This window comes from Homalodisca vitripennis, chromosome 4 (genome assembly GCF_021130785.1).
Source record: "Homalodisca vitripennis isolate AUS2020 chromosome 4, UT_GWSS_2.1, whole genome shotgun sequence".
Classification (NCBI taxonomy): Eukaryota; Metazoa; Arthropoda; class Insecta; order Hemiptera; family Cicadellidae; genus Homalodisca; species Homalodisca vitripennis.
In genome coordinates this window covers 40,125,328-40,182,025 of record NC_060210.1, presented here as the reverse complement: position 1 = coordinate 40,182,025, position 56,698 = coordinate 40,125,328, and the positions used below count along the sequence as shown (strand labels likewise).

General features: G+C 33.3%; 1 protein-coding gene across 1 annotated transcript; it reads right to left on the bottom strand.

Moving 5' to 3' along the window:
• Positions 1–11,554: 11,554 nt before the first annotated feature.
• On the bottom strand, positions 11,555–53,532 carry LOC124359178 (ATP-dependent RNA helicase SUV3 homolog, mitochondrial). The gene is made up of 14 exons (XM_046811711.1): positions 53,081–53,532; positions 47,782–48,004; positions 41,407–41,575; positions 38,821–38,932; positions 37,447–37,616; positions 34,752–34,868; positions 32,541–32,698; positions 28,511–28,652; positions 27,028–27,186; positions 25,331–25,510; positions 24,859–25,007; positions 24,483–24,679; positions 22,779–22,918; positions 11,555–11,661 (listed from the first exon to the last, which is right to left on the bottom strand). The coding sequence occupies exons 1-14, from the start codon at positions 53,394–53,396 to the stop codon at positions 11,584–11,586; spliced, it is 2,310 nt and encodes a 769-aa protein (XP_046667667.1). The 5' UTR covers positions 53,397–53,532; the 3' UTR covers positions 11,555–11,583.
• Positions 53,533–56,698: the final 3,166 nt, after the last annotated feature.

Here is a 56,698-nt window from a genome sequence, read left to right as displayed (position 1 = left end):
TATAAATGATGGATTTCATTAATGTCCATGGGTCTGCAGAAACGAATGGAGTACTTGCCAACACACAGTTCAATGCCCAAAATATAATTTTTTTCTCTTTGTGTTTTTCAAATGATATCCTATTGAGGATGTTTATGTTCAATGTCATCAGCAAAGCTGTAACCACAATTGTAACCAGCATGTGGTTTGACACAAATTTTACCAGACAGGAGAGTTGGAAAAGGATTGCTATTGTCACTGCTGTGATCACCAGGCCACACAGTAAACACAGATAAACATTTATCACTTTACGTATGCAAGGCGTTCTGCCAGATTGAGTTGGATGACTTCCTTGACACTGCTCCATTTTGAAGTGTGTCTTGATGTTTGTATATCTGTCTAGAAACTTGAGAACACTGTCTAATCATAAGCTACACTTAAAATTTTGAACTTGGCATGCTTAAAACTTGAGATAAAAAACTAATTAACTAGGAATTTTGTTCACATGATGGTATGTTGTTATTTAAATGTTTATAAATAAATAGTATCAGTGTAATTACCACATGTTTGTAAATTCTTTATTGACATACTTTACACACATGCACAGTTAACAGTAGTCAGTGTATATAGTATTTGTAATTAATTATTTAAATCTATCTCTGTAATTTGAGTTTTAATTATATATCAAACTGAGACTTTTATAATACTAAGACATTTTCCAGCATTGTAGAAACTTAAAATAGTCTTTGGGATGAGTCCACAAGAATCATTTTTACTTTGCCTAGGTTTTATTTGAAAGATACTTGTCTTATGCTCCAGATGGGTGTCATGAAGTGGTTTTTGAAATGTTGAGAATGACTTTCAAAATCGATTACATTTACACAATGTTTAAAGTAATAACAAATAATTAAATTACACATTTTTATTTTGTGCACACAATTAAAAAAAAATATTTGGGTTTACATAAATGGTTTTTAGTGTTCTAACCAAATCTTATCACTGGCTTTATAAAAGCCAGTAGTAAGAAACTTAAAATAATTAGCTCAGAATTGTTATTGTTAACACAAATAATGTCAATAAAAAGTAAATTCATAGAGTTCATTCAGTATGGGTTGGTTAAGTAAATAATTAATTACCTTGTTGTAGTGTACTAATCTTATAGTACTGTACTGTCAAAGTGCTTGGGATACAATATAAAAATTAGATCCAAACTATTTTTTGGTTTTTTTTTACTTCTGTCCAAACAAATCTGATGAAAGTATATACATTTTCTATTATGGACTGGAAATATTGAAAAAATCAATTTAACATGATTACATAGATTGTTTTGAGAGTTTACAGATTTTCGTAAACTGAACAAGATATTTTGAATTTTATATACATTTAGATGGAAACCATTAAACCAGCTTGAAGCTTGTAATAAATCATTTTGTGTTAAGAATGTTCAGTTCCTCAATGCTATTACCTGTATTTTAAAATGTTGAGTCACCTACATATAAGATTGTTGTGGCAGAGACTGATGATGGTAAGTCATTAATACAGACCAGGAATAAGAAATACAGACCTAATATGGATCCATGGGGGACGCCATACGTGACATTTACCTCCTGAGGAGACCAGTTACCATTGTTATAAACCTTTTGCTTTCTGTTGCTTAGATAGGATTTTAAAAATGAGAGAGGTACACTGCCCAACCCATAGTATGATAATTTTATGGTAAGATCATTAATGTCAACACAATCAAAGGCCTTGCTCAGGTCACATCAAGTAGCCAAAACAAAAATTAAAAATGCCTAAATTGCCTAATTTGTCTAGGGCTTGAAAGGTAGATTTATTTTTTCTAAAACTGAATTGCATAGAACTTAGAAGGTTGATTGTTTCAAAATAATTAGAAATTTACTTATAAACCAGGATTTCAAGTAGTTTACTAACAACCAGAACTATAGAGATGGGGCGATAACTTTCACGTTTATTTTTTTAACCCATCTTAAACACTGGACATACTTTAGAAATTGTAAGTTTTTCAGGAAAATAGCTTTTATTTAAACAGACATTAAAACATTTTGTAAGAGAGTTAACAATACCTGTAATAATTTTCCTTAAGACGTTATTGAACAAGTTGTATGTCACAACTGTCAAGAGTTGCTTAGGTTTTTAACAGATTCGATTATATCCTTGGGTCTGATGTCTGTCCATTCAAAGGTTTCTGGTGGTAGTTTAATGTTACTTTTTGTAAGCATTCTTTTGCAGCACAAGAGAAATTTCCCAAACCGTCTTCAATTTATAAGACAGAGTTAATAAAAAAAATCTCAGGGGTAGTGTTGATAATGTTTCACACAGCTTAGATTTATTATTGCTTTGATTTATGCAATTTTCTTTATGTTAGCGCTTAGCTGAAGCAATAGCTTCTCTGTGCTTGTTTTCAGGCCCAAAAAGCACTGTCTTAACTTAACATAATTTTCTTTATATACTGTGGTAATAAAAAAGATTTGCCTTCATTTTAGCCAAATCATGGTTATACCATTCATTTTTAATATTTTTTGGCTTGTTTGAGTCAGATTTTGTCAGTCTTTTAAAATATAATATAGCGTTATTAAGCACAGTCCATATTTTGTTGAAAAGTAGGTGTGAACTATGGTTGTTTTGGTTGATTATATTGTCCCAGTCATAAGACGTCATTGAGTGAGCATTTAGGAAGAACAGTTTTCAGGCTAATAGTCATCTAACTGACTTTCTTCGTTTTTGAAATTGGTGATACTTCCAACTTCTAAAGATTTAAGGAAAATGTTGGTATCACCCAATGTTGAGTGATATATAGACACCACTATGATACTTAATTCATCTACGAAGTTAGAGGACACTTCAAAATGGAATTCAGAGCAGAAACGAATGGTATCACAGGCTCTTGACTCTAATGAGTTGTGAATAAACATGAGTGAGCCCCCCCCTCAATATCATTATTTCTACTGTATGCACTGGCACAATGATATCCAGAGTGAAAGGCAAATGATGCTTCCTCACCTCTAAGCCAATGCACCGTGATGCAAACCAATTTAACCCTTTGACTGATACGCAACGATATATCGTTGTGAGTGAATTTACCGAAAAGTGATACACAGTGATATATCGTTGTTGATGTTTCGGGCGAAAATTGATATGCAACGATATATCGTTGTTGCATCATAAATTTATTATAGTAAGTTTATAACTTATTATTAATAACTATAATATACTATAACTAACTTAATAACTTATTATTATAATATTTATAATAGTAAGTTAAATACAACACAAAGCCAACTGAAGAGGGCTGAAAGTTCATGAAAGAAGTGATAGGAGATCTTTCTTCGGAATGGCTTGCAAGTAAGCAAATCCCGCAAAATCTCCGGGGTGGTGGTGATGGTCCATCAGTTGGTTTCGTACTCAGGAAATTACCTGAGAAGAAGGAAAAACTGTGGCGAACCTGTTCAGGTGACAATCATCCTGAAGGAAAGAAGCGGAGGTCTCGGACAGTGTGTGTAAGGTGTGGTCTTGGTGTACATGCTGAATGCCTCGGCAAGCATGTTTGCCACTGAAATTATAAAAACTAAAAAACTATTATAAATAATAACTTTTTTATTAGTGTTGTGTTTTGACAATAAAGTGTATTTTTAAGACAGGATTCACAAACAAATTTGATTAATATAGAACATTCAATGTGTTTGACTCCAGATTTCCAAACAGATTGCCTCAAATTCTTGTAAGTAAATTTTTATTATTTTACCAATAAATCATGCATTTTTTAACTTATATGCTTCAAATTTTCTGGATTTGTTGACAATAATACGTACTTTTAGAATAAATTACTGTCAATAAGAAATTTCAAAAAATTATTTTAGTTTACTACTGACAAAGTAAGAAAAAAAAAATTATAAATAAAAACAAAAACAAAAAAAATATATTTTTAAGTAATATTTTTGGCTTTTTATATTTTTTCCTAATAGGCCATTTAAATGTCTAAAGAACAAAACTACTTTCAATTTCTATTATATTACATAATAAAGCTACAAATTATCTAGTAAAACACTACAAAAAAGCTAATTTTAGCCTATCAATTAAGGGGATAACCCTGTTAAAAATCATATCAATTTTGGAAAAAAAAAAATAAAAAATTGTTGATCAGTCAAAGGGTTAAGGTAATTTAAATCATGTAAAAAACAAAAAAAATTGTTATTTTATTATTTTTCATATTAATAAGGCATTGAATATTAAGAAAGAATACTTTTAAATTATTCTCATGCTGATTATGTATATTTTGTACTGATCATTTGAGATTCTATGTAATTTTTGTTGTGTTTTCCATTGTTTCTCAAAAAAACTCTATTCCCCAGTGCTGTGTGATAAAGAAACTCTTGGTTGTCGATTTCTATATTACCCATGTTAGTGACCTATAGTCAAAACAGTCTCTATTAAAAGTCAGACAATAAATAATATTAATATTTGTAGCACTAAAATGCATTGCAAAGTACAAAAAATGTTTATTTTAAAATTTATTCCTTTGGTATTTCATAAAATGCTATTTCTCATTCTTATAGTAAAATCTCTTCTATACCTGAAGCTCGCTCCTCACACTGTTGTAAACGACCCTCCACTAATGCAATCACAAAGGTGTTTAGTGCGGAATAAGTAGTGGAAACAACTTGTCAATAAAATGCATATATAGTCCTTTGCAGTACTAAGAAACCTTCTTCTTAGAATAAGAGACAAAGTATATGATCATCAACTTTTTCATAATATCATCTCTGGTTCAAAATATGTTCAGAGATCGCACAGAAGTCAGTACTCAGTCCTGACCATTGGATTAACTTGGCACAGGAAAATGGCCCTATGTGTGTAGGCATATTATTTAAGTACAATCAAAATTGTAAGTGTACCAAAACTAGTTCAGCTCATGCTGAATCAGGCCATGAAGAATTAGATGTTTAAATTGTCTTAAACTGGATAATGTCAGATCCTCAAAATGACGAATAGTGCAACTTTGTAAAACATATGTATCTACATACTGAGCATTGTATTTCATCATTTCCAGACAGTCAAAACATACTGGAAGGTCAAATTGGATGGTTTGGTTTCATATGGTTTTAATGGAATTTCATACAAAATTATATATTTTCTAGAAGAGATTGTTTAACCATTTCAATTGGCAAAATCTTAACCACTGAGTAATTTAAGAGAAAATCATATTTTTATAGGTTTTAATGTTTTTAAAAAATACTAGGATTCTCAGGAAATATTTATAAATTTGACTTAGGCAAAGTGCTTCAAAATCACTCAACTCATATGGTTTCTATCACAGTTTAATTGCATTTTATGTATGATTAAAATTGTACCTTTTATAATTTTTGGACAAGAATTTTACTAAAATGGATATTGTACAATTGTTTAAAAATATCTAATAAATTAATTATTACACAATATTTTACCCTTTGTGGTACCATGGATATTTTTAAACGGCATGACCAAAATATTTGTCATACACCAATCTTTCACTCTCTATCATATTGTTATTTTTATTTGAAAAATCCTATAGAATATTTATTTTGTTTAATAACACACTTTTCTATACTATCTTGAATACAGTCAAGTATATTAAATGTGTAAATTTATAAATAACTTATACTTTATAAAAAATGTTTAATAAATTATTAATACTTTGACTGCCACGTGTGTATGTGTAAAATGTACAGTTCATTTCATACTGCATATCACTACTGTAACTCTCTATATTGATGTGTAATATTATTGGGATAATATATTGAATTCATCAATCAAACGATTGTTACTGCTCATCTTTACACTCTTTAAATAACACATGTTTACACTATAACACTGAATATGAGCAAAAATTAATAAGATAAATACATGCAGAATAATCGGACGCCAAAGAAAAAAATGGTTGTAAAAACCGGAACAAAGCGAAACATTGTCGCATCGCCTCATACTGAAAACAGCTGATATGACAATGTAGCAACACCGCAAGGTGAGGGGGGAAGAAGGGTGCAAAACTACCCATATGACCAGGCTTGCAATTATGTGTCTCATACATAGCTACATTATACGAGAGTTATTCTCGTACACATATAATATATGGAATAACATCTTTACTCTGCCATGTAGGTATATTTTTGAAATGCTTAAACTAGTACATACAAATCCTGATCAATTTGAAAAATACAAATTTAATCATAGGTATTTCACAAGGAGTTGTAATTTGTTTCAATATCCAGCACATAAAAAAAAAAAAAAAAGAAATAGTCCTCTTTATCTAGGTCTGAAATTATATAACAATATTCCACAGTTGTATAAAAAAACTTTTCTTATCTAAAATTACTAAAAATGTATAGAAGTACTTAAAAAAAAAGTTAAAATGTGAACAAATTCTTTAGACAATTTATAGAAAACAAATAATTTTGTGCCTTAGCTTTAATAAATGTTTTTTTTTATAGCGTTTTTTATATAAATAAATATGTAAGAAAAGTAATTTTTATAATAAGCTCTAGTTATGTAGTTTTAATCATTGACTAAGTACCAGTTTGTTGTTATATTGTAATAACAGAAAACGTATTGTACAATAAATATTTGTCTATTTTCCAATGTTACCACTTGTTTCTGAATAATCAGTGTCTAATATTACAATTAACACAATACAATCAATTGTTTCTGTTAATAAATACCCTGCTAATAGGCATTCTTTAATAGCAAACACATTAGAAATCTTAAATAACATGAATTGCGTATTTAAATAAGAATTTGGAGGTATATTTTTTTAATTAACTGAATATATAAAAACACAATTTTTATATCTGTAGACTATATAATTATTGTCATTTATTACACACATAACAAGTTTTAGGATTTACAAATATATAGAATGGTCTTGAATTGAAAGCCACAAACCTAGAGTATATATTTACTATGTTTACATAAAGAAATGAAGCAGTGAAAATCGCATCAAAGGAAGGTTGCTTAATATTTTCTAATAGTACATGTATGTTACATACAAAGAGGCTAGCATAAATACACAAACCTCCGTAGATGGCCAAATTTTCAAATAACACAAAGACTTTATCATCACGATTCCCAAAGAAAGAAATGAACATAAAAATTAACAACAATAAAAAATTTAGTATTGATAAAGGATGTCTCATTTCTGTAGATACTGTTTTGGGAACAAATGGTGTAGCAATAAAAAGCAGTAGGATTAGCAGTAAAGTGAAAATTACAGATTTACAGAGTATTAAGGGATCAAATTTCAGGAAAAAAATTGCTGACAAAATACAATCTATTGCAAACAAAATAACTTTTTTTCTACAATTTTCAACTGAGCTATCAGCTTCCTCCTTGATTTTTCTGAATACAATTGCATTAGTTGTTACTACTAAGGTATTAATAATAAAAATAGGAAACGAGTACTGCAAAGAAAACGATGTCAGAGATGTTAACAGAAACATAGATAGTAAGAAGATTGAAGTAACAAAAATCCCAAACATCACAAAGAAAACCACTTTTCCTAACCTTTGCTTGAAAGTTCTATATTCTATTTCTGCTTCATCTTCCTCTTGATCCATTTTAACACAAAATGCATGTTACATTCAACAGCTTTATATTTAATTACACTCCATTTCATGCTCCACTTACCACTAAAACAATTTTGATCAATTACTAGAATTTAACAGGCACTATTTACAAAATAAATTATGCTGAGTTTTGTACACAATCTAAATTCATCATTTTAAAGAAATCATCTGGTTACAAAACAATACTAAGTTAAAAAGCTGCTATGATTACCAATTTAACTAATTTATTTAGTATAATAAATTAAACAAGCGGATTTTAACACCAGCTGCTAGAAGCAATGCTGTTTAAGGATTTGATATCCAAACTGTTATGTAGTTTATCCAATAATAATAATTTAATTTTTACTTAGGTGTCTATTATGAACTGATTTACATTTACATTGTACATCAAAACATCTTTAACCCTCCAACTGATCATACAGTAACTTCCATACTGGCAGGCCAATTTAGATTTTGGATGATTTGCAAAGGTTTCTCTCAACTACTCTAAAATGTACATGCTTTATGCAAATGTACACTCAGTGTATATATTGTATTGTATTGCAAAAAACCACAGATATCGTGTTTCAAGGTTGCGTACTTATATTCTTTTTTTTTAACAAATCGACCGCTCAAACATTGCGTATTTGTCTATGATATCATACGAGTATTTATCCTGAATTGTCACTAAATCACAATTTGAATAGGATATAACAGATAAGAACAGATTAAATCTGAATGTCGACTCTGGGCCCGCTCATACTTGGTTTGCCAGAAATCCAAGATTATCCGGCACATTTGGGATCTGGTGGATTCATTATTTGTCTCACAAGACTCCAGATATTGCCTCATTGAGTGAACAAATTTTCTCGCTGGCCAGAAGCTGTGCCCATGGACTTTAATCTGTGTGGATTTGTAGGGGAGCAAAGTCGGTATGCAAGTCGGTGTATCACAACTGCCCAAGGCAAACAGTTTGTCCCCTTGTTTCATCATCTGGGTATCCTATTGAGCACTGGTGGTTTAAGAAATACTGCTTACCGGACAATAGTTTGGTCGAGATGTTCCATTGATATATGAAGAGTGCCATCAGATGTTATGTAACTGAATGATAGACTGAGATGCTTCCTACGATCCTCCTTGGCATTCATGTAGTTAGCTAAGCTTTTCATAGCATCAGCTGCAGACATGGTGTATCAGAATCAGAATCATTTATTGGCCACATAAATATTTCATACAAAAATACATAGGCAAGTCACAAATTTTATCATAACTTATATTCACAGTTTTATCTTAAAAGTCTAAGATTGTCCACTGTCCATTCATGATTTCCTGGATAGAGTAAAAAGCATTTTTTAACAAAAATTACTCAACTCTTATCTTAAAACTAGCATTGTTAAGCAGTCTTATCTCTAGAGGAATTTTATTAAGGCATTTACTAGACATAATCAATGGGCTCTTATCACTCTTATGAAGTCTAGTTTGAGGCATGTCGACATAATGCTTAAATCTAGTCTCATATGCATGGATCTCACCTCTTTGTTGTACCCTGTCTCCATTTTTCCATACATAAATCAGACATTGGAGAATATAAAATGAGAATAAGGTTAGTAATCTAAGATCTTTAAATAAATTTCTAAAGTGTTCAAACCTGCCAACTCCAGCTATAGTACAAATTGCTTTTTTTTATCAAGAAATACATCCTGTGCATGGACAGAGCTACCCTATGCTATCAACCCATACATCATATGACACTGGAACAGATCACAGTAAGCTTGGCGGAGGCCATCCTGATCCAACTCACCACACAGACGCTTCAGAGCATAAATACTACTGCTCAGTTTCTTTCTGAGTCCAATTATATACGGTGACCAGTTAAGTGTGGGATCCAAAGTGAATCCCAGAAATTTTGGAAGACTATCAGCCAGGCCAGATTTTTCTTTAATTCCAAAAAGAACTGTGGAAGTTTTTTCTTCATTTAAAACCAATTCTTCATTAGCAGTCAACTAATTTTGAAAAAAATGTTGATTGAATTTTGCTAATGCCAGTGCTCTACTGCCAATCTTCAGTGTGTTGATGATGGTGGTATCATCAGCATACAGGATAACCTCCGTTGGAACACATGCGCTAAGGTCATTTATCATTACTAAAAAGAGTAAAGGCTCAAGGACAGCCCCTGGGGCACTCCACAATTTACAGGTAGAAGGCAAGAATACTTATTACTTAAGGAGACATATTGAACTCTATTTTCTAAGTAAGATTCAAAAAGCTTAAGTGACACATTTTTTACATTTAAATATTTTAACTTATGAAGAAGAAGCTCATGTGACACACAATCAAATGACTCCATAACTTTGTCAACTAAACTAATTAAGGCATCAGTGGTGGAGAGCCCTTTCCTAAAACCAAATTGCGAATTGATGATCAGCTTGTTTGATTCTAGGTAATTCATTAGTTGCTTACCTATTTATTATTTCCATAACCTTAGATAGAACAGGGACAAGTGCAATTGGTCTATAGTTGCTCAATTGATCTATTTTTCCCTTCTTAAAGATAGGAAGGATTTTTGTTATTTTTAAAACATCAGGGAAAATGCCTTGAGATAAACATATATTAACTAAAACAGTGAATGGAGTTACAAAGTAAGCAATGGTGTCTTTAACCAGGGTGTTAGATAAGCCAAATTGGTCTCTACTTTTTTCACTTTAAGCTGCCTAACTACTTCCAAAACACATTTCTCAGTTACACATTTAAAACCAAACTCCTGTACATTGTCTGGAATCTTAAAATTAGTCAACAATTGGTTAAAACTTAATCCTATATTTACATTACTTGATTTTGACTTGGCTTCACTTGCCACATTTACAAAAAAAGTATTTACATCATAAGGAGTAACAGCATTTAGGCCTACATTACTAATACCTTTAGATTTATTTTTATTTACAATATTCCACAAGGCTCGAGTCTGATTACAAGATTCCTCAATATAGCTTTTGTTTGCTTTCTTTTTAGCTTCCTTAATCTTGTAACGATACAGTGCTTTTTGCCTACTGTACTTAAGTTTGTAGGTGTTAGTTTGATTTAGCCCTGATTTGGATAACATATATAACAAGTCTAGCCTATTTTTAATATACTTTAGTTCATCAGTGTACCACTTTGTACTGTTTTGACAAACCCTTCACCTTCCAGCAGAGTTTCTGGCTCCATGTCCACCAGGGAGCCATACATCCACTTGGACTGTAATGACAGATCTTTAACAGCATTTAAAAATCCTTCAACCTGTGCAGGTATAACATTGTGGGTGCACGCATTTTGTTTCCCAAAACACCAAAACGTCCAAGAGCCTGCAACTACTATATTAGCGTCCATATTCTGTTGTCAGCAGATCCAGCATGACGGCTATGATTCATATACAGGGCTCTTATATCACTATGTCTTATGTTATGCCAGAAGACTGCTGTCCCAGTGAATCAAATCTTTCCATCCCTAGTTTTTGCAGCTAACCCCTCGCCTGACAAGCCTGTGGCCCCTTCGCTGCATTCTGCAATGTCACATATGTGTTGCAGCAGCTGTCATCATGGGACCATATCCGGGACTGGGTGAACAGAGAGATCTCTCCACAGCAAAAGATCATCTTGGACTCTCATAAGCATGATCATCAACATAACCACAGCTAGCTAATTTAACACCTACAAGCCACTACAAAACTAACCAATAACCTACTTCAACAACAAGCCATCGACTGCACAGCACCAATAATGCCCCACAAAGGATTAAATGCACATTGCCAAACAGCCATTCTGCTTGTTGCAGTAATGCTGTCTACTACTATATGGACCAACATTTCAGCCTACCAGCCTGCCTTAATATAAACTAAAACCAAAAACTTTTTACACAACAATGCAATATATCTATTAAGGTAAAGCATAAACATATCAACAAATAATGTACAAGGATGAAATTTGATAAAGAAAACACAAAAGTAAGAGTACAAAATATATTTATTGACAATTTAGATTTTAGGTTTTTTTTTACTTTTAGTTTTTGGTTTACTTTCATCATCACTACTTTGCATCTTCTCTTCACCATCCTAGAAAACAAATGTAAATGATCATTAATCAAAGGACTGGTAACTAAATTACTTCTATTGGCACTTCAAATACACTTTTCCAGGTTTTGCAAGGATATTTTATAACAATATAAGAAATAATAAGAGTTACTTGATTGTGCATTGCCATATATAATTTGTTTCATAAAAGTCTTTTTACTACGCATATTTTTATAAGTACAGTTTTGTTTTTTAATTTTTTTGTAAATTTGAAACTTGTTGATATTTTTTTGTTTAGAGGGGTGGGACAGAAGTGGTATATTTTTACTAAATAAAAATTCCAAAATATAAAATTATTTTAAAATACATTTCTCTAGTTTCAGAAAATATATAGTTTGATGGATATATTTAATAAATTTTTATTTTTATATAAAAAAAACTTGCAACAGAGCATTTTTTATGAAAATTGACTTTACCGTGGTAACATACTACATTACAACAATAATAGTTTTTTCATACATGAAACAGTATTATGTCACATCAAGAGTTAGCAATAACATATCATTTATCAATAGCCAGTAGAAGTACAATATTATGTAGCACATCTTATCATATTTATGAATCCAGAAAACATCAGTTTTCTTATATGGCAAACTATATCCTCAAAGTTAGAAGCAGTGTTCAAAACTTTTTTTCTAATTTTTAAAACATAAAATTTTATTTATACACTAAACACATTCTGTATTGTTAACACATATCCCTAATTGCTATAAAAATGTATTTACACAAATGTACAATTATAAACCTACTTCAGTTGTGGCACTGATATCTTAGACTTCGACTAATCAGGTTCGCTATGGTCTACTGGTTCACTTTATAACAACTCTCTTATATTATTAGATCAATCTAAATAGTTCCTGTCCGTTTCAAATGCATATAATGTTGGTAAAATTCAACAAATAAAATAAACAAAACTTGCTAAAATACAAGTTTGACACTCCTAACCTAGGCCTAGATAAATTATGAAACTTAGGTTATTTTGTAACAAAACATTAATTATTTATTTCACTACATCACTCCCGTGAAAGAGAAAGACTTCAAAACATATTTATACCACTAAAACTTGTGAACTACTGGACTAATTTTGTTTTTAAAATATTTGTAGAAGTCCAAGGAAGGTATAAAAAATAAGAAACACTGGAAAAATTTCTCTGAATATTTAATAATTCTGGAAAATCACTATAATATTTACGACACGTAATTCAAATGAAAGTTAGCTGACCCCATACAGTTGTTGACACTTTCAGCTGAAGTTCACTAAAGTGGTAGAAACGTTTGTTTACTTTTAAATTTTATAAAATAATTGAACAATTATACAGTGATTGTCCAGTAGTGTTATGCATATTGCAAAGACAAAGTTACTATCTAATTTTTATTTCATACTAGCTGTTTCCCATGGCTTCACACGCTTTTCATAAGCGTTACCCGTGTATGTGCACTTCTGGCTCAAGTAAATTATATTTCCAATGCTGATGTAGAGTTTGCTTTGTTGCCACGATCAAGAAAATCTGTATATGTTTATAGCCATTGTACACGTACATATGTTTTATTATAAAGTGGTCTAACACTCAAGCTTTAAGTTCAACCAGAAATTTATCCTCAAGACAAATATACATCATAACTTAGCGCCTTCAAATAGTGTTTGGCTATTAAATATTTGTAACTGACTCGTAATTGCAGTTTATAATGTGCAGGTGCTTTGAAAACTATTATCTTTGGCAACGCCACCTGGAGGCGAGTTACATCAATAGACATAGCATAGAAACCTTTTTCGTAGAAAAATACATATACATACAAATTTTTGTAATGATCGGTCAAATAGTTTACGATTCCATAAAGGACCAATACACAAACATTCATTTTATTTTATATATATATAGATTGCATCAGTAACAAGTACGAGGTCTGTCCAAAAAGTATCCGACCGCCGACCAGTAGGTGGCCGCGGCGTAACCAACCAGCTCGAACCGGTTATTGGAGGGGAAGGGGCGAGCATACTCCTTCCCATATTAGGCATTGAATACGATCCGGTCACTCAGTGAGTCACAGCGCTCTGTTCCGTACAGTACTGCAATGTGTGTGCGTCACATTTCAATATGACTGAACGTGTTGAGCAGCGCGTTTGCATTAAATTTTGCCAAAAACTTGGCCATTCAGCATCAGAGACGATTACTATGATACGGAAAGTTTATGGTGACGTGTCTATGGACGATACACAAATAAAACAGTGGTTTAGGCGTTTTAAAAATGGCCGCATATCAGTGGATAGTGATGACCAATCTGGCAAGCCAGAAATACTGAAAATGTTGAACGTGTTTATGCAGCAATTAATGAAAACCGTCGATTGACTGTCCGAGAGCTGGAAGAAAATTTAGGAATACCAAAATCGTCAGTTTGTAACATTTTACACAAAGATTTAAAAATTAACCGTGTTTCGGCAAAATTTGTTTCTTAGCTGCTGACAGAAGACCAAAAGAACTGTCAACTTGAAATCACACAGGACAATCTCGATTTGATAAAAAGTGACCCAGGGCTATTTAAAAAAGTTATTACTGATGATGAGTCATGGGTTTATGGCTACAACCCTGAAACAAAGGCTCAATCTTCGCAGTGGAAAACTCGTGAAGAGCAACGGGCGAAAAAAGCAAGACAAAGTCGAAGCAATGTCAAGACAATGCTGACAGTTTGTTATGACCAGGATGGCGTTGTTCATCACGAATATACTCCAAGAGGCCAGACAGTGAATAAGGAGTATTATCTTGAGGTCCTAAGGTGGGGCTATGAGATGCAGTGCGAAGGAAACAACCTGAACTGTGGACAAGCCGTGACTGGATCCTGCACCACGCCAGCTCATTCCTCAAATCTTATTCAGCGTTTTTTGGTCAAACACGACATCAACCAATTACGACAGCCTCAGAGTCCTGACATAGCTCCTTGTGACTTCTGGCTATTTCCGAAATTAAAAATTCCTTTGAAAGGAAAAAGATTTGACGGTGTTGAACAAATAAAACAAAATGCAACGAAGGACCTGTTAGCCATTCCGCAAAATGAATTTAAGGAGTGTTTCCGGAAGTGGGAGGAGCGTTGGAATAAAGTAGTGGTTTGTGGAGGGGAGTACTTTGAAGGGGACCAGATTGCCGTTGCCGCCGAGTAACGTCAGTTCATGCCAGATGTCAAGGTCGGATACTTTTTGGACACACCTCGTAAACCAAATAATGCATTGAAAATAATATTTAAACAGTGTTATAAAATCCACCTTAATGAACAAAGCTGTGAATGTTTTGCACATAAGGTTATCGAAACTGGTTGTCTTCCTTATCAATTTCACTGTAGTTAAAGAAAAGGCAAAGGGATGGCACACTCTTCCCCTTATACCAGAAGTAGAATACAAGTGATGTAAGTACATGTATTTTGACTAAAGTAGTCTTTTCAGTTTACATATGTACATATTTTCTTGATCGGGGGAAAAACCAACTTATAGCACCAGGAACATTGCAGACTGCAAATAAACGCTTTTAAATCTAAGTTGGATTCCAAAACTCACTTATATGTTTATTTTCATGGTCAGCGCAATAATATAAACTCAACTGTGGAACTGTAAATAAATTAGAGCAGAAGTGAATTTAATCGGTTGTATTGACTCTTTTGAACCGCAGTAACTTTTCAGTCGTACATAAGTTATATATTTTCTTTATCGGGGCAAAAAAGCAAACTATCATTACGGAATTTGAGAAACCTTAGAAAGAGCCGAAAGTAGACACTTTTAATTAAAGTTGGTTTTTGTTGATATATATTTTCTTGATTGGGGCACAAGTCAAACTCAGCTATAGCACTTGAAATACCTTGGATAGAAAATTAGTCTAAACAGACGGAAGTTGACACTTTTTGACCAAATTAAGTTTTCAAAACTTATATGTATATATTTATTCATACAACAAAACCTAAAACAGAACCAGTTAAAATTATATTTATGTTTTGAATCTCTCAACCATGGATATTAAAATAATACATAAATGGTGCCTCCCTATGTTTAAAACAATTGTAGGACTCCATCATATTACATTATAACTGTTTTCGCTGAGAAAAATATGGCCATTGATTTTGAAAATTGCTTGTGAGGCCGCGGGTAACTGCAAGTAATTAATCAACTGTGGAGTACTAAAACAGTAAAACAAAATGTTTATAATATGGAAACACTATAATTAATTTATTTTAAAATTCTAATTTGGCTGATATATGAATACTTGATTCGAACAGGGTTCTTAGCTTGTAAATCTAATGAGTTTGGTTATTTATACAAAAAACCACAAGAGAGTGCAGTTGAGGGAGGAGCCTATTTTGCCCGTGACCTTCGAGCGGCCAACGAGAACTGAGCGACGTTGCCAAACTTGTTGCCCGCTGTAACCACAAGTCGCGCGAGTCCAGCGTTCTTAAAATACTTAACCGTTACGCTCGAAAGAAATGTTAGAGCTGTCTTGAATTAATTAACTACGTATTACAAAATGTAATTTTACGGTCATTTTAAAAAAAAGTACATCTCTGTAGCTTATTTCCATGTTGAGTTAAATGGATTGAAATAAATTATTGTATTATATTACTCATATACGAAGATCGTAGGATTAAAATCTTTAGCCGAAATATAAATTAAAAAGAAAACATAAAAATACCGCAAAAACGTTAATTTTCCGTAACAGTTAGATAATGCCATTATCACTGATGTATAATAAGACATTACATGTTTGCATAGTATAATCATGTTGTGTTAAATGGATTTTCAATTTGGTAAGAAAGTTATCAAATACATCTGAAATATATGTTCTTTTCCATAAATATACTTATTTAGTACATAACGGTGGGAATTGTTGCCGCAACGGTTTTGTTACGCACTTCGGTTCTCATAAATTTATAACCATTTGAAAGCATTTTTCCTACCTGACTATTAATAGTCTTGAATTTGTGTTATGTAAAATTGTTTTCACACGTGGGTGATTTAAATATTTAAACTGGCCATAGTTTAAAAATCATACAGCACAAGTATTTTTATAATATGAATGCACTTTCTTATAAAATTCTAAAGTAACGATTTTCTATAACATCCAATGAAATTTGAACACAGTACATAATAGATGATGTCAGACGAGTGAAAATGTGGAGGAAACGGGTGAAATACCTGTAAACAAAAGCCGCACCAGCCAGCAGTGGTGGTAATACCAGACGGATGAGTCATACTGTTTCCAAGAAACAGCCCCTTCCACAGTTCCCTTCCGGTCTCTGACCGTCAGTCAATGCCTATTGTCGCTTAATCAGTGGCGGTTGAAAATACTGCATTCTCTTCAATTCCAGTACGAGTATATTATTTTGTGCTGAATTTTACTGTTGATCAACGTTTTCGTGTTTTTAAGTGTTGTTTATTGGTAGCTATTATAAGTGTACCGATTATTTTCTGTGTAGTGTCATTAAATTGTAATATACTTGTTATTGTGATTCCTTATTTGGACAAAATGGAGTGTGATGATGTTTGTTCAATTACACAGCCATCCGGAAGTAAGAGCGGTAGTGGAAAAACCCTACGTAGTGGAGAACGACGTATTATTTACAACGTTTACAACTTTTTCAAAAAACTGTCGTTGACAAATTTCCGAGAAACTCTAAACTTTAAGCAAAGTGGTAAACTGTGTGCTGAGGTCTGCGGTGTAAGTGAAAGAACCGTTAACAAAATAAGTAAAGAAGCTAAGCTGTCCGAAGAAGATGGACCTTCAACATCAGAAATTAAGTTTTCAACGCCAGGAAAACAAAGAAGTCGAAAATCAAAAATAACAGGCTTTGATGACTTTGAAAAAGATGTTTTGAGACGAACTGTCCTTTCGTACTACGACAGAGGGGAATTTCCCACATCAAAAAGAATCACGCAGGATCTCAAACAAAAACTTGATTACAACGGATCGGTAACTTCAACAAATAGGTTATTAAGGCATGTTGGTTTCAGGTATAAGAAAACCAATGATGGTAGAAAGTTTTTATTGGAACGAAATGATATTGTAGCGGCTCGTTTAAAATTTTTGAGAACTATGCAAGAGCTTAGAGAATCTGGTGATTGTAGGCCCATATATTACCTCGATGAAACATGGGTTAATGAAAACCATACTCGAAAATACATATGGCAGGACACGACTGAGTCTGGTGGACTAAAGGTTCCTCTCGGCAAAGGTAGAAGATTAATAATTTGTCATGTCGGTTCGGCAAAAGATGGGTTTTTGCAAGAATGTAAGTGGGTTTTTCGGTCTAAGACATCATCCAGTTCGGACTATCACGATGAAATGAACGCGGAATCGTTTAGAAAATGGTTTAAAAAATTGCTATGCATTTTGGAAGAAGGCTCGATCATCGTCATGGACAATGCTCCATACCACTCAGTACTCGCCGAGAAAATTCCAAATTCATCGTGGAGAAAGGAAGAGATTCAAAATTGGCTGTCTCGAAAAAACATACAATACTGTATGAAAGAAACAAAACCAGAACTTATAATGAGGGTTCTCCCATATAAAACCCAACAAAAAACTTATGAACTCGACGTATTAGCCAATGAAATGGGACATACAGTTGTCAGGCTCCCTCCTTATCACTGCCAGTACAATCCCATTGAAATGGTATGGGCTCAAGTGAAGGGAGAGGTAGCACGTAATAATAAGACATTTAAAATAACCGACGTTGAGAAACTTGTTCATGATGCTCTGGACAAAGTGACTAAAGAAGACTGGCAATCAAGAGTTCAGCACGCAGAAGCCTTGCAGCAAGCTGATTTTGAAAAGGAATGTATCCGCACAAGTGTTGTAGAGCAAATAATTATAAACTTAGCAGACAATTCTGACACGAGTAGCAGTGAGGTAGAAAGTGAAAATGAAGAAGACTCTGAGGTTTTGGCTACGATATTGCCGCCTGAGAGCGAATAAATAATATACAAGTGCAAAGGTAAGAATATTATTAAGTCAATCATGCTTTTTAACGTATTTCATTTTAAAATAGTAGGACCTAAAAGTTATTTAGTAGAAAATTTGATTATTTCATAATTTAAAAATATAATTCTTCGATAATTTTAAAATTGATTATATTGTTATATTCTTTTAATTATTTTTAATCAAGCAACACGTCATGCAGTGTCCAATATAAGCAACATGTATATTAATTTTGTGTGTGTTTAGTAATCGTTTAAAATCACTGAAAAGATTGTTGTATCGTATGGAAATAAGCAAGTACTTTACTCTGACTAACTGACAGGACGATTTGTTTGTTTTAATCGATAGTTAGTTTGTAATAACATTAATAAACTATACAAGTAATTTAAATATAATATAGCAAACTGTCAACACATTTTAAATATTGTTTTTCAATTATACTGATAAGTTTTAAATGTTCAGTATCAGTGTTAGTTGTGACAGCGCAGCGGTTTATCAGCCACAATGCGCCAGCCGTGCCGGGCGGCAGTGGCAGTTGTGTGGCAACGTCGCGCAGGCCAGTCCATTCTATTGGTCGCCGCCAACTGCACTCTCTGGTGGTTCCTTGTATAAACACATTGTGACGAAATTGATGGTTGTTGTCTGATCTGACACAAGTTCATTGATCTCTCAGTTTGTATATTCATAAGGGTTTCTATCCTTCTCTACCCTCTCAAATCCTTCTTTATAAATGTCTACATCTATTTGGTTTAAAGAATTAATTGTTTTGAATCGATATCTTTCTTATTACCATAAAATGACCTGTAGGATTCTGCTCCCCCAGAACAGCTTACTCTTATTAATTCACTAACCCAATGCAAGGGCCTCACTATAATAAGCTGCTGGTAGAGACTCTAAATCAAGCCCTGTAATTTTTAAATAATAATATCATCAATGTTTAACCAATTATCAAAACCATTCACCGATGATGAATAGGTGTCATGCTATTCATTGTTATAGCCACCTTTTGAATAACTAACAGTGTCTATATTAAAAATAATTACTTCTTAAAAATTGAAATTCAACACAACAAAAATAAAATACTCGTATGTACTTTCATCTATAAAAGTAATCAATCTTTTGTGTACAAATCAATCTGTTGTGTAATCGATCCAAATTTCAGCAGTGGAGTATGGGATGCTCTCAGGCAAGAACAACTTAATAGTCCTGAAAGACAACAATGAACTACAGTCATACTGGGGTAGATCTTTACAAAGATATCTGGTTTAATTGTTATGGCGGTTTGGAAAGGCTTTAACACTCTCCTTGGTCACAAGTAATTTGCAGCACACCTCAAATCAGACTCAGTGTCAGAGTGAAGAATGCAATTAAACACAATTAAAGGACAATTAATTAATTGAAGATCATCAAGCAGGCTTCATGAAAGAAAGATCTACAACAGACCAGATATTTATAATGAAAGAGCTAGCTTCTAAATACTATGAATACAATAAGGATCTGTATATAATATTTATAGACTTTAAAAAAGCATACGATAGTATCTCTAGAAGTAGTCTATGGAACATTTTGAAAAGGTTTAGTATCCCAAATAAACTGATAAGTCTAGCAAGATTCTGTGTAAGCAGCTCCAAAGGAAAAGCACAGGTGGGAAAGGAGTACACAAACTTGTTTAATACAAATACAGGAGTGAGGCAAGGTGATGGAATATCACCAATTCTATTCAACTTTGCTCTGGAAGAAGCACTAAAAAAGATAAAGGGGATGCCTGAAGGAGTAAAATTGGGAGATAAGTTCAATATCCTGGCATTTGCAGATGATGTAGCCATTCTAGCTGAGAGAAAGAGGGACTTAAACAGACTAGTAGAAGCCTTTTTAGTTGAGGCTGCAAAAGTAGGATTACAAGTAAACGAAGATAAGACGCACTACATGAAAATAAGCAGAAGAATGGAACAGGAAGGAGAAAAGCCAGAAGTACTCAACCATGTTTTCAAGGCTACAAAGGAATTTAAGTATTTAGGAGTGACGATAACACATGACAATAGAGAAGAAGTTGAAGTCCAATGTACGAGGGTAATTCGGAAAGTAAGGTCCGTTTTTTTATTTAAAAAAAACCACACTAAATTTTTCAAAAAACTTGTTTTATTTGATTCCTGACATCAATCACTATTTTTCTACATAATTTCCACTTTTGTGTAAACACTTGTCATAACGATCTACAAGTTTTTGAATGCCGGTGTCATAGAATTCGGCCGCCTGCGACGATAACCAGTCTTGTTAACCACTTTAACCGGTGACGTCGAGTGACGCCACTCCATTGACTGGCGTTTTGTTTCTGGGGTTATGTGGGAAACCCATGTCTCGTCACCCGTCACAATGTGGTCTAAAAGGTTATCCCCTTTCTGATGATATTGGATCAAAAATTCAAGAACAATACCCATTCTTCTTTTTTGTGTTCCTCAGTAAGCAGCCTGGAAACCCAACGTGAGCACAATTTGCGAAAATCCAAAATTTCAGAAACAATTTTAAACAACGTGCTCACGTTTGGAAATTCTATTGCTGATGAAGAAACAGTGAATCGCCGATCTTCACGAATTTTTTCATCGACGGCTTTCAAAAAATCTTCGGTGAGCACTGACGGCCGACCAGATCGTGGTTCGTCATGGACATTTTCCCGTCCATCTTTAAAACCTCTCACCCACTTCCGCACTTTGCTGTCACTCATTGCATTTGGACAGTACACTTCACTTATCTTTCGATGAATATCCGCTGCTGAAACGTTCCTTGCTGTCAAAAACCGTATCACAGACCGTATTTCACAGTCGGCGGGACGTTCAATAGTTTTAAACATTTAAAAAAGGCACAGACAACAGCAGACTACAACGATTTCACTGCAAATGGCGTCGTTCTGCGCGCAATCCATTCCGGGAGTCAGGGCGCATGCGCATTTCCCTACTCGCTTACTGTTTGTCTAGTTAACGCGAATCGGACCTTACTTTCCGAATTACCCTCGTAGATTAGTAGCAGCAGATAGAACATACTGGAGCCTTGCAAAACTTCTCAAAAGCAAACTATTAATGAGGAAAATTAAATTAAGAATTTACAAAACCATGATCTTGCCAGTTTTGATGTACGGGTCAGAAGTATGGGCACTCACAAAGAAATCCCAAAAAAAGTTAATAACCTTTGAAAACAAAATACTAAGAAGAATTTTTGGACCAGTTCAAGAAGGAGACATATGGCGGATCAGGAAGAACAGAGAATTAAGAGAAATATACCAAGATCCCGATGTGATTGCACTGATCAGGAGTAAAAGAATGAGATGGATGGGCCATGTTGCCCGTAGGGGAGAAGATAAAATGATAAAGAAGGTGTGGCGAGGGGAACCAGAGGGAGTGAGGCCATTGGGCAGACCTAGGATGCGATGGAGATATCTGGTGGAGAAGGATTTAAGAACGATTGGCGCTACACTGGAAGTGGCTCAAGATAGAGGAAGTTGGAGAGACATTGTTGGCGAGGTCAAAAACCATCTGGGTTTCGAGTGGCCACAGGAGTAAGTAAGTAAAGGACAATTAACAAACAGCTAATGCCAGTAAGTGACAGTTTCTGTAGGATTTGTGTTCAACCATAATCTGTGATAAATCTCCGCTTGCTGGACTGTTCATTATAGAATACGGGAAAACCCAATCGTACGTCAAGACAGTCAGATGAATCACTGACATACTAATAAGTGTAGTGAACAAACTTTCTCAAAGTGTAATAAATAATTAGTCAGTATAATTTATTATACTGCAACCTCCATGTGCCCATTGTAAAACCAGTTTCATCAATCTAAAAGTGTTAACACTTTACAGCCACTATATCTTGGAGATAGCATGTTCAGAAAAGTCAAACATGCTGCATTTATGGAGAATCAAAGAGTCCGCACCCCTAACACAAGACATAAACATGTTATAAAACAGGTACAATATAGACTAGCTGTCTTTTAAGTTTCAAGACAAATCACTTGTCATAAAATTAGGATGTAATGTGATCCTTAAGAATAAATAAATAAAATTGTCTTAATGTTTTAAAACTCTTTAGAAACAAAAATATTACTAAAAACCCAAAGAAATACAAAATTGCCAATAAGAGTTATTGAGAACTCACCAACTTCCACTCTCTCCGAAGCTCCTGCAGCATGGTAGGGGTGAGTAACCCTTGAGCTATCAGCCTTTCAGTTAACTTGCCTTGCCCTACAGGTTCACTTGTACTTACTCTCTCACCTATACTTGTACTTACTCTCTCACCTATAAACATTCACACACAATGTAATGCCAACTTTTCAGTATGTTTTTTGTGCATAGAAAAACATTTGTATTTAAGCACTTAGATAAAATTTAAATTAAAGTGAAGTCTTGATTAATATACCTTAACCCATTTGAGACTAAGGTTGTTGCCTGTCCTACAGTTTACAATGCGCAAGGACTGTAAAGACTCCTTCTTGAATTCGTAACCACATATTATTGATTTTTTCATCAGTACGCAGTGATTTTTCAATGCTAAAATCTAATGAATCATCAACAAAGATTTGGATTCGAGAATTGATTGACCAGATTTGAGAATTGAATCTTGAATATGCCAAGATTTTATACATAAATTGGACAGAAGTCACGTTTATACTTCACCACTTCCAGTTTTGTCACATAGCGATAAGTAAAAGCTTTCTTAAACCAATGAATAGTAAACAATGAATCATTTTTAACTGAAAAATGTTCTTGTGTATCACATTGTCTGTCTGTTGTGATTATCAATGATAAGAGTCACGAACAAAAACAGAAGTGCCCTAGCTGAGCCGAGTTCTTTGTTGTATGAGTATTATCATTGTTTGGTTAGTAACGGTAAAATGAAATGTAGACATCTCAAAATAAGTAGAAACCGGTCTTGAGCCGAGTTCTTTGTTGTATGAGTATTATCATTGTTTGGTTAGTAACGGTAAAATGAAATGTAGACATCTCAAAATAAGTAGAAACCGGTCTTGTGACATAAATTGGGCAAAAAGAGTTTTGAATAATTTATTGGTCTTCCATTGTGTTGGATGCTTCTATTCCCATGTGAAATAGAAGTTCTAAAGAATTTTTTTATTCAGGTAATGTTATATTTTTCCATTAATTTATACAGGAATTTATGCTGGCACCTGAAGGGAAAAACACTTCTTCTGCATTAGCATTAGTTCACAGATAATAGACTTGAGAAAATGCTCATCAACGATAAGATTGAAATAATCTATTGAAGTATTGTTTCCTGGCACACGAATTCATAACCCAGTGGACTGATTAAATAAAAAGGTTTTCATCTCTGGATCATCATTCCATTCTAGTTGTGGATGAAAAGTGTTATTTGTGTCCCCAATTTGACAACTGTGATTGTTTGTGTTGGGGCAAGGCTGAGGAGAAACAGGAACTAAATAACTGCTCACGGACATGTCTGGGCCGCTACTCACAGTATCTAATTCTAAGTCCAATCCAGAACCACTGTTACCACTTGGTCTGTAACATATTCCATTAATATATGCCTCTGATTCAGAGCAGAATTAATTTCACCAATGGATAAGTTATTTGGATCATGAGAATTATGACTCATTTAAAAAATGCAATAAACGTTATATGGAAACGACACACACACAGGCTACTACTTTAAGTTTTGTATAAGATTGGTTAATGTCAGTTATGGGTCCAGGCAAAGTTACAACAGTGAAACTGGATGGGAGGTAATGTCCTGCATGAAACACCAAATGGGATCTGCCGTGACAACACCAATTAGTGTTTTCAGCCGTGAATATGGTAATAACTTATTTTACACATAGTGCCTCACCTCTCAGATAAGCTTGTTTGGTCTGCTTTATAGAGAACTGCTCCTGGGTATCTGTGCCTGTTCCACTGGACACTCCAGTTTCTGAGTTGAGGAGGAGTCTGGTCAGCTGCATAACACCGCGCTGTATCACATCATCTAACTCTGTCTGCATATCTCTCACCAGCTTGGCATCAGGGAACAGATCAATAAACCGGTAGCTGCCAGGATTTCATATTTGGTTAGATTCCACAGCTTGCTCATTACATTTTAATACAACCCTACTACTTTCGATAAATAAAATCATTGCTTAGTACTAGATCAATCCATTAAAGCACAATTTTAAGCTTTATAATGAAACATAAAACAAGATAGCACTTTAACTGCATCTGTAACTCACCTCAGCCAAAGGTACAAGTCTAAAACATCAAAAACTGCTTCCAAGTGGACAAGATCAATAATGGTTTTCGGCATTGTGACTGGCCATCCAATGCTGCGACAGAGCCACTCAAATGTGAGGGGCTCATTCTTGCTGTACTGACGAGCATACTATAACAAACAATCATACACGTAAAAGTACAGAACAAAAATATATGCTTAAAATTTAGGTCATAATGTTTCTATTTTGAACAAACCAAATACTACTATGAATTATATTAAATATTTTCCAAAATTAACAACTAAGAACAAAGACTTGTCTTTAAGAACATATCACTGACAAGAGTATTAGAACCAGCAATAGGAGGCACATGATTGTGCAGATTTAAGATCATGATCAATAAGGAGATGGCAGAACTAACAGATCTGTCAGGTATATTTCATTCGTCTAGTAATTCTACAAACTTATTCATATGCAGTTAAGAAGACATTACCTTAAGGAACATGGAACAAACGAATGGCATCTTGCGATTGATCGGTGCACAACAGAAGACATAGCGAGCTCGAAGTGGCAAAGGGACATGTTGTATCATATCTGCCAGAAACTTGAAGTCTTCAACATTACACATGAAATAGAGGCAGTTGTCTACTGTAGAAAGAGATACAAAAATATCCTGAAACAAAAATAACAATAGGAAATACAATTAATAATTGTTTAACTTTCATGAAGCAATAAACCGAGTATTAAATGACAGAATATTAGCAATTATGTGCTCAGATTAAGCTTGAATTATTTTAAAAGGCCCAACAACAAAAGCCTAATCATAGTCCTAAAATATACAAAAACTTCAAACCTGAAGAAAAAGAAATAAAAATAGAATGAAATTAGTCATAACAGTATAAAATACGTACGTACATACATGCATGTGTGTGTATTTTATTGTTTGTTGTATAACTTGTTGGTACACATTGACTTAACAGGAGTAATAATACATTAATCTCTACTGTGAACTGTAATAATTGTTGATATTCTTAAATATAATTGAAAAGTAAATAACAAGTTGAGAAATTGCACCAGAGGCAAAAACATAAGATAAAATGAGAAATATTTGCAAATAAATATATTACTAATAAATTATATTATTTTGTCTTAATTTTTAGACTTACGTTCGGCAAATAACCAAAACAGGTTTTGGCATGAATCATTTTGGTGTTAAAATGAATCGATCAGTCTCAATGTTACATTTGTTGACTGAAGATGGTACTCCACAGGAGAGCAAAATATTTTATAAGAATTTAATCCTGTTTTTAACAATGCTCTGACACAGTGTAGCCGTAAAACTTAGATGACAGTTAGAGTTTGATTTATTTTAGATAAAGATATTCCTTTCTGGAGAAACTGTTGCTAGTAGGCCTGATAACAAAATAAAATGTTTCTTTCGGTGGCAAAAGCTAAGTTAAAAATTTTAATTACTATTATTTCTAATATTCAGAGTCTAGTATTACTCTTTTAAAATACCAAAATTTCTCTCAGATTTGAATAAATCTGTTTCAGTAATCCATGTGATTCTACAGAAATATTTAAAGTATTAAACAATATATTAAATTAAAAAATGACCAGCTGATTATATATGTAAGAAATCGCGCATCTTCTAAGTCATTTGTCAACATCAGATAACACAGGACAATAAATCACAATATGCACAAAATATTTCATATTGTTTAATCAAAAAGAAATATTTCTAAAGCGAGTTCTTGTTACTTTTACTTAGTGTTCATACTAGTATTAGGAGACTAGTAATAGGCAGATTTGTGAAAAAACCTTATGACAGGTATATTTTATGAATAATCACTAACCTTATGAATAATCACCAAGCATTGATGTTAACAGGATTGGGTTGCCAGCAAAATCTGTGCATTCCCCACAATACTAAGAGAGGACTGGTGATAAGAGATAATTGTGTAAACACCTGATGAATAATCAAAAATGCTTCAAGGAGGACAAGAGAGAAAAGACTATTGGCCAAAAGTTTTCTGAAAACTTTATAGGAATGTTTTTCGATTTTCGATAAAAATTGAAAAAAAAGTTTGTGCCAATGATGTAGTAAAATTTTTTACCAAATTTGATTAAATAAATGGAGAATCTAAGATGACTAAGTTCAATAACTGAGTCTACTGTACGAGAACTTACCATTAAATTAGCCAGAGTGGAGTTGGGCAAATGATATGCATATAATTCAATCTGATCTGCCGTAGGATGTAGACCTGCCTTCGTGATGGGTTCTGGGGTTTGTCCAAGCAATTTTCTAAGAATGTCCAAGTCTTCATGTTTGAAAGTGGTAACATATCCCTAAAAAAAATATTTCAAGGTAAATAAAAAGAAATCATAGTTTCAAAAGTAATGAGTTTTGTATAGTTAATAAAAACAATAGGTATCCCAAAGGAAAAAGACACAAGAACTAATAATATACAATATAATAGATTTAAATAAAAAAATAAATTTAATTATTTATAAAACACTACCTACAAACACTGAAATATTTTCTTTCAACGAAAATCTGCTAACAAAATTCTGACTTTACATTAAGTGATTGCAATGAAAAATCTGGAAACTGTACATCTATCTATATATGAGGCATAAATTGTTTCAATCAGTTGTTTGTACATAGTTATTACATTCCATTTCTTATAAATAAAACATAGACTGCTATAAAAAATTATAAATTATAATGTTTGTAACCAATTGAGGCATGTGTAAAGGAGATTTAGTCACTGTTTAGTAGCCTATACTTTATAATTTTACTATTCAATAACCTAGTAACGTAAACGTTTTATTGTTCAGTGATGTCACAGTGACGTCATAAACTGTCCAGAACGATCGTTTTCATCTAGCCCTTTTAAAACAGGTTTCTGTCTATTTTGGTCTTTAGACTTAGTAACAAAAAGTATTTATTTCATGAGAGTGTTAATTACTTATAAACAAATTTATTAAGGAGCTTTTTAAATCCATATGTAGCGTTTTGGTTAGTAATTGCATGGTTTTATATGTGATATGTTGTAATTGGTAATCCTAGGTCAATCTAGGCTATTGTACAGTACAGTGAGTGTTTGAGAGTTACAATGTTAGTAATATACCATAGGTATGGTTTATTATGTTAATTTATACCTTGTTATAACTTTGTTAGTCTCTAATTTCAATAATGTCCCAACAATTTTGCTGATTTTTGACATTAGAGACATTGTTGACCTGTCACACTCAGACAACCTAGGCCTTGACAGTAACACCCATTACTTAGTTTTAATCTTCTGATAAATGTTATTGTTTTGTTATTGGTGTAATTTGATAACTTCATGAAAAACATTGCCAACACGACATCATATTAAACAATGTGGGTGTCCGTTAACGTTAACTATATGGGCATTGATAACCTCTGTGTTTTATGCCCTTATAAATAATAATAATAATAGATTTCACTTTGTGCTTTCTGGAAATTCAAACAAAGTAAAAGTTCAAAATTAGTATTTATTTATTGTAAAATGAATGTTATCAAAATGTAATTCCAGAATCAAAGTCACTCATATTCAATTTTAATCAACAAAGTAAAATAAATTCAACTCCTATCTTAGAGTAATGTATATTCTTCACTGTGGTCACACTTTTTATGCAAAATTACCTTGTCAAATTGAGTACCATATCGCCCAGCTCTGCCTGCTATCTGAAGAGCTTGAGACACTGAAATGACGTCCATTTCCTTATCTCCCTTTTCATTCACAATTGGCTTAATTAAGGAATAAAATATGACACGACGGATACTCCTAAGACACACACAAAGCTTTAAAAAAATCATTATAAGCAGATCATCTCATACCTTTACAAGATATTTAAATAAATCTTATCCCTATATTATATTTACTGCAACATTGAAAAATTGAAAAGAAATTCACCTTAATCCTACAAATTTAACAGAAATTTATCATTATTATCTATTGAATATTTTGTTCAAATCAAATCAAATGCAAAAACATATTGTATTATTAGTCTTATTATGTCAACATTTACACTATTTACAAAGAAATATTTACACAATGTTATTTGAAATTTATTTACTCTTTTTCTATTTACAAATGTGCTATTTACAATTTCACTCCCATGAGATCGCAAATTGTCAGTCATTGTAACTACTACACACAATAGCTTGTAACAGGTCAAATTACGACATTTGAATATTCGCGGGGAATTGGCAGACTGTGACGTCAATGAATCGGCAGATTGTGACGTCAGTGAATCACATGTTGTCGGAATTGAGATTTATTTAATAACGAAGAAATTTATTGAATTTTATTCGGGAAAAGATTTGATTAATTAAAATGAAGTAAACATAACCAAAATTCGTGTTTTACAAAAACATTAAATAGAATTACGCAGAAAAGCCAATTGTGGTATGAATGACTTGTATATTGATGACGTCATAAAGCACATGTTGCTAAAAATTTAAATAAAAAGCTTTGAAAAAATAATAAAAAGAAAATAGAAATACTTAAATTGATTAATTATAGTAAACGTAATAAATTTCGACAATTATAAAAAAAGAATTAAATTAAATTTATTCGTGAAGACGCTGATTTGAACGAGAGAGGGGAAGAGTATTGTTTTGAGTCGGTATCCGTCGTTTTATATACGGAGATTCGCTCTTTTTTCACCAGACTCGAAGCAAGGAGGTTGTGTTAGTTCTCCTGGGATAGTAATGATCTGTTGTATAGTATATTGAAATTTAATCAAGGATGGGATATTGTTTAGACTTTTAAAATTATCAAAGCACTGCAAGGTGAGTGAAGTTATAATATGTGTTGAGAGTGTGACATTTAATAAATTAATCTCGTGGTCACTTGCTTTGACTTTCTTTAAATATCCCTTTTATAAAAAGTGTGGAGTGATGTTAAATTTTGTAATCATTACTTAACATATTTTGGAACCCTGACATACACACAGACTTGTCTCTGGTGATAACACCAGAGACGTTCAAATCTAATAATTTTTGAGTAATACCGAGGGAATACAGCTAGCATTGGGCAAGATGGCGACCGATACCATGATGAGGAACATGGTACAATAACGTGCCACTAGTGACAAGGGGCGTACAACTATATGGTGAGTCAATAACTCTAAAGAACTGACTTTCAGCAAATTATCGCAATGTGGGGGTGACATATATCAAATTGGGGCAGCAACGAGGGGCCTTCATCAAATCTGAAATACATCAAGCTAAGCACGTAACAACTAAAACTACTAATATTTACAACCACAAAATAAAATAATGAAGAAGAATCCAGCATACAAGAATACGATTACACTAAAGCATAAAGAATTAACAACGAAAGATCGAGTCAGCCGATAATGTCACGTGACAATTATGAAATAAAAATGCATAGACCTCAAAATAAAAATGATATTCATATTAATTATCTACAAATATACGAGGGAATAAAAAAAATAAAACTTTAATAATTTGACGTCGTAATTATTTAAGAAAACAACGAATATCAAGGAGACAATATATTGCTCCCTGGCACTATTCAGACACGATCTATGGCGGCAATATATTGCCACCTGGCCTGGAAAGGGTTAAAGCATTTCGTGCTTATATAAAATTGTGAATTGTTAATATTTTCCAGGGAACAGACGTTCCCATCTTTCTGAAATTACAACTCAAGACCTTCAAGTGGCTGAAAAGTAACAAAAATGAGAAACTCTCATAGATAAAAAAATGTCAGAGGCTGAAACCCAAGGATTTGGCTGGGATCTCTAGAGGCCAGGAACTTCAAAATGTCAGAGATGCCCAGATGTTGGGTAATTCCATACGTCAAAAGCATCTATAGCCTGGAAACGCCTAGAGAACTAAAACTTCTAGAAACTGGGAGATTCCATATACCAACAACTTATAGGAGCTCTCAAGAGTCCGAGAGCCCTCAAAAGGCTTATAGGGACCAGAAGCTGCCCTTATATTATCCCCCTAAAGTTGGGAATCTTTAGAGGTTTGGAATATCTTTATGCCAAAATCTTCAACAGGCTACAAGCTTCTACAGTTATGCTCCTAAAGAATGGAAGCTCCCATAAGCTCTTGATACATTGTAAAAGCTGGAAGCAGCATCAAGAATCCAGTAACTTCCAAATGTCATGAGTATTTTGAGGACGATGCTACAATACTTTATGAAGCATGTAATCATGGAAACTCAATGAGGTCAGTAACGTCAACATCTGTGATTCTCAGAGAATAGGAAATCCAATACAAAATAGAGTTCTGAGGACTGGATGCATCCATCCAGATTTTGGACCTTCCAAATGCCAACATTATCCAAGGATCAAGTTCTAATTTGCAGGGAGTTTCTGGAGACTGGGAGCTATCAGTGGAGGATGGTTACCAATGAACTTTCAGACACCAGAAAATCTAAGGACTGAGAGCCCTCAAGCTGATGTAGTGCTTCTATATGCTGGAGGTTGTCACAAATTATGCTTAAAGGTTAAGGTTACTAGAATTATGATCTAACCAGACGGATACATTCCGTGTCAGTTTTCCTGAGGGAAAGATCTTTAACACCTTCACTGCTGGTCTATACTCTCAATGTGAACGTGTGTCCTAATATGTTTGCCACAGTCAATATGTTAAGAGACTAGTAGCTCTCACAAAGAGTGAATTCAGATAGAATTAATCTAACCTACAGGCTCAAGAATTCTAGAACCAAGTGGTCCCTGAGACCAGAGCCTTTAAGATTAGAGATAGAATTGAATTTATTCCAGCAAATTGCAAATACAAAGTTTAAAAAATAGATTACACTGATATTGTTGTTTAAATAAAGATAATATAACACATTTGAATGACCATTTTCAAGCAATAGATCATTTAGGTCTTGGGGTTCTAGAGATTAGGTTGTCCTTGAGTTGGTGTACTGTACACTCAGAGATCAACATTAGAGTGACCACATGATTTAGTGCTTGATAATTTTAAAATGGCAGGTCTTACAAACTACAGTGAAAATCTCACTTAACCCATTAGCATGCTATGACGAGTGTCAACACTGGAAAATTAGTACCACAAATTACGCTGTGATGGGGCAGTCTTACAATGAAAACTTGACTACGTAGTTTTACTGTTGTCTACCTGATAGCAGCACTGAACAGACTAAAACTCTTCTTAATCTTATACTAACATTTAGACTATTAAGTGTTTTTAGTAGGTATGACTGTGTACAATATTTCTTTTTTATATTGTGGCCAGTTAAAATTTATTGATTTTGATGGTTGTGAGAACACTCACAGTTGTTGTGGGTGTAATACCAAATGGACTTTTTTCCACAGCAATGAAAGCTAATCTACTAAAGAGATGGTCATATACACATTAGTTGTATTTAAGGTCATAAATGGTGCACCTTCTTGCCATTATCTTATTGTTACTACGATCATCCAGTGTTAGATGGGTTATGTTGTGTTTTACAATCTAGGTTTCATTTACAAATTTACAGAATTTTAACAATTTTTTAATATAAACTAAGTTTGGTACATTTCACAACCATCAGCCAACTTCTCCTCATATTATAAACAATTTAATTATATTTGTAATGTTTAAGAATAAACAATTACATGATAATTCAAACATCTACAATACAAGTAGCAAAATCATTACTAACAGTTGAACTGACTTGACTTACAGGTTCAGCCCCATGCCGATGGCATCAGTAGCCACAAGGACCTTACATGGATTATCTGGGTCATTGAACTTCTGAGCCTGGGCCAGCTTAGTACCCGGCGGCAGCCCTCCGTAGATCACTGCCACCTCCATTCCGCGGGCCTCAATACCTCTGCTCACCTGTCACAGATGCACAACAATCTCAAGATACACACTGAACTTCTGACCCTGGGCCAGCTTAGTACCCGGCGGCAGCCCTCCGTAAATCACTGCCACCTCCATTCCGCGGGCCTCAATATCTCTGCTCACCTGTCACAGATGCACAACAATCTCAAGATACACACTGAACTTCTGACCCTGGGCCAGCTTAGTCCCCGGCGGCAGCCCTCCGTAGATCACTGCCACCTCCATTCCACTGGCCTCAATACCTCTGCTCACCTGTCACAGATGCACACAATCTCAAGATACACACTGAACTTTTGACCCTGGGCCAGATTAGTCCCCGGCAGCAGCCCACCGTAGATCACTGCCACCTCCATTCGATAAGGGCATATCTTCCAAACATGAGACGAGCTTATGCTCTAGCAAGACGAAATCGTGCGAGGTTTTCCACAGTCGGAGACCTATTGAATATCCCCCATGCTTTCCTGCGCTCCCAAAGCTATATCTTAAATTCATCCGTCCACCAAGGTGTTTAGTCTTTTGATGATTCCAGTTGTTTTGGGAACAACTGTATAGCTTGTTTACATTTGCCCCAATCGGCCTTATTAAGCACCCATCTAAGTCTTCAGGGCACATTATTTTGAGTATCGAAAATTTTAGTTACAACTGGTGCATGGTCACTACCGTAAAGGTCAAGAGAAAATGACCATTTCAAGCGGTAAGCAATGTGTGGTGTATACACTGTTAGGTCCAATACTGACACAAAGATATGGGTTCTCGAGCAAAGATATGTTGGTGAGTCAACGTTCAATAAAACAAGGTACAGATCATCAAGGACATTGGAATATATGTTACCCCTCGGGGAGCATGTGGCAGAGCCCCAAAAACAATGTTGGACATTGAAATCACTTACAAGTACGAAAGGGTGAGAGGTAACTGATTAACAAGGTCCAAGAAATCCTCTCTTGGAAACTTCTGGCGGCGGGGGAATGTAATCACAACAGCCATGTAATTTACAGGACATTCCTAATTTCACACATACTACTTGTAAATTGTACAGTATTGTAATTTAAATATACCATGTTTGCTTATGTAATGTTTCTTTAGGTTTATGAATATGGAGTCAGCTAAGCCTTATTTTATAATACAAATTAATAATAATAACAATAATAATCTTTATTACATCAACAATTACAAGATTGCATGCATGAGTCAGGTACATTCATTACTAAATTCATTTTGCATTGATATAGCTATGCAATTGTAGAACAAAACAGAGATTTTTTTAAATTGTCAATAGTTTTCAATAATTTTCATCTCAGTGACTCAACATGAGCTCTTTTCAGAGTAAAATGCATTTGACACCAGAAAGTATTTTAATAGAGATTTTTCAATATTGTTTAGAATCATTGACAAGTTTAATTCCCTCACACAGCTTGTTTATCAGTTTCATACCAACTTCGGGTATGCATTTTATGTTGTACAATCTGAAAGTTGTCTCTGCCTTTAATCTTGTGTTGATGGAGGTCTATGCTATATTTCGTGATAGATCAGTAAAGAGGTGAGAGACCTCTTATTTTTAAGAAACAAAAAACTTAGTTTACACATAGAATTTAAAAAACCGTATGGGAAAGGAAATTTCAATACATATTTTGTGTTTTATTTAAAAAAATTTTTAGTGGTATCTGTGAATACAACTGTAATAGCATATCTTCTTGCAACTATAACATCTACAACTATAAAAGAATACAATATAAGCAATTGCATAGTGTTCACTTATTTCTAAGGTAATATAACTCAGATTGCTCTAGTATTCAATATACAAATCGATTGAAAAGGGTTAAACATATATATATATAAAACCTATGAATTGAGAGTCACTAAACATGCTAATTATTCTGTTTTTATAAAAATTATGTCTATACTTCTGTATTATTTTTAACTTAATTTCTGTGGTTCATTACATTTATTTTCATTCATTCTAATTACATTGTCTATAATGATTTTAAAAGGAATAAAAGTACAAAAGCAACCATAATTTGGTGTAAACATTTTAAAAATAAAAACTTACTGTGTAAATATCGTTCTTGCTAAAACAGACAATGCAATCACCTGGCCGCACATTGTTCAAGCTACCGAGGCTGGACGATTCAAGAGTCAGTTCTGTCAGCCTCTTGTACTTGCACACCTACACAATATATAATGTATTACTGACACTAACCTATTACCACTAGAGTTATATGTTAGTGTTAATAGTTTTGTTTGAATATGGATTGTTTGTGAAAGAAACAGGATTTTTCTGGTCATTTACCATTATTCAGTGATCATTCAGTAAAACTAGGTTTCGAGGTATGTAATTTGATCTCTTACACAGGTGGAAAAATGACCTAATACATAACTACAATATAGGTTAAAATAAATAAAATTTAATTTTTTACTGTTTTGATATTTTGTAGTTTAGGGAACTTACTTTTTGGAAATTCTTTGCATAATTAACATTTTAAGAGTAGATGTATTTGCTACTGAACAGTATTGATGTTCAAGGGTGTAAATTTCTAATCCACTTAAAAATAAAAGGGATATTCCGTAATACCATAAATAAAATAATTCTATAAAAAAGTTTTTTTTTATAATTCCTTTGTAGTTCAATTTTAAAATTATATTTTTGTAAGTTTAACAACATAAAATAAAGTTGTATATTTCTGCATTCTATAAATAAAAATTAATCACAGAAGGTGTTGCTAAGCGCTGATCTCTAGAATAGCTCAACCACTTTACCCAAGACAAGGGTATATGACAAGAGCTAGTAAATGCATGAATTTTCGACTGAAGTAGGTTTCCGAGACCTGTGTATTTGTATTTTACTGAATTTAGGCAATAAGGCAGACTCAACTGTGGTATTGGAAATATAATTGATTGATTGAGTTCTACTAGAAATTCTCCTAATGTTATAACCATTAACATTGAATAATATGTACCTGATGTACACCTACTTATGTTTAAAAAACTTTCCGAGAATATGTGCTTTTAATAAGTATTATAAAGAATTCAATATTTAAAAATGCTTGTGAATCCGTGGGTAACAGCTAGTTTAGAATAAATTAAAAGAAAACCCTTAGAGTGCCACCGCTCCAAAAATTTTTCACATTGTAAAAGTGCCAGCTGAAATTATGGGGTATATGCAAGAAGTGCCGGGAATTTTTCAGCAAAAAGGTGAGACTTTGGTAAATACACTGTAAAAAATTTGTTTATCAACATATTTTCATGATTTTTTATTTAATTTGTTGGTAAAAGACTGTTCTAAATTACCTATCATAAAAGAGTACACAAAGAACTGTACACATGATTATTTAAGATTTTTGCACGGTATATAATTGCCTTTCAATTACAATTCAATTTATATTTCTGATCAGCCCCTCTAATTTGATATTTTACTGATAGGTACTATCTCGAGGGATGTTTTTCTTTCGTTGACATCAGCGCGGGCTTCAGCAGCACCTTCAGAGGCACTCGCATTTTGAATGGCGGAGTGTGATCAAGAATAAAAACAAGTTTTGAGTGTTTTTTTTCAATAAAGAGTTTAGTTTTTGTTTGGTAATGTTTGTTTTTGTTGAATTTTTGTGTTTGGAGAAATGTAGGGGTAAAACAAGAAAGTACAACAAAGCGACGCACCAGCTGAACGGGCGGCGAGACTCTGCAATCACGTTATCTACTAGACCGCTCGACTTTGACCTCTGTCTGAGGATGGGGAGGGGTTTGCGATAAGACAATTCCTGTTTTATATTGACAAAATATTGTTCTACGCTAATCTAGTAATCAGTAGAAGCAAAATGTCAAATAACGATTCATGTCTGGATGTGGTCGGTATAATCCCAAAGTACCACAAAAACAAGCAAGTCATCTGCCCGCAGTACAAAGGAAATTTTTTTTTTTGTACGCTTTGGATATCCATGAATCTTTGGGATATAGTGTAAACCAGTAAATATATGACACTATTGTATAATAAATTAAATACGAAGTCTCCCGTTACGGGAGACCCGGCACTTCTTGCGCTAGTAAGGGGTCTCCCGGTACGGGAGACTCGGCACTTTTCGGAAGTATATAAGGTCTCCCATTACGGGAGACCCTGGCATTAAAAGGGTTAATAAGTATTATAAAGAATTCAATATTTAAAATTGCTTGTGAAGCCGTGGGTAACAGCTAGTTTAGAATAAATTAAAAGAAAAAACAACAGGTGCAATGTGAAGATTTTGTTTCCAACTATAAGATTTGTACTGTTTAGAAAGATGCAGTAGTCAGCTGTTCATAATTCATAACAGCAATATACAGTTTCTGATGTAAAAACTGTTAGCTGATTCTAACCTTCAATGATTTAAAAATAAAAACTGAATCAACTATTTTCATTAGGAACTCCCTGAAAATACTCCTTAGATTCATATTCGTCTATCAAGTTGAAAGCAGTCATCATGTATGGTTTCAAAATATTTATTTTCATAAATTTATTTGTTGAGATGATATCTGATTACATAATTCTCACACAAGCACAAATTTGTTTACTATTTAGAGTAGTGTTCCATTCCTGCACCCTCACTATTAGGAACACCTAAAATAAACATGTTCCAGAACATTAATACTCTTCAACTCTTACACTAGGCTGAGAATATAACATCAACTGAGTAATGGTTACAATAGTGATGTGAAGAAAGTAAGTAAAAGCCTCATGTAAGCCTCTACTGTACTCCAAACCACTGTGAGTGTAGAGTTACCTCAACATCCTCACCAGTAGTGGCTGCTATATATTTCACCAGGTCCACTGCTCCCTCCTCTCCACAGACATGGATCTCCTCAGCTGCCACTCCCAGCAGAGCTCTGGTCCATGCCCAACCTCTCCCCGGGTCCCTCATCATCTGAATCTCATCTATCACAGCCACCTCATCTGCAATTATTGCCAGTAGTGTCATGTCTTACCGTTTATAAACATTGATGTGTAATGGTTATTCAGATACAGTGTTTATGTATTCATGAGGGTTCATAATATCAATCTAAGAACCACCTAGAATATGGCATAAACTTCAAAGTTAAAGTGATTTCTCTTTATAAAACACAGAAAAGTGACTTTTAATTATTGTATTTTAAGTGATAAAGAAACTGATCTTATATTTTGGCAACCATGTTTCGGACAGATTAGACAATTTACAAACAGCAACACAGCTAGTTCCCACTGATTATAAAAGGGAGGTGAAAAGTTCATAGCCTATTTATAACTAATATAATTAAAACAATAAATTACCTAACAATAAACTTATGTGCCTGGTTTGTTGTGCAGGAAAATTACATTAATTAAGAACTTTTTATTAGTACCACCATCAGTAATTTTCAACATTCAAGTGGAATTTACATGTTTTACTTACATATTGTACAATTCTCTTTTCCCAAACTTGATTGCATCTCATAATCATTACTTATACTTTTCATAATATGCTTACACAGAGCCCAGTGGGCCATAAGAAAAAGTAGAATAAGACTATTAAAATTCAGAAGTTTCATAATTTTTTTATTTTTATTTAGTTGGCACTTATTGTATTTTTATACTACACAAGCATATGAAAACCCAAAGAATAAACATAGTGTTAGTATCATTTAATAATAAGTTTTGATAATTAGTTAAATGTCGATAATCAATGTGTAGTGATCAAATACCTTATCAAATTGTATAGGAGCTTTAATTGAGCATCATACTGCACTAATTTGCTCCAATAAACATGTAATCTTTATTTGTTATTATTAAGTTTTTATATTTTTTTGTGTTGCCATTGTCAGTATTATAAAAGTAGCAGAATCTCCAAAGTTTTGAAATATATTATTTACTACCTGTGGAAATAAACTATTTTTCTTCAACTTATTATTACTAATATTATTTTTCTTATGATTATTAAAGACACCAGCTAATCCTTCTAATAAAAAGGAAAAGTACTAGATGTCAATATGGGTGCATTAAGAATCTTGAGTACTTTGTTTTTTTTTATATGGTTTACATTCTTTCTTCAAGGGAAGAACTGAGTAAGATTAAATCTAGTAAATATTATTTTAAAGAACAATCATTTTTTAACTATTAAAACTCAAGAATTCCAAAAGCTTACATGGCATGTTGACAGAAGTCATCTCCACAGTACACGAGACATGCCTAGCTGGATTATCCTCACCATTCACAAATTTACGCTCTTCTCCTGTTATTAAATCACAGGGTACACCCTATGAACAAAAAATAAATACACCTAATAAATTATATATATATATATATATATATATATATATATAATAGTTTGCATGGAGGCCATACACCTGATTAAAAGTGGCGGACAAGCTGTAAAATGTCAACTTAACCACCTGACAATGAACAAATTTCTAAACTATGTTTAAGAAATATGTAAAACAAAATTCATTAATAGTACAAATAAATTCATTCTTTATTACTAAATGTACATTTTTCTTTAAGAAAGAAAATATTATATTATAAATTGAATGCTGCTCAGGTCACAGACATTTTATCTGTTGCAACTTAAATATTTTTTTATTTATAATATTTAAGTTTGTCTTTTTTTATATATATAAAAAAAACTTATATGGGCATTTAGTAAAAGATACACAATATTACTACTTTAATCTATCTGTTCCATATGTTTGAACATTGTAATCTATTTACAGTCTAATGTATTTTTAATATATTTTTAATAATTGAGTTCGCTTTGTTACCCCAATGAAGTAAATATACATATATGTAAATTTTAGAAGACTACTTCGGTCCAAAACGTTTACTTCCAGCAATTGTAATCTTCTTCCAGTACAAGGTGAAAAGCGAAGATCCTAAAAAGTTCATGTAACACTCAAAACAAATTGTTTATAACAGGCTTTGTGTTATAGAAGTCTTGTTGTTATTCATACTGTAGTTTGAGAAAGAATCACTTATTGAGTCATATTAGTGTCCATTCCACTATATTTTTCTTTAAACCAATGTATAAGTGCTGTATACCAACGTCAAAGAAGCAAACCAGCACATTATGTGCAATCATTCACAACTTTGTTCATTAAGGTGGGGGTTACAACAGTGTTAAAATAATATTTCCAATTCATTAAATGGTTTTAATTAGTCACTACCAAAATCTGTATTAAAAATTGAATAGTAACTTTGTCTTAGCCATCTGCATGACAATATTATCAAAGCACTGTACAGAGTACTTATAATTTCCTTAATTTACATGTAGCATGTTTGAACTAAAACTTAAAAATTACCATCTAGAAAACTATCTTCAAAAATGATTAGAGAAAATTTAAATAAGAAAAAAGTGTTGAACTTCCAAGACTACCAATTTTTCTTTTTATAAGATCCTTTTTTCGGACTTCAAGAATATTTGAACAAAAAATAGCTGAATTTGCTCTTAGGTTTTGCACTTAACAACACATATGAAAATTAATATTTATTTATAAGAATATTAATTGCTGAATTTCTTACATTCACCTAGACAAACAAAACCAATAAGAATTCCATACTGGTTGACCAAATCCTGGAAATCACTCCTAAAACTACTGTACTAAACTACATATTAACACTTTCATTTACCGATAGGGTACCAACCAATTGGGATTCTTTACATGGACTATCACATTATAAAATGTCCCACCAAAATCTCCGAGAAGAATAATCCATTCCTAACGGAATTTAAAATAATCAGACAGAATAATTCGGTCCCATGAAACAATGAGTCAAATTATGAATCACATAATTAACCTATCAGCGTGATTTCACATAATAGTCTCAGTCATCAAACTCACTCCGCTACAGGAGTTTTGCGTTTTAATTGTAGTGAGTATTCCTAGGCAATCTATCAGGGGTAACTGAAACTCTTCAAGCAGTTATCTGTCTCACTAGTAAGAGAATAATTCATTCTATTTTTTTGTCATTACTAAAACTTGAATTATTCAGCTGGTTTTTTGACCAAACAAGAGAATTTATATAAGCTGATCATTCAACGTTATAGAATGTAATGTTCTCTGTTGTTCACAATGGCTAGGTTTACATGGTTTTTCATTCCACATTTTATATCACTGTTTTAGTCAATACAGATGAGTCTAGATATGAGTAGGAGTATAGATTTTCTAATATGCGATAAGTTAAAACGTTCAATAGTAGTAACCAATAGTATGCAATAGGTGTCAACAATTATGAAAATTGTTAATTACTCAATGTTTTAATTTTATATTTGTAAACCAATTTGAAACAACACAAATTTATGCAATAAGTGTCCTACAATTGCAGACTGTTGTATTACAACATTTTAAAAATAAACTCTAAAGATGGCAAATTACAATGACCAGGTAGCTGACTTACTATGCCAAGATGCGAGACTGACTAACTCTCGCATCTGGCAGTAGGCTCTTGAAAAATCTTGTGTTGAAGGCTTAAAGAGTGCATTCTGTGAGCTTTTTGGGAGTGACGACTGAACTAGATATAATCAAAAACTATTAATTCGTACAGTAGTTCATAAAAATACTTTTCACTATTAAAAGAAAATTTTAAAATCCAAACACATTTTTAAATACTAAGTTATGTTTTTTAGTAGATACAATATATCATACAAAACAATAAGTAAATAGTAATTATATATATATATATATATATATATATATATATATATATATATATATATACATATATATGGTGTACTTACCCTGTCATTGGCTTTTTTGAAAACTTCTGATGCTAAAAGTTTTAAAGGGCCACAATAAACCCCTGACTTGGCAGAAAAGTATCTTTCTAAAGCATGGTATGTTTTCCCACTGTTCGTTGGTCCAGCGTGAAAGATTATTCTTCGATTAAGTGATCTTGCATTTGGATACCTGAGTGCAAAATATCACCTTAATTATTTATTTTTACCCTAAAAGTAAAAATAACTTACCACCATACCCATTTACCACTTACCCATACCAGCTAGCCGCCCGGTAATGCTAACAGTGTGCTAAGCGGGGATAGGTCGACGTTTAATACAAATGGCATATACTGAAAACATGGCAGCCTACACAATATGAAAAATTAGCGAGTGCAGTGAAAAGTGAGTTAAAGTATTATTAGAAATCATAAATTGCTCACCTTAAGTTATCACAGAGACTGTGAGTTAAACTAGCTATTATGTTTTATTATCTACTCACGCAATTTTTAAAGAACATTACAACGAGTTTTAATTTATTTGAGCACAGTGTTCCAAAGGGTTCTGTACTGGGACCAATTATTTTCATCATTTATATAAATAAATGATCTCCCCACTGTAGTGATGGATAGAGTGAGTCGTCCATACTTGTTTGCTGATGTCTTGGCCCTACCCGTCACTGGTAAAAGTAATCACATCTTAGAACTGAAACTTGAAGACTGTTCTAACACTATACAGGATTGGTGTAATGCTAATAGGCTTAGTCTGAATGATAAGAAGACCATTGAAAGCTTGTTTACTTCCAATACAAGAAAATATGTAGATTATGAACCAGTAAAATTCTGAGGTTACGCTTGAACCTCACTTGGGCTGTGGAAGTCACATTGAGACGTTTAGGGTGTGTCAAAAGAAATCTTCATGTTAAGAGTACTTAGCATGTATGTATCTCAAAATGCCCTTATCTCTGTATACTATGGTCACATATCTATATATATAAAAATGAATGTTTGTATGTTTGTCCTTTATGGAATCGTGAACTATTGGACCGATCATGATGAAAATTTGTACGTATATGTATTTTTCCACGGAGAAGGTTTATAAGCTATGCCCATCCCTTTCCCGATTCAGGATTCCGCCCCACTGGTTACAGAAATACCCATAAGAAATGCATTGCAGCAAACATATGTTAACGTCTTTTCAAATTTTTAATCAGCTGTTCTTTGTAAACATATATTACACTTATAGTTTTAAAGCATAGAGTAAGCTTAAGAGAAACGACAAATTTTGTTTAAACTGTTTTTGCAATCACTGTTAAACATAGACTTTACTATCCAGATAATACAATTCAAATTTGACGTAAAAATTCACCTTTAACTGCAATATTTATTTAATATAAACCATGCTCATGCTTGATCAGAAGAGTAATGCAGATATCATAATTACTATCTTACGTTGGCTACAAATATAAAGAATGTTATGAAATCAACCTTAGTTGTTTTTTTTTGACAGAAGTATGGTTCTCAAAACTCCGTGTGTACATATTCTCTCGATCGAGACAACAAAGCAAGCTCAATCGTGGCATCGGAGATATAACTAATTTAATCTAAAATTTATTATAGTAAAAAAAAAATTTACTAAGTAATATAAGGACTTCGGTTCTTAAGATTTGCGTGCGAAGCCGTGGGTAACAGCTAGATAGAGGCAGGAATATGGTACATACCTTCATAATACGCCCAAGAGGCTCACGATGGAACGACTATCAATTATCTCAGCAATGTTTAGAATGTGATAGAAAAAGAATAAGTGAATATAGTGTACTGTTTTCAACGGGAAATTGCGTGCGAAGCCGCGGGCAACTTTTGCAAAAAATTATTGAAATGCACAGCAAAGCGCGCCGGGCCCGCTAGTTTAGCTATATATCTTATGGCATAATGCTGTGGGGTAACCATCACTCTGTTGATAGGATATTGCTACTTCAGAGAAAGGCTGTTCGACTGATATGTGGGTCCAAGCCTAGAGACCATTGTAAGATTTTATTTGTTAGGTTAAGTATACTCACTGTAACTTCTCTCTACATATTAAATTATTTAATCTATGTTAAAAAGAATATGATCAGTTTTATGCTTTATAGTAATATGCCTGACTATACTACCAGGCAAGTGGTATATACTAAATAAATAACTATAATATTATAGTTATTATAAATAATATAATAAATATTCAAAAACACTGAAGAGCTTTGAGGTCATGGCACTACAATTTTACAATGTTCTTCCAGTAGGCATGAGAAAACTACCTGAGAACAGGTTTAAAGTCACTGAAAGTCTTTCTGGTTAGCAACGCTATTATTCTACTGCTGAGTACTTTTTATTACATTTCAATAACTTGCATGTTTAAACTAGCTCCTTTAATCCTTGGTGTGAATTTATTATTGTTTATTTATTACTCTTTTAACCTGTGACTTATTATTTATTTACTTTACTTATTTATTCTATGTCATTTTAACCATACTTATAGTTTAATACTTTGAATGCAAATCTAGTCTAATTATCATAGTACCTCAGAATAGGTTTTATTACTGTATTCTATATTTGATGAGACTCATTGCATGTATTATGTATGGTCAATAAATAATCTTGAATCTTGAATCTGACAATTTCAAACATGACTGAAATAAATGATATAAGTGCAGTAACTATTAACATCAGTTCTGTTCAACTGGCAACTGTAGCTGTGTACTGACCCAGACTTACAACTGGCTGTCCTCAATATTATAATACTATAATTTTTCAATGTATATTTTACAGCTCTTAACTGCAATCACAAATATTAGTCTTATTATTTATTACTGTGCTGCCAAACTGTAAAAAATATTAATTACACCTCCTAAAAATCATTGACAATCCAGTTTAAATAAAATTATCCTATTTCATTAAATTACAACAGTGCAGCAGTGTACTTACTGACCTTGCCTAACAACGAGCTGTGCTCGTCACACAGCGGCCAGGCCTAATGGCTCGATGACGCAAAAGCGGTCTGCTTTTAAGTTTCCTTCCAAATAGTTCTATTAATGTCTGATAGATTGGGCGATTGTCTTCACTTGTCAACTAAGAGTGATTTACGGTCTACATTCCGAGTTTTCAAAAGTTTTATAAATATCCTACAGATCGCAGTCATATGTCAAAGTTGAAAAATCATTCATATGAGTTTACTCTCTGGTTTTTAGCGCTTGTGATTGGTTGTTTTTCTCAGCTGTTATTATAATAGTAACTAGCATCGCATTTTATGGTATAATTTGCGTGTCATAATATGAGCTGATTGAAATAAAAAACTTATGATCGTCTGAACTTGATTGATATTTATTAGAGTTTTATTTATTTATTACAATAGTTCATAAAAAATATATTGTATTTAATTATTTTGTTTTTAAGAATATAGATGGAGATATTTTTATAAACCGGAATCCAGTTCAACGTAGATATGAAGTGAGTATACAATAGCGAGCAATACGATGTGGCACACCATTGCTGTTTGTTCTGCTGCTGACCGTAAATTAATTCGTGCCTGTGCGCCAAAACAATACGATCCGCAATGGGTTAATTGTTATTATATTTATTTATCAAGTTGTTAACGTATTTTTTGCTTATATGAATTGTTATTGTATTTATTTACCAAAGTTATTAATATATTGATTGGTTTGCATTGTTAATATAATTATTTGTAAAATTATGAATTTGGATAATTATGCATAAAATGTAATATGTGTTCTTTCGCTATAAATTTTATGGTATTAATGATTAGTTACTTTAAATAAGGATCTGGGCACCAACTGCGCTCCCGCACGCGCAGTTTTGCGCCTTGGGGGATGAAAGTGTATGTATGAAATTGTATTATTTTCCTGAATAAAGTGATTTTGAACTTGAACACACACACACATAAAATATATATGTATGTGTAAATACAGAAATGAGTGCACACTAATTGCTACCATCTTCACTTTTGTTTTAGTGTTAGAATTGTGATTTGAATTGTGTTTTAATTTAATATTTAAATGTTTAATATATATGTAAATTTAAATATATTATTGATAATATCTACCTTATTGAAGCAAGATATTATTCTGATCAAGCTGGCATCATTGTTGACATTGAATTTGATTGTAAAAAGCCCAATGATAAGTATAGTTCTAAGATAAAAATGGACCAAGTACAGAGCCTTGGGAAACACCTGCTACCATTTTCTGATATTATTGACAAAATTTTATTTACAGTAACCATTTGCATTATATTAGTTAGGTAACTTAGAATAAATTTGAATTATTTGTTTCTTACACCGTAGAAATCAAGTGTTTCAAAAAGAATAGAGTGATTAATAACATAAAAAGCCTTTGTAAGATCTTTAGGGGTAGAACCAATTACCAGTTTCTCCTATAAACCCCTTAAAATTGAATTTACTACACATATAGCTTTAGCAATATAGTGATTTGGCATAAATCCAAATTGGTTTTTGTACAGTAAATCGTTTCCATAAAACATTTATACGATTGCTTAAACATACAAGTTTATATTATTTTGCTAAGGATTAGTACAATTGAAGATGCTCAACAAGCTACTGGACCACTTGAAAGCTGGAGGCCCTGTGCTGAAGAAGAGCATATTGCAGAGATGGCTGATAGACAATGATTTTTACACCCTAAATGAATTCTTTTCTGGGAGTGACCATACAGAACAATGATGACCTTATTTCTATTTCGTTATGTATTTTTTATATCAATATAACTTAAATTTGACGCTGTAACATTTAGTGGTGAAATCATAATTAAGAATATTGTCTATAGTAATAAGTCTATAGTTTTCAGGCATTTCTTTTAGGCCTTTTTTAAAAATAGGGGTAATTTTACAGTATTTTAGACAATCTGGTATTTTATTTACAGTTAATATTTGGTTTATAAGGCAGGTTAGGAGTCACCATTTTTTTAGTAGTGAAGACAAAAAATGCAAACGGATGTTTTATGTCTGGTACACTTATATAAGAAAATCACTGATCCCGTCAACTTCCACCCAAGCCAACCACTGTTAATTTAAGGTGGACCCTCCCACAGACCAGTGACTCTCATAAGTATACCGGACCGCAAAATTCCCTAACATCAGGTGCAGGAATCGAACCTGTGACTCCAAGTAACTGTAACTCCCAAATTCAAGAGTAGCACCTTAGACCATACAACCATCCTGACTTGATGTCTTACATGTACAGATAGCTCACTAAGTGATTTCTTCTTGATACTTAAGTTACAACGTGTTGGCGCGCCAACTTAATTGTAACAAGTCAATGCAGACATGCCAGGTCGTCCATTGGACTCAAAAGGTTAATGACGTACTTTGGACTGTTCCATATACATCTTTGTAATGGTGCCCACCTATGGAGCAACTCTAGTGCCTCCACAAACGTTTTTGAGTGGCAAAAAAGTCAATCAGGTTAATAGGTAATCTTTATAATCAAGAGTCCTGCAAACAGTCTTGATTGTCAAATCAAATAATGACTCCAGCTTGTATTTATATATATATATATATATATATATATATATATATATATATCAGAATTTAATGTATGTTAGAGGTAATATCAATACCTTTGTCTCTACACATGGCTGTAACACTACGTTTCGATATATTCTTGTAGCATCTTAAGTAAGACTAACTCAGACCTATATGTTACTATTCCCAACAAACTAGAATGTTCATCACAGTACCATTAGTTGTAAGAGAACCGAATTAATATGTTTAAAATAAGGATTTCAACTTGGCTTAAAACAAAAGCTTTTTACTCTACTGATGAGTACATGAAGTGCAACATGTTTGATCAGTTATAAAATACATCTGATTAATGTGTAACTGGTACATAAATGTATAACTACTTAGGCATATATATAAATTAGTTTTTTTCATGACAAGGCCTGTTGTAACTGAGAATGTTATTTAATGACCAATCAAAATCTTGATTCTTAAATCTTGTAATGTTATTGTTAAATTTATTAAAGATTGTAACGTATTATTCTTGTTGTTGTTAATTCTTGTTGTAAAATTATTATATAACATCAAAGTTTGATAATATATTGAATTGTTCGATAATAACAATTGAATAATCAGTGTTGGCCGCTTATTAAAGTCTCCCCAAATCATTATTGGTGGAATAGAACCAAAGGAGCTATTGACTACATGCTAGAGACTACATTGACTGAGAGCTAGAAACTACATGTGAGCTATTATCACCAGGAATATCAGCTTGGGCCCAGACTAGTGGTTTCATCAGGCAGTGGATTATTAATTAAAAGTATAAATTTTAATACAATAAATTAAAATGTTAAATAAAATTATTAAAACTAGTTTATTCAAAAGTTACCAATTTGCTGGTGAGCGAAGATCACTAATTTTCCTAAGGTCATCCATACATTCCAAATGAGGGAACATTTGGCGTGCATGTCTGAGGTAATATGGAAAGATGTCATCCACATGGCCAGCATCTTGTAAGATATCACTGAATACAACATGCAAATCAGCTGGTAGTGACTCAGCTTCCAAGCAGAACTTTTTAAAACTTGCATAGACTTGATTTTGTATGTAACCTAAAAACAAATTCATAACATTAATACAATTATAAATTTTAGAATTGACTTTTAGTCTATTTAAATTTTCTAGTTCATACCACATCAAAATATTGATCTTCACAATAGCATAGGCATCATAACCGGTAGCTCTTCTCAAACTAAGAGGTTACATCATCAATTATGAGAGGTTACTAAAAAAATTTGCAAATGGGTTTTACACTGTTTGGAAGCCGTCTTAAAAAAACAAAAAATGTTAATCCATTAACAATCTTGAAATATTAAACCTCTGAGCTCACTTCATACTATTTGTCAAAATTTCAACTTAAAATAAGAAAATAAAAGTATAGGAGAGTAGTACAATGGATATAAAAGGGAGGAAAGCCTAAATAAAAACTAAAATTACATTGAAAATGTCCCTGGCTCTATCAGTATGAGCTTTTGTGTGCCTTAAGCATCACCCTGCAAAAAAAGGAAAAAACATCCTCGAGATGGTACTTAAATTCAAGCTCAGATCACATAAGAAAGCATAAACCAAAATGCCCCTGGCCATCAGTGCAGGCTACGGTGGTGCCTTTGGTGCCAACCCACACTTCTGGTAAAAAAAGAAAAACATTCTCGTGATAGTACCTCAGATCACATGAGTTCTCGTTTAAGTCCTTCCCACAATTCATCCAATGTGAACTGACATTAGAAAAATGGCTTACCTGGGGGCCAACACAAAAATTAAAGTAATAAATTAAAATTAAATTAACAAAGAAATAAAAATAAAACCAATAGAAGCTTACAGAATATTTAATGAAGAGGATTCAACTTGATTTTGAAGCCTGTCTAAAAGAACGAAACAGCAGAGTATCCTCAACTAGGGGATAATGGATGCCACATTTTATACCCAATGAAAAGAAATTTAAAACTCTACGTCAAACTAAAAACTACACAATTCTGAATGCCTGGATGGAACACTCACTACACATTATTCGTAGGTATTTCCTCTTCATTACTTATAGAAGGTAACATAATTGTTCTATGTTGAAGCTTCTGAGAACCAAACTCAAGAAAACACAAATTCAAAATGGCAAATGGTGATGCCAAACACAAAGAGGAACATCTTTTATTTTGAAATCTACTACGCAGCAACATTTGAACAATCACAAAACTGGTTTTTAAATAATTTAATAATGAAACGAATATTGGCAAACAAGACCAAGAACACAAAAAAAAAACAACCGTCATAGAGGTGGAAATTTTGAGAAAGAGAAACAAGACCAAGAGCACAGAGAAAAAACCGTCAATCAATCTTTACTATAGTGGTAGAACCTGTTACAAAAATGTTTTGGACGCCTTTCAACATCAATCAATGATGACAATGCTGCTAAAGTGAACTCTCTCGTACGATCAGACTATCGACTAACAATCTGTGAAATAGCAGAAGAATGTAACATTCCGTTTGGTTCATGTCAAGAAAATTTAACTGAAAAACAAATGCGTTGTGTTGCAGCAAAATTTGTTCCAAAACTTTTGACCCAAGACCACAAACACCGAATTCAGGTTTCGGAGGAACTTCTTGAAATGGCAAATGATGACGAGAGCGTCTTGAAACATGTCATTATTGGAAATGAGACATGGGTTTTTGGTTATGACGTGGAAACAAAGTCCAATCACCAAAATGCACATCAAAAGGCTCTTCAAGACTTAAAAAGCTTGTCAAGCCAAATTAAATGTGTAGGTCAAGCTTACGGTTTTCTTTAACTGTAAAGGTGTTGTCTACTATGAATTCCTTCCACAAGGTCAGACAATTAATTGTTTTATTTTATCTTTAAGCCCTAAGACAACTGTGTAATGCTGTGAAAAGAAAGACCTGAGCTGTGGCAAAGTGGTGATTGGGTTCTTCATCATGACAATGCTCCTGTTTACTTTACATTAGTGATCCGTGAGTTTTGTGCAAAAAATGCAATGACTATTATTCCTCAGCCCCACTACTCACCTGACCTGGCTCCAGCCAACTTTTTCTATTCCCGAAGCTCAAGAGAACCCTGAAAGAACAAAGATTTCAAACAGTTGACGAGATTAAAGAAAACCAACGAAGCTGCTAAACACCATTACAAGAGAAGAGTTTTCTGGGGCCTTTGATCAGTGGAAACACTTTTGGGAAAAGTGTATGGCTTCCCAAGGAGAGTATTTTGAAGGAGAAAAATTCGAATACCTTGTATGATGTATGAATAAATGTATAAAAACTCAGTCCTGAAATTTGTTAATCACCCCTCTATATCAGTTATTGTGCAATTATGGATCGCGACCCGCCTAAAAATCTTTCTGGAAATTAAAACATACTACTTTAATAAATTGATAAAAGTGGTTTTAGATTGTTATAGCTAACATGACTAATGTAAACTACAACCTTATGTAGTTTTTAATAGGAAGGAGTATGTCTAAGCATACCAGATCTAAAGTTAAGAAGAAATGAACTAGGCTAGGATAAAGGACTGCTGTATAATAAGCGGCTATCACCACAATAGAATAATGATTACCATTTAGAAAATCAAAACTATGGAATACATTTGACCTATAGATATTCATAAATAATCATTGTCAGCTGTTATTATTTCACTTAAGTATTGAGTAGACTAGAGACATCGGCAAGATCAATCTGAGTTGTCTATCTTCTTAAAACAGTATGAACTTTATCCTGTGTGTTGAACTTTTTCCTCCCCCTCCCAATTCAGACGAACCATGCCATGCTGAAGATGGCCCATGGGTACAAAAAGGTTACAGATCTCTGAGCTAATGTAGCCTTAAGTACTATGCTGCTCAAACATAGCTTAAATAAAGTTTAGTTATTTTATATAATCTGAAACAAATACATTTCGGGTATGGTACATGGTTTTTTCATATCAATATTGACAAACGATATTACTCAATTATAACTTTCGATATAACTAACAGATACTGATTTTGAACAATAACTAATTTGTATAAACTATAAACACTTTTTCATAAATGAATTTTCTTTTATAGATAATAATAGACAGTCGAAAGCTCGGGGAGGGCTGTGAAACAAAGTTTAAAAAGTGGCATATCAGCTGAACTGCTTGCAGATCATCTCTATGAGTATTTGTGCACAAGAGAAGTACGTTTTTCTAGAGAAGATGCTTCAACAACTTCTCGGAAACGGTTAATCATTGCTATACAGGAGAAAAAATATAAATAATTATGCATATTTCGTATTTCCGGTTCTAATAGTTTGTTTGATCGTTAGAGCAGATTTATTAGATTATTACTATATGCTTTGTATTAATTATTTTAGTTCAAAATATGATTGTGATTATGGCTATAGATATGTTGATATGATTTATAAACACGTATTCAATAAATGAACAAGTATTGATGATTATACTAATCTATATAAAAACCAAGTCCGCTTATCGAACTATACCTTAAATTTCTTTTATATATAAATAGCTTCACTACAATAGAATTTTACAAGTCTAAAACATAATTCAGTTCGACATTACTGCTCCAAACCGTACCAGTAAGATTAAACGCCGGGGCGGCAAATCACCAATTTGACGTTACCAACGTATTCTGCTCACCCTCCTGAACAAAAAATATATATAGTACTATGGGGTGCAAATGACAAATAACATGATTTTAGGGGGTATATTGATAAGTGGTTAAGTTCCTAATGTTTTAATGTTCAGTTTGTGTGCTGTGTCTGGATAATCTGTTTACTTGAATATTATCTGCGGCCGGGACTGATAGCAGCCTGATAACGTACCTGTTATCTGAGTTCTCCGGGGCATGGGTCAGTTCTACACAAGATATCGTGTTCAGTAGGTCGGATTGAGTGAGTGCGTTTACAATGATGAATCAACCATCCACTAGTTCAACCAACCCTAGTGAATTGTGTGTGTCGGAGTGTTTCGTAGGGCACGTAAAGAGTTTACGTTTTAACCGAAACGAAATTATCTCTTTTTTAATTGAACATGGAATTTTTAAAAATGAGTGTATGTGTTCGTCGTGCGGTCGAGTGGTGTTTTTAAACCGGGAGACTTTGTCGTTTCGTTGTGATAGACGACTTTTTTGTTGCTGCTGCTCAGCTGTATCCACCAACACACTAATGGTATGTGTTTTCTGATACATCTATATATTTGAGTTTTTCATGATTTATTTAGTTTTTTAACTTTACATAATTGCCTTTGCATTACATTTCAATTTATATTTTTGATCAGCCCCTCTAGTATTTTATATTTTACTGATAGGTACTATCTCGAGGGATGTTTTTCTTTTATTGACATCAGCGCGGGTGCTGCCGAAGCCCGCGCTGATGGCCGGAGGCACTCGTAATTAATTTTTTTCTCGAAATTAAGAAAAACATTATTTATTTTGATCAAAATTCTGCTCATTTCTGTATTATTTTTCATTTACGTTTGCAAAGATGGCGGCGCAACCGATGACGTCACCAGGTTCAATCATTGGCCACAAAAGGTCACGTGACGCTAGACGTGGATGTAGAACATGGAGATATTACTGAAAAGTTATTTCATTTTTCATTTTCTAGAACTTCGTTATTTCTCATTTCCACCCCATCAAACCTTATACTTTTTTTTCTATATGACGATTCCAATAAGTTTTTAACGCAAAACTCGTATTTTTCCGCCCCGGCCGTTAATATGATAATTACCCTCCAAACTAATTCAAAGTAAAATCGTGTGTTTGATATTTGACTAATGGCAGCATGTTCAATGACGATGTACATGTATTCTTTGTGTTACAAGGAGTTATATATAACATGTTTATACTAAAATATATTAAAAAGCAAATAACATTATACATTGTTTTGTTTGTAACATTTCATAAATATAGATAGTATAGAAATTTGTTTTTAATCGTTAATATATTACATATTAAGATTTAAAACTAACAGAACTAATTGCTATTTGAAATACCTATTATGTAATTTGGTTCTAAATTTTGTTTTCAGTATTTTTAGAGAGTCATGATTATTAATTATTCGATTGTGGTGGCTGCTTATTGTACTGCAGGATAAAGTTGATTATATTAATTTTTAGATGGTTTATAATATATTACAAAACTTACTATCCATTCCATTTTCCAGAGACAACACTTTGATTTCTGGTTTTTGATAGAATTTAGTCAATATTTTTAACAGGTCTCCTTTGTTTAAAGCACCGGTTAGTTCAACACCTACATTAATATCATCAGGATTGGATTTTACTGATATTGGAACAAATAACGTGGATACTGAGTTAGTGCCTTTCTTCTTTCCCTTTTTCTGGCTGTAATTTCTAACAACTGAGAACTCTTCTCCTATTGAGCATCTTAACGTATTTGTTACGAGTATTTTATGAAAACTACAATACAATATAACGACTTTTCTTCTAAAATGGAACATTTTAAATAAATACAAAAATTTTAGATCGAGGGAAAAATATAATTTTAATTTCCATACACTATCACTTACACTTCATCGTACCTTCCCAAAACTAAAGCAAAACATAACCTCTTAAATCCAAATCCTAACCTAGTACAATCTTTCTTTTCTATCAAAGGTTGTTACAAACACAATACAGCTGGTTATAGATTATATTACTTCTTGGAGATAGCTCGCGGTTTGTGATTAGGAGGGTGAATGTCTAAAATAACATCATTTTATAGGTTTACTATTATGTTTCAGCCGTTACGTTTAAAATTATATATATTAAAGAGTACATTAATTATTTTTATTATTATTAATTACTAATTATATATATAAAAGTGTGTGATTAATTATAAGCATGCGACAAAGCGGTGCTCAAATCGGGAATTGAACATGGGTTCTTTAAGTAACAAGTTAAAATGCTAACCATTCAACTAAACATGAGAATGTTAAGTATAGCTCCAGTTCACCTTCTTCTTAATGCAGCGTCTGGAATCTGACTCACATACCAAGAAAATTGGGTTGCTCCAATGTGCTTAGAGATCGTGCCTAAAAAGATTTACTGCTCCTGATGAGACAATGAGAATACCTTTTCACCTAGATGACTCTATATTTTGTAGTCTTGGTGTCTCAAATACCAAATCGATGTAAGAGTTCATTCTGAGTTTCTTCATCGCCGACTATTTTCTCCAGGCGAACATGAATCCAGATTCCAGAAATTCAGTATGTGTAGTCGTCCGCTTTCAGACATTGCACTACGAGAAAAGTGAACTACAGCTAAACTCAACATTCACGTTGAATCATACCTTCCTGCCTGTAATGTATTGAATTACAATAATAATTATTATAATAATTATTATACATATTATAAATTGTTACTGGCAAGTTAAAGCCACAGCCAAAGACCAACTGTATGATCGTATGATGCTGTGACGTCATATGGGGTGATCAGTTTGAATAAATGCCATTGGCTGTTCTCATCACGCCACCAGATCATACCACCACTACCACTTCCAGTGTCCTGCCCTTGTCTCTCTCTCAGTTACCCTCCAACCTTAACCGAGCACAGTCGATGATGTAAACTAATTCAGTCTTTTATTCCGATTCCCCGTAACACGTACACAACAATTGGCGACGAGGTATTAATGCGATCCCGCGAGTGCAATGCAACCTGTTCGATTGTGCGTAAATAATTTCTCCGAAAATTAAAGTGGGAGGAAGTGTGTCAGTAGTTTGGCGTCACGTGGACTCAAAATCGTCACATTTTGATGTTGGAAGACAAGGTCGTAAATTGGAACATTTCGTCTTTATTTAGTGAAACAGTAAAAATGGCGGGAATTATTGGCGGAATCGGTGACTTCGACAACAGTGCAGAAACTTGGAATTCGTATGTTGAACGATTTGAATTATTCGTTGACTGTAACAGTATTAGTGACGACAAAAAGGTTAGTACGTTACTAACAGTCGTGGGTGTGAAAACGTACAGTTTGTTACGGGATTTATGTACGCCGGAAAAACCTTCAGTGAAAAAGTTCGATGAATTAGTGAAGTTAATTCAGGACCATTTGTACCCGAAGCCATCATTCATAGCTGAAAGGTACAAGTTCAGCAAAAGGAATCAGCAGGAAGGAGAATCAGTCGCAGAGTACATCGCCAGCCTCAAGAAGTTGTCTGCATACTGCGAGTTTGGCGCATCCCTCAACGACTATCTCAGAGACAGACTGGTGAGCGGCATCAGGAGTGAGTCGACCAAGCAGAGGCTGTTGGGAGAGACCACCCTAACCTTCGACCAGGCTGTGAAAATCGTCTGCTCAGTGGAAGCGGCGGAAAAGAATGCGGCGGCATTGACAGTGAACGGCGGCAGCCGGGTCCAGCGGATGGCAGCGCATCACCACCCACATGTGAGAGTCGGCGGCAGCGGTGGCAGCGCGAGCTACAACGCAAGGCACGAAGTCAAGGTGCAGTGTACGTGCTGTGGGCAGTGTGGTCACTATAGGAAGTAGTGCAAATTGTTTGGTGTTGTGTGTCACAAATGTGGTAAAAGAAATCACATATCTAAGGTATGTCGATCTACTGAAATTAGTAAGTTACCAGACAATCAGCTTTCGAAAGTTAAGAAAGGTATATCTTATCAGTCTAATTTTCAAAACAAGAAAAACAAAGATTATAAGAAACATAATTTTGTAAATGATAGTTCAGAACTGTCAGATTCAAATAATTCTAAGAATTATGTTCAGAGTGATGAAAATCTTGAGAGTTATGTCGAGGACATACAGAATTTATTTAAAGTAAATGAAACTCACGTTGAAAGAATTAGAGTTGACCCAATTAAGATTAAAGTCCTAGTGCAAGATCGAGAAACCATATTTGAAGTTGATACTGGAGCTAGTGTCACAGTGTGTAGCAAGGATTTTTATGAAAATAATTTTAGTTCTTGTAAATTGTTAGAAAACGACCTAACTTTGAGTTCGTACACTAATGAACCTATTATACCTGTGGGCAAAGTTAATGTTGATGTTTGCTATGAGAAAATACATAAATGCTTAGATTTGTATGTGATTAGAGGAGGTTCACATCCTTTAATGGGTCGTGATTGGCTTAAAGTACTGGGAGTTGACATTTCGTTTAAAAATAACTTGTGTGTTATAAACAGACCTATAGATAACAAGGCTAATTTCGAGACAATGACGTCCGAGCTAACTAATCAATTTCCAGAAGTGTTCACTGAGAAACTAGGTCAGTATACAGGCGAACCAGTAAAACTAAATCTAAAAGAAAATGCTAGACCTAGGTATTTTAAGCCAAGACCGATACCATTCTCATTGAAAAGTAAGGTAGAAAAAGAACTACAACGCTTAGTTGACGAACAAGTGTTAATTCCAGTAAGCAGCTCGGAATGGGGAACGCCCATTGTACCAGTATTAAAAAAGAACGGTGAAATTAGGCTATGTGGAGACTTTAAAGTTACTCTAAATCAGTATCTAGAAGTAGACAAGTACCCTATACCTAGAATAGAAGATTTATTTGCAAATTTACAGCATGGAGAACGTTTCTCTAAAATAGATCTTAGTCAAGCCTATATGCAATTAAAGTTAGACAGTGAGTCACAAAAATTATGTACAATTAGCACGCATAAGGGTCTTTTCTCATATTGTAGAATGCCTTATGGAATCTCATCAGCCCCAGGCATATTTCAAAGAGTTATTGAACAATCTTTGCATAATTTAGAAGGCATATCAGTGTTCATGGATGATATTCTTATCACCGCACCTAATAAC

Bases quoted from the DNA above. Each gene is read 5' to 3' on its own strand.
- LOC124359178 (XM_046811711.1), bottom strand. From the start codon at position 53,396: ATGTTCCATTTTAGAAGAAAAGTCGTTATATTGTATTGTAGTTTTCAT. The intron at 48,005-53,080 runs GTAAGTTTTGTA...ATTTGTTTTTAG, and splicing joins TCTGGAAAATGGAATGGATA to GTTACATACAAAATCAAGTC. The intron at 34,869-37,446 runs GTAACTCTACAC...TATATTGTGTAG, and splicing joins CTACTGGTGAGGATGTTGAG to GTGTGCAAGTACAAGAGGCT.